Source organism: Camelus bactrianus, chromosome 28, assembly GCF_048773025.1.
Source record: "Camelus bactrianus isolate YW-2024 breed Bactrian camel chromosome 28, ASM4877302v1, whole genome shotgun sequence".
NCBI classification, from domain to species: domain Eukaryota; kingdom Metazoa; phylum Chordata; class Mammalia; order Artiodactyla; family Camelidae; genus Camelus; species Camelus bactrianus.
The window spans coordinates 21,715,600-21,787,688 of record NC_133566.1 but is presented as its reverse complement, the minus strand read 5'-3'; the positions used below and the strand labels follow the sequence as shown (position 1 = coordinate 21,787,688).

General features: G+C 41.8%; 1 protein-coding gene across 1 annotated transcript; it reads right to left on the bottom strand.

The window, feature by feature from the left end:
- Positions 1 to 21,484: 21,484 nt before the first annotated feature.
- LOC141575430 (uncharacterized) lies at positions 21,485 to 64,502 on the bottom strand. Its single transcript, XM_074354547.1, has 2 exons — positions 63,912 to 64,502; positions 21,485 to 23,609 (listed from the first exon to the last, which is right to left on the bottom strand). The coding sequence occupies exons 1-2, from the start codon at positions 64,395 to 64,397 to the stop codon at positions 23,478 to 23,480; spliced, it is 618 nt and encodes a 205-aa protein (XP_074210648.1). The 5' UTR covers positions 64,398 to 64,502; the 3' UTR covers positions 21,485 to 23,477.
- Between the last annotated feature and the right edge of the window lie 7,587 nt (positions 64,503 to 72,089).

The window sequence follows — 72,089 nt, the reverse complement described above, 5'->3', positions numbered from 1 at the left end:
AAAACAAAAAACTTCTCATAAGATAAACTCTCAGCCTAACTGGTTTCACTGGTCAACCTTCTCAAATATTTAATAAAGGAATATAGTCGATACTCTATTTACATATATATACACATGTATTTATAAAATATTTATTAAATATGTGTATAAATATTTATTAAATATACATAAATGTATAAATACATATATTTCTATATACATGTATATTTCTATATGACAGCAGCAAAATATAAATGGAAAATTAAATGTAAAAATCATCATATTCATTAAGGTCCTAAACATGAAATACTGGGACACGTTTAATAATGCCTGCACAAAACCCGAGCACTGAAACCTTAAAAAAAATGAGAGAAATTAAATATATATGTGAGAAAAATCTGATTATAACTTCATCTTAGATGTTTAAAGTGGATTTAATTAAAATTCTGATAAGGCATGCACTAAAATAAATTTTTTAAAAACCTAAACCAACAACAAACCCATTTTAATCAAATTTTATCCTAGTATCTAGTATTCACAAAAGGCATTTATTTAGGGCATCTTTTTTTTTTTTTTGACGTGTCGCTACAATAAACATCACTAAGAACTACAGATATGAGACAAAATTCTCTTTGGGAAAGATTCTGTAACTAAGCGGAGTTCCTATAATTTTACGAAAACATTCATGAATAATATAGATTCTAATATACAGTTGTAAAGTAAGCAAATATTGGGGTATTCAAAGATTTATTATGTAAATTAGAGTAACGAATAAATTAATGGGAGGGAAATATGATGGCTTGGTTCTCAAAAATATTTTGTTAGCATTAACAGTACTTACACTTTCCTTGTTACATGGTAATTACTCACTAAGCACTGGTGGATGGACGTGAAGAGGAAAGAACTGCAAATAATCTCTTTCTTTTTCACCTGTCACGACAAATGTAGATGTTCTCATTCGTATATACGGGGTTCAAATATCATGCAGATATTTTTGAACAAGAATAACAACTTAAAAACTGTGTCTTTAATCAACGCATCTTTAATCCATCTCTCTTTTATAGATTGCTATTTCTAAATCTCCCTAACAATCTTATGTTTAAGCGGCTAATTTTAGCTTTGTTTTACACACACCTGGAAGCTCTGTAGAATGCAGCTTTCTTTCTCAGGCTGCCTAACCTGGAGAGACGTGAAAAACTCCTCGTGACCAGCTGTGTGAGAATGTTAGCAGTGAACATGTGGTCCTCAGTGTAAACATATGTCAGCAAGAATTTTAATTAATTGGTTGAAAGGACAGATCAGAGATGCAGGTTTACACAGCTGCTAATGATACTGTGATACGGTGACGTTAATGACAGAGTTTGGGATACTTTGCTTCCTTCTCAAGTACATTTTGCTGTTTGCTTAAATAAAGATACTTTGTCTTTCTGCCCAGTAGCACCTGCGGATGCATTTCAAAGTACGTGCTGATGCTGACTGACTGCCTGTGAAGGATGAGGAAAAGGGTGAGCAGGTTACCAAAGAAGACTGAGGAAACAGCAAAGGATTGGATGTCTAATTTTTTTTTTCAAGCTGCATGGGCAAGTTGTTTTCTTTTAAAATAACAATACTTGTTGAATACGTTTTTATGTTAAGGCTAATGCAAATTCATTGAATAAAATAGCTAATTTGGAAAATAGACATAATACTTAAGAAAAAAATGCCCACAAAGTCATCCCCTGGAGAGAATTGCTACTAATGTTCTTTTACTTTCAGATGATAAAAACACTAATATCAGAGGTTAAAGGGCGTGTGCTCTACTTTTTTGTCTTGGCTCCACATTTTGAGGTTTTGCCCATGTTGTTACATAGCCAGTGGATATGTGATTTTTAATGGCTGCGTAATTATAGAATAATAATAATATAATTTAATTATAATGTAAAAAATATATTACTACACTAAATGATCATACCATAATTAATAGAACAATTCCTCTATAGCTGAGCAGGTGTGATTTTTCTGGTTAGTTTTGCTCTTTGGGGGAGGTGATACAACCTAAAAATATCATTCTGTTTGGTGCTAAGGGAATAAAATCAGGAAAGATGGCAGTGATATTTATTTGAGGCATTGTAAACATAGACACTGTGTTACACCAGTCATTTCATTGAACCCTCAAACAATATAGGTAAATAGGTGGTGTTAATATCACTGCTATCAACATTCAGGAGAATGATAAAATGACTTCTTTTCATTTTTCCACTTGATAAATGGAAGTTACTGAAGCTTAGAAACATAAAGCAAGTTGCTCAGGATAACTTATCTAGCAAGGAGTAGATTCAAGATTTTCATGCAGATGATCTAACTCCAGGCTTGAACTCTTCACAACCAAAGCATATTGCCACGTAGGGACTCTATGTGCCTATTCCGAAGGTATCATCTTTGTGAAGGAACTGAGCTGCATACACTGAGCAGTTAGGAAATATTTCAGGCAGAGTAACTGGAAGGACCAACATGAGTGGCCCTGAGGTTCAGTCCTACAGGGGCTTAAGGAAAAACGAGAGGGTAGGTGGCTGAAGTGATTCTTCTTTCCCATAACCCCATAACTTGCATGAGCCCTTCTCTACTCAGTTTCTTTCTGCGTTACTTTTGCCCATCATTTGTCCTTTCTTGTTCCTCTACCTCAAAGTCTGTTCATATGCAAATCCCACATTAAGCTTAGATAAAGTAATATCCTCTCATCCATCAGACCCCTACTGACAAGTCCAGCCCTTCAAGTAAATTCCCCCAGCACTGTTCTCTAAATCCCCCCAGCACCATTTATTCCTACATTTCAATTGGACATAGCTGATATTGCCTTAAAATTCTCCCATCTCTGCATTATTTATGCCCCCTCTTTTCTGGTCTTGATTTAAGCTCTTTGCAGTTGTTCTAACTTGCACATCATAAGCGTCAATAATTCTTAGAGAAAATTGATGAGGACACATTTGTAATCCAGGGCACACCTTGCCGAGTGCTCAGTATGCAGCTGTCATTCAATTAACAGTTCTTGATTGATTAATCGCATGCATATTTTTACCTTGTGTCTCTGCTTTAATTTGATCTATATATTTATTTCTGCTATTTCCAAACTCTGTAAGTATTTTTGGTTTGGCAATTCCACAGCATCATCTGCGAATTGTAGCTCTCACTTCCTTATAAGTCCTCCCTGATCTCCTCTGTCAAAATCTCCTCTTTTAATCAGTCCTACGCCAAACCAGCTCCTCAATGAAGCTCAGTTGGATTAAGCCTATAAAACTCCAGATGTTAAGATGAAACCCTTTAATGTTTGTGGATGTGCCCGTGATGAATTAAGTTATGCATTCATTTGCATGTTTTGCAGTCCAAAATCTCTGATACGATGTCACATCTGAGGCAGGAGGGAAGGGGGCAGGGCACAACCATCAACCATTAGAAGAATGACAGTCGATTGAGGATAGAACATAAACTGGTTAGAACCAACCAGGCCCAAGATGGTAGAAGATTTGACTTCCAGTAGACCTTGAGCCTCATGGCAGACCCACTGGTACTACAGTAGCATGCTAAATGACACACCCATAGGTGCCATGACAGTTCCCAGGCTGACCATAAAAAGCCAAAAAGTGAGCAGGGACCCAATTCCTGGAAATCTCTACCCCTTCCCCAGAACAGTTGGAACAGTCCTACTGCTCATTTGCATATGAAAGTACCCAGCCCATAAAAATGAAGAATCCCACATCTTAGAGCCTCTCTCGCCTTCTGAGAAGGCCCACACTCTGTCGTGGAGTGCGTACCTCCTTAAGTAAATCTAATTTAACTTTACTAAGGAATGTGTATCTCCCAGGGCCGCTGTTCCTTCTGAGACTGACCACATTCTGTCAATGGAACGTGTATCTCTCTGAATAAATTTGATTTCTCTTTACTATGGCTAGCTCTTGAATTCTTTCCTGCATGAGACAAGAGCCTGTTCTCCAGTAACACACCCATCTCTGATCTGAAATCATTTTAAGTTCTCCCTGACATTCTTTTGGCTCATGACTTCTTATCTACTCGCCTCTTCTATTATACATCTGTTCCCTTGGTCAGTTCGAGTATAATCACATTTCTTTTCTCTGAAAGCTAACATTTTACTTCTCCTTTACCTAAAAATTCTTTTATATGCTGCTATTTATTTAAGTGAACTAGGTTTCTAGAGAACAGTGACCTGATTTATCCTATTTTGTATCATCCAAAAGCACTTCATTCAAAAGCATTTGATTCATCTTTGTTGAATAAAATAAATCACAAAGTAGATCATACCATTTCTGCTGCTTTTCATGCCTTTTCTATCATACTAGAAGCTCTACACAGGTGTGGGTTCCATAGCTTCTTTTTCTATGCCTATACTGTGTCTCAACCTTTTAAAAAATAAATACATTAATTAATGTATAATGTACATGCTGAAATTTTTTAAAATAAATCTTTACTATACAGCTCCATGAATTATTGCAAATAAAGTATAATGGTGTGTTGCCAATACAAGATGGAGCAACAAGCACACAATTTACTCTACTGCATGAAACAATAACAACAGAAAAAAGTCTATATATGAGAAAGTAATTTTTAAGACACTAGATGTCAGGTAATTAAAGAGAATGATTCTTAAGGTATGGGGAATATATAAAGTGAACTCTTCAACTGCCTGACATTATTATCTTGAGAGAGTTTAAAAACGGGAACAAGGAGAGGGAATTCAAGCAAAGCTCAGTGAACTTCCTGAACTGAGGAGTCATATTGAGACTGTGGGTAGGACAAGGCAGCTCAGTGAAGCACTGATCAGTGTACGCATGTAAGGACACAGCCTCAAGCTGAGGACCATGCAGACTGACTGGGGGAAGCACTAATCAGCACTCAGAAGGGATAGGAATAGTGCCTGCTTCTCCAGGCCACGCTGGAAACATCACACCCAGTGGATAACCAGGTAGGATGCTCAGAAGGGTCTTATCTCAGCAATGGAAATTAATTAGTGCTAGATTAAATGCTGCTCTGTTCTCAATTAAGCCTCAAAAGAGAGACTGAAAGGATTAAATGGATTCTAAATAACTTAATTGTATCCTGGAACTAAACATAAGCATATTTATAGAAATACAAGGATATTGAGCACCCAATAAGGTAAAATTCATATCTAGCATTGAATAAGAAATTTACAAGATGCACAAAGAAGCAGGAAAATATGACCCAATGTGGTAGAAAAATTAATCAATTAAAACTGTACCAGAACTAACGCAGGCATTAAGATCAGCAAAAAAGGAAATTAAAGCAACTATTTTAACTGCAACTTGTATGTTCAAAAATTAAGTAGAGATATGGAAAGTATAAAAATATAGTCAATTTGAATTTCTGAATATCAAAGTTGTAGCATCTAATGTGAAAATACACTGGTTGTAACTAATGGCAGATTAAATGTTGCAGAACAGAAGATGAGTAAACTTAAACACATAGCAATACAAACTATCCAAATGAAAAGCAAAAGGCAAAATTTGAAAAAATAACATTAGTTCAGTGGGCTGTAGGAAAATTCAAGCAGACTAACGTATGTGTAATTCAAGGTCCTGAAGAAGGAGGGTGTTACAAAACTTATTCAAAGAAGTAAAGGTTAAGGACATTCCAAATTATATTTAAAACAACAACAATAACAACACAGATTTAAGAAACTCAATGAAACTGAAGCACAAGAAATAGGAAGAAAACCACATAAGGAATATCATAACCAAATTGCTCACAATCAGTAATTTAAAAAAAAGTCTTAAACAATCAAAAGAAAACAGACATAGCACACAAAGCAATAATCATAAGAATGAGCATAAATTTCTCGTCAAAAACAACACAGATGAAAAGAAAGTGGAGCAAGACGTCTGAAGTACTGAATGGAAAAAAAAAAAGCCAATCTAGAATTTTACATCCAGCAAAACATTGGAAGAAGTCATCATCCAAAGACTGGCACTCAAGAAATGCTAAAAAAAAATGCTTGAGGCAAAAGCAAAAATTCTTGAGGACGTGCAAAAAAATGATGAACATGAGAAGTGGTAACTGCATGGATAAATATATGAGATATTTTTCTTATATTTAAAATCTCTTTAAAAGTAGTTGACTGTTTAAGCAAAACTAACAATAATGTGTTGTGCAGTTTAGACAATACAGTATATGTAAGCAAAAAAATATGAGAACAATAGCACAAAAATCAGGAGCAAAGAAATGAAAGTATAATATGGTAAAACCGGGGGTTGGGGGAGGGCTCATTTCAGAGATGCAAGGATGGCTCAATAACCAAAAATCAATCAACGTAAAGCATCATATTAATAGGACAAAGACTCCAAAAAATCTCATGGTCCTATCATTTGATGCAGAAAAAAGCACTTGGCAAAATTCAACACCTATTTATGACAAAACTGTCAGAAATTAGACATAGAGAACGTCTCCAACATGATGTACAACATCTACAAAAGATACACAGTTACCATCACACTTGATGGAGAGATAACTTAATGCTGTCACCCTAAGGTCGGGGAGGTCAGGGCACCTGGTCTTACCTGTTCTTCTCTCTTTCAGTCGACACAATCCTGGAGGTCCCAGCCACCACGATAAAGCATTTTTATAGCTTTCAGAATACATGTCTTACTAGATTCCAAAAATTTTATTTAGGAATGACTAAATATATTTCATTTTTAATTTTGGTTCCTAGTGTTCATTACTAGTTTATAGAAATACATTATGACTTAGTATTCGACAAACTGTTTAATGTACTACAAACTTACTTATTTTTTTTAGGAGTTTTATGTAGATTCTTTGGGATTTTCTATGTAGACCATCATGCGACTGCAAATAAGGACAGTTTGATTTCTTTCTTTCAGATATGTATGCTTCAATTTCCTCTTCTTGCCTTATTATATATTATAACTACTTATCCAAGGAGAATAAAATGTTATGCCCTACAAAGGTCTGTCTGTGAATATTCACAGCAGGTTTATCTGTAATAGCCAAGATATGGAAACAACAAAATGTCTATCAGCAATTTAATGTATAAAAAACTGGCACATTAATACATGTATAAATGTATAAACACACATGGAATGTTAAGCTCATCAGGAAAGAGGAATTAACTGCACTCATAGTCTCAAAATAAGCATGCTGAGTAAAGGCAGTCAGATGAAAAAGAGAACACACAATATAATTCAATTTGTAGGAAACTCCAGAAAGTGCAAACTAATCTATAGGAGTGAAATGGTTGAGTCTTATGATAGGTGTGCATTTAACTTTCAAAGAATGTTCCACACTCTTGTTCCACTCAAATTGTATTGTTTCTTTGGCATTTGGTTATTTATTTTCTTTTGTTAGGCCTGGTTATTTTTTTTATTAACTGCTGGACATTTTGTTTAAAAAACTGTAGGTAAAATGCTATATGAGTTTACCCTCCACTGAGAATTCAATGTTGCTTCCGGCAGGTGGACGTTCTAGGGCAGACGGTCTCTATCTTTCAAGAATTAAAATTATAGCAATGACTCAACAAATAAAACTTCTACATACCAATGCTTACTGCTAAAAAAAAAAAAGAATTTAAATTTTACAAAGATGTGCTCATTCTCGCCAAGATTGTTTATGTTGTTTTACCCTTCATCCTGAAAGATAGCATATTTGAATCTAACTGAAACCTGACAGTATTTATCCAGGTTCCTCTTTAACTACAACTTAGTTTCTCCATCCTGGGGTTACTGAAAGTTAATTTAGCATTTCAGTTTCTCAGTCCCTAATTTTTTTTTTGACATCATTGCCAATTACCCAGAACAAAAGGACCCCAAATTCCAAGACCAACTCATTTGACTCCTGTGTTCTTTGAGATGTTGATCCTACACATTTCTGCTACCTTCAAACTTTTGTTTTTTTCTTGTTAAACTTTCCCATTTGTTCTTGGCATAAACTTTTCTTGGTCTTCTATGACCTGGAGTGGAACTTGTCGAGGATTTTGAAGCTCTTTGGAATCTGGAGAATAAGAATGTCTAGTTTAAGATTACTGTCATCAGTGTTTTCAGTGTTCACCCTCTGGTCTCATCTTCTTCCACCTGCTTTCACAACTTTATCCTTTCATTTTGTCTTCTTTCTTTTCAGTCGTTCCACTCCTCTTCCAACCCATTCCTCCCCTATCTGGTATCCTAACTTTTCCTTCCTTAAATCTCTTACTAAAATTTGTACTTTGAGGAAGACATGATAAACTCATTCTCACTGATCTCCAAATATCGATTCCACAGAGTTTCCTCTTGACATGAAATATTCAGTGAAATGGAGCTAGCTTTAAACTATCTTGTGCGTGAATTTATTATGGGACTAGAGGTTATGAACATGCCCGAGCTTCTGTCTGGAACTTTTGTTGTGTTAGAGAAACTTAGAGTAAATTTTCTGGAATTCTTTCTTAAGTAAGATTAATTCCTTGTAAGCAAAATGAAACACACCAAAGCAAATGTAATAGCATATGGGCATTTATGTGTGGTCAATTTTCTCTATATAACACAATTATTTTTCCATGAGGTGCCTAGAGTGAAATTCTTTTCTACTTCTCCTCTGCTTGTTGTTAAAAAAGATCATTTCAAAGCCAAAACTAGTGAGGCAATACCCTAGAAAAGAACAAAGGGAGGAAGTAGAAGCTATGTTATTTGTTTGTGGCGTTAAGTAGCTAATGCGATCCAGTTCTGTGGTTTTCGAACTTCTCCTTCTAGGGAACGGTGACATAATAAATACCACTAAAAGAAACTCAATAGTACCTATTTATGGAGATAAACCCTAGGATGAGATGCTTTCTACAGATACTGAATAGATTGGAGAGCATCAGATTGATGTGTAAATTCTGGGAAAGCCATACAAAGAGGGGTGGTTGTATTTGATCTTGAAAAAAAATAATGGTAATTTGATAGATTAAAAATGCAAGGAGGGGGTATTAACTGCATTCCATAGGAATCAATATAAGAAAATATTTTGAAGTTGGAGAATTCAGAATATGGGAAGAGACTCGTGAGAAGTCTCAAATAAAGGACAGGGTGCGCGAGAAGGACTGGCCGGCCGGGTTGTAGAAGGTGAATTTTATGGCTGATGAAAAGTAATTTGGCCTCTTTGTGTACAATACGGAGCCACTGAAATTTTTGACTAACAAGTTAGACATTAAATAGATATTTAACACACCAGGCATTTTAGACCCTACAGGTGTGGTCACAAGGGAGTGACCCTCAACTCCTCTTCTGTGTTGACAACCACACAAAATAGGAAGTTTCCTTTTAGAGAGTGATTTTTAGTGCATGGGATCCATAGACAAACTCTGAAGCACGATGAATGTGCATATCAACTGTCACTTGTATGTGGGGTCTCTTAAAACAGGAGGGCTAGAGCTTTCACAAAACTGTGGGGACCGTGGCCCTAAAAACCTGAGGGATATCAGAAAGCATGCTTACTGAAGAGGATTCCATGATAGACCTTGAAACAATTTATCAAGCAAGTACAGATGGTACTAGGCATAAGGCAGAGATCTTTTTCAGACAGTTTGTGTGTTACAGCTGGGGCTGTTAGGAAACATGCTGAGACGGGGTTGAGGGTGCAAAAGGTTTATTGGAGATTAATACCTGGGATAGATAACAAGAGGGAGGAAGCAAGACTGGACGGGAGTGATGCAGATCGGACAAAATCTTGGCCAACTCAACCGGAACCTCCAGAAAAGAGTTTGTGCATTAGAAGAATCTCAATGTGGAGACAGAAAGAAGCAACCTAACACTAAACCACTTTGTGACTCACTGTCTGGGAGTGAGTCTAGAAAGACGTGACTATTAACTCAAAAGCTGAGATGAATCCTAAAGACACTCCCAGCTGGAAGCTGTTGGCTAAGCTACACTTCTTGCAGTTGAACAGTAAATTGTTTCTTGAACGGAGAGCCGAGTGGACACTTCCAGGGCTGCCACAGTGGATGCAGCCTGTGCGTGTTGTCGTATTTGCTGCTAAAGAACTTACGATAATATTCATCGTGCACCTTCAGTTGTAATTAAGGCACAGAATTGAGACAGGAGGGAAGAAGGCAGGGCACAACCACTGAAGGAATGGCACAGCCACTGAGGACAGGACAAAGCTGTTAGAACCAAGACGGCGGAAGGTTCAACTTCCAACAGACCTTGAGCCTCACGGGACACGCACAGGCGTCATGACAGATCCTAGACTGACCATAAAAGGTCAAAAGGTGGACTAGGGGCCCAATTCCTGGAAATCCCCCATCCCTTCCCCAAAGTAGTTGGAATAACCCTCCCACTTGTTAGCATATGAAATGACCGAGCCCATAAAAAGTGACCCCCCCACCTAATGGTCGCTCTCTCTCTCTCGCCTCTGAGACAGCCTGCACGCTGGCTTTGGAGTGTGCATTACTCTTACTTTAAACTACACACCCTTACACTTCACGATCTCTCTCCCTCTCACCTTCTAAGATGGCCCGCATTCTGCCTACGGAGTGTGCATCTCCTAAGCCGCGCTCCCTTCTGGGTGAGAAGGACCCCACCCTGTGGAGTGTGTCTCTCTCCAAATAAACCTGCTTTCACTTTACTATGCCTCATTCTTGAATTCCTTCCTGCGAGAGGCAAGAACCTGTTCTCTGGCAACGGAATCATAGGCGTAAAGTAAATTTTCAGCATGTGGAACAAAGCCCTTCTTGCTCTTCTGAATGTAAATATTGATTTCATGCAGACTTAGTTCAGAGAAATGAAGTGAGTGCTGCAGCCCACAGCAGTGCATCAATGTGCAGGTAGCTATGGTCTTCTGTAGGTTCTTCCGTTTACTGCAGTACATGAATAGTCAGCTACAAAAATCTGGATGCTTATTTATAATCAAGTAAAGGATTAAATGTCCACATGTTCAGCAAAAATTCTATTTACACAGGGTAGATTTTGTGTGAGCCCTGAGTCGTACTACTGACCTAAGTGAGCTCACGTCTGAGTTGGGGTGGAACCTATGAGGACAAGTAGAGAGTGGCGGAAGCACAAAAGAACGCATAGGAGGCTGGTGCGATTCAGGTGAAAGGCATTTTGGTGAGGCGAGGGCTGAAACTGTCACAAAAGATGTTTTTTATTCAGGCTCGTTACTTTGTTCTCAGAGGCGGAAGTTGATCACACCAGCTCTCTCAACTGGGGACAAGTTTAGGTCAGTCAGAAAATTTATCACCCCTATCCTTTGAGAATAAAAACAGTAAATAAATGCACTTTAACCGCACTGAAAGTTTGGGCAGGTTATTTTCTTTTTTCGTTTTGGAATCTTACCAGGGAGTGTATATCTAGAATTCCTAATCACTCAAGGGTTTTGCTTTAATTCCCTCACAGCATCAGTTATACCTATTGGATGGCTACGAAAGTGGTATTAACAAAGCCAATGAGGAATTTCTCTGTATTTTCAGGAGAATACTAGCTAAGCACTCACACCTATGCCTGATCTTCTTCTAACACTTTACAGTACATCTGCCAGCTTTAGGGCTATGGATGCTGAGTAGAGGATGTACAATGCTTTACAGAAAAAAAGGCATTCCAGAGAATTTGGTTTCAGGTGGATGATTAACTATCTTTGATTGTCCGCTCAGTCCCAGCTTATTTCCTTTGTTCCAAAATGAGAATTAATGGCTCTTTCTTTCACTCTCAGAAGTGTCTGGGTTTGCATAATATAGTATATTGTCACCTTGGTGACAGAGGCAGCCCCCCATTTCCTTTGCCTTTAGTCGTAGGACAGCGTGCTTTTCCATCAGGGAAGTCTACTCCATGGTATGTTTAAAATCATCATCTTAGATCTGAGAGGTCAGAGACTATATCTTGTTTGTTTTGTGGTTGTTGGTGGTACCCAAAAGGCTTCACACCTGATTGGTGCTCAAAGGTGAACTGGATTGAAGAGTCCAGTAACAAAACTGAAAATAAACTTGAATGAAAAATGCATTCCTGGCAAAGCACTAAGAGTAACAGTAATAATGGGTCAGTGGGTAACGAATCTTTTGAAACATGACAGAGGTCACCTAAGATTCCATACTGGAATATGTTTATTGTTGTGTTGTTTGATTTTTCTCCCTTGGTTCTGAGATTCCATCTCCATTCCAAGTAAACATTCCTTTGAAAGGTCTTTTCTCTCCCCCAAATGGTTAGACGAGCATCTAGTCTCACTTCCTTTGCTATAACACCTATTAATCACCACAATTAATGTTGTTAATATTGTTTGTTCATTCACTCTGTAAAGCTCTTCTTGATAGTGTTTATTGAAGTAACAAGAAATATTATTATGTTTACTGCTAGGATGTATAATTTTCAGTTTCAGATTTGGGGGTTTATATACTCATAACTGTATGTAGAAAGCAGAGTACCTTCTCTCTCCACATCTTCCAGGACTACATTTAAGTGAATCTTAGGACAAAGAATTTTAACCACTGAGAAGAACAAAAGGAGTTTAACTTCCAAGAAATTAATAAAGATGTCCTTGAAGATATCAACAACAATAGCTAATTTATTTGTACCCAAAGCAGTAACAGTCTTCTAGTGCCTGTTGTTAGCTAGTAGATGCAAAGACATCTAAAAAAGAAGATTGCAAATATAGTCCATCTTCACTGACTTGTTCCAAATTAATTTGCTCCCCATTTCAGCCCTCTGTAGATGAGACAGGCTATTATAAGAGGGTGCTAGTGTGGACAAGTATGAGCAACAGTGTCTCTTTTCTTCTAAGGAAAGGCAGAGGACACGTTCAAAGACCTCTGTGGATCATCGTGGCCGCTGCGAGGTGCCCTGTCTCCCTCTCTGCGGTGGTGACACCTTGACACCTGGAAGATACTGAATGTGGAGTGGTGGTGTCCATTAGTCAAACACATTTCTTCAGATCTGTTTTTAATATTTTTATAAACGAGGTCATGTGTCCATTTGGGTCTCCCCAAAGGGAGATGTCAAGACAGCTAAAAGTTCAAGAGATTTATTGTGGGAAACACTCCCGAGGACAGTGGAGAGCAGGAGCAGGGAAGCAGAGCCTTCAGACCACAGTGCGGTCCGACCCGGGAGGAGGAGAGAGGAAAGGAGGAGGATTCTGCGTAGAGACAAAGTGCTGATCAGGGTGATGGGGAGCCCCTGAAGCCAAGCTTTCCATCCAGGGAGACCTGTTCTGGACAGGGCTTGCCCATCTCTTGCCCTCCCACCATGCTCAGTCAATTGATGGGGAGCAGGCAGGGGTAGGGTGCTTTTATCAAAACGCTCTGCTGGATCCTTAAAGTGGGGCAGCTGCAGGTGCTCAGGGAACAATTCCCCTCCCATCAGATTCTCTCTTTATCTCTCTCTCTCTCCTTTTTGCAATTTTATTACTTTTTAAAAAATTGTAGTCAGTTTCTGGAGTACAGCATAATGGTTCATTTGAGATTTGCAAACAATAACTACTATATATAAAAATTAGAAAACAAATTTCTTCTGTGTAGATTCTCTCTCTCTCTCTCTTCTTTTTTTTAAATTGAAGTACAGTCAGTTACAACGTGTCCATTTCCAGCGTACAGCACAATGCCCCAGTCATGCATAGACATAACATGTATTCGTTTTCATATTCTTTTCCATTAAAGGTTATTACAAGATACTGAATATAGTTCCCTGTGCTATAAAGAAGAAATTTTTTTTTAATCTATTTTTATACATAGTGGCTAACATCTGCAAATCTCAGACTCCCAGATTTATCCCTTCCCACCCCCTTTCCCCCGGTAACCATAAGATTGCTTACTATGTCTGAGAGTGTGTTTCTTTTTTGTAGATGAGTTCATTAGTGTCCTCTTTTTTTTTTTTTTCTTTTTTTAGACTCCACATATGAGTGATGTCATGTGGTATTTTTCTTTCTCCTTCTGGCCCACTTTACTTTGAATGATGATCTCTAGGTTCATCCATGTTACTGCAAATGGCATTATTCTCTCTTGATGGAAGATTTGAGTGGTCCACAGTCATGGCTGTCACAGGTAAGTTTCAAAGCTTGTAACGTCTTCAACTCTAGTTCTTGGTTAAAATTCCAAGGAAATCCCCACCTAGATATCCTTATTTCCCTCTCCAGCCACATACTCTCTTAGAAATAACGGGGAAAGAACTGAAAGAAAATCTGTCCCCAGATTCAAAATATCCTCACATGATTAAAATTTGAGAACTACTTTTTGTAAATTGTGAATGTTCTTTAAGGACGATAATTTCTCTGCAATGAACTTGAAAAAACTTAGCTTCCAACTACGCCCCACTTCCTAATCCCAACTGTTGAATCAAATGCTGCTAAACTGTGACCCTAGTCTTGCTGCCTCCGTATCCTTCTGCCATTGTCCCATAGCATCTGAGAATTAAAACAGTGAACAAGTCTTAGGACAAAACTGAACTTTGGTCTTCCTCAACCTGTTTTATAAAATCTTTAGACTTGTTACTCTGCCAAATGCTCATCTTGGAGTTATAGTCACACCACAGCATTTGAACAAAGGCTCTGGCCATTGGTTTTTACTGATTTATCTTCTTCCACAATCACTATTGTTCTAACTCTCTTTCTGACTGTCTTTGCTCATTCCTTCCTGGGTTCAATTCTAAAATATTCCTTAATTCCCTGGTTGCATTGCAAGTGAATAAAATGTGCCTTCTGGAAAATTTTTCTGGGATTTTATTGTTCAACAGTTTTGTCCGCACAGTGTGAAGGTTATGTTTCCACATTATCGAGTTCCCCTAAACGGTACAGATCGTCTTTTGGCACCTGGCTATGGTTAGACATAACAACACACCCTAAGGAGCCTTTCGTGACAGCTCAGTCCCCAGAACGACTCACAGCCCGTGGGACTGAGAAACCACGTGTTGATTTCATAGCTCAGTGATTAACAGAGGAAGCGTTTGCTGGTTTCTTCTAGAGGTGCCTGAAGCAGTTACAAACGTGTGGTTCCTATAGATTTAGTTTTGTGTGAGAAAAATCAAGCACACAAAAAAAATAATGGCATAGTTTGGAGATGATAGAATAATTCAAAGACTCTTCTTTTCTGCAATAAATCTGTTATCTCCCTGTTGTCTAAGATTCTTCTGAAGGAGAAGGTCTAAAACCCACAGCATTATAGTACACTCATTTGTCATAAGCAAGCATGTGGGGAGGAAGATTAGACTTGATATTTTAAATCGTTTTAACCACTGACTCGGAGCATCTTGGAGGTAGGACCCCTGGGTTTCTGCATTAGCTTTGTTAATAGTGTCCTGGCATATTTTGTCACAGAACAGAGCTTGGACCAGTTACAGAATTTCATTTACCAAATGGGACACAAAATTCTAGGGGGCAGGACTGCAGAAATTGGGAAGGGCCTGGCAGGACCATTTCGGGGATGCAGGTGCTGCTGGGCTGTCAGATAGGTTGTTGGATGAGGGGGTTAGAAAGCAGACCAGCATGAAATAGAAGCCCAGTTAGATGAGCTAGAAGCAGGTGGAGAGAGATTCTGGTTCAACAATTGGCTTAGGAAATGACAATGGAGGAGACTTGAATTTTGAAAAGAGCATTGAGGATGCTGTGAATGGAGCAGAGGAGGCTATACTGAGGGGGGAAAAAAGAGAAGAAAGACACTGTGACTTCATCCTTCTAGGTTATAGAATAGCTGACTTATTTTGACAACTTGTGTGAGGAGCTCTGCTAAGAACTGTTCACGTGGGATGTGAGAGGACACCTGTTACCCCACTGATCGCCAAGACTGACTTGTCTGCTCCGCCTGGCTAGGCGGGTGTCCCTCACCACTCCGCGGAGCCCCTCCCCTGTCGGCCCGCATGGTCCAAGAAGGCGTCCCTCATGAAGGAGGACCTGTTCTTCCATCAGGGGTTTAGGGGTGACCATGCTCCCCTGCTCGAACCTCCAAGCAAGCCCTCAGAGCCCATTTGTAGGAGAACAGAGCATAGTCAGTGTTTTTTTAAAAAACACATTTTAAAATTTTTCAAAAAAGAACTTTTACAAACATTCATGAGTTATGATCTTGTGTGTGGTGGTTCAAAACACATTCTCTAGTGCCAGAATATCTGGGTTTATAGCCTGGTTCTCATTTCCTAGCTGTGGGTCTTGACCTAGTTAATTAACCTCTCACTGGGTGGCTGCAAAGATAAAATGAGTTAATTTGTGTAAAGTATCTAGAATAGCATGTACTGAGCTCTCAGTGAGTAACAGTTATTATTTTATAGCTGCGACATTCAAGGCAGAGAGTTTTAACTTGATCAAATTGGTAAGTTTGAAATTTTCCTTACTCCTTGCTTACTCTATGTTGTTTTGATCCAGGTCATGTTTCTTTTCACCGCGCTACACACGCCCCAGGAATGGGCACAAAGACCGTGGGTTAGCCTTTCAGGAGCTGTATGCCAGCTCTATTCAGGGTTCGGAGCTTGGATGTCTGGACTTTAAAAGGAGCTAAATGAAGGAGGGTGGAGACGGCTCAAGAAGGTTGGAAAAGTGTCCAGTGCTGCCTAGCTGACTCCATTACCTCTGCTTCGTTACAACCAGAGAAGCCCGGCCACCATCTGGCCCAGATCAGCTCACCCTGCTTCAGTGCTGTTTGTTTAGTGCATTAAAGGTGTGTTGATGGCCACAGATAACTCCAGTTGTGATGATCCGCCTCTTCTATGATTAGTCCTTAATTTCCTTAAGTGGTTATGCAAAGCACTCAGCAGTACTCAAGGGGGAAGACTGCAACTTTAAAGGCTTTTAGCAGCCAGGACGACAGCATCTTTGGAAGCGGCCAGATGCAAGAAACAGCGGGAAGTCAGCAGTCGTGCTGGTCTCCAGAGCACACACCTCGTGTCAATGCACAAGCCTCACCTGGGCTGCAGACAACTCCTCCATTTGGAAGATGAGAGGTCGGGATTCAGATCCTCAAAATAATCCAGGAATCCTCATTTTTATGGGAGATTCCTTGATTTTCTTAAATATTTGATCAAATTAAGGAAAAATGAATGCTCTGGAAGTCAATCAAAACATTATCAAAGGAGTTTGGCTTCTAATTAAAAGTCTGGGGACCTGGTAGAGAGTCTAAACATAAAACGTAACATCTAAATGACTTAAGTTTTCTCCCTCAGTTCTGATCAATTCCTTGAAAGAGACAACTCTAATGTGACTGAATAACTGATGACCAAGTTGACTTTTTCAACAGATACATATTAAGTGTCAGTCACTCTCCAACGTGTCATCGATACAACAGAGAACGAAACAAAGTCACTGCTCTCATGGAGCCCACGTCCCACTAGGGGCAGACAAATAAGTAATACAATGATTTTTTTTTTCCTGGAAAAAAATAAAACAGAAAAAGAAGATAGGAAATGCCAGAAATGGCATGGTTGGGAGCATTCTTATTTTATAGACAGTGGATAAAGAAGCCTCCAGGGGTAAAATGAAATTTGAACAGAGAGCAGAAGAAAATAAGGGAGCCATCAATACAGATTCTAGGGGAAGAGAATTCTAAAGAAAGAGAGGGAAGTACAAACACAGAATTTTTATTTAAGGGACAGTGAGACCAGCTGGCTGGGTTCACAGTCTACAATAATTCAGCGTATTAGTTATGACCTATCTTTTAATAGTGTTTTGCTTGTCCTTTGGCTCATAAAGGAAATTAGGAAAGATTTTGAATGATTCCTAGACACTGGCCAAATAGTATCAAAAATTCCACACTGTTACTTTCATCCATCTTTTTACCAAGTGAGATTTACATTATTTTTCTTTAAAGACAGCGCATTACTGGACAGTTCATAGGTCACTTTCCTCCAATGAATATTCCTTGAGTATAAAAAAAAGATAGCATTAAATCACCAATAAGTTGCATTTCAATAATACTACACACTCATGCGTCAAACCATCACCATACTCTAAACAACATAATAATGATGATGAGAACCACACTGTCTACTAAGGAGTATGTGGTTGACATATTTCCTGTGAGCAAGGTCTTCTCCAGTGGCAACAAATGGCTCATCAGTCGTCTCCAAAGCAGTCTTTCCTCCACAGACCTTGCCCCACGACGCCACAGGCAAAGGGCCAGGCTGATGAGCAAGCCCGCACTGTGTCTGGGGATGCTGTTCTCACGTTCGTCTCAGCACTGACCCTGTTGTCCTGAGCATTATTCTCAGTCCAGATGAGCTAATCTTCCCGCCCCCAAGAAGGGAGCCCCTTTGGCTGTACGTGGCTTTTTACATAATTGAGAAGCACCGGTTGTTCGTGGGTAACCAAGTCTCTGAATTTTAAGACCCCCAGAGCAGGATCCAATTTTTCAACTTTGAAACGTATGAGAGCTTAAAATGTTAAAACCATAAGGTCCCAAGGTGGAAAGCCGATTTCAAGCATGTATAGTTCATGCCTATATTTGATGCTTGTGAAGAATCTATATTTGATGCTTGAGAAGAAAAACTTTATGTGTTAAACTGAGTATTCGCTAAAATGTGTGATGTCTCTCTCTGGCTTAAATGATCTATCAGCTGAAGATACAGCTACGTGAAGGCTCAGGGAGTCGTATGGGACAGACAGAAGTGGACGGCTGGAAGTGATGCTTGCCTCTAAGGCTAAAAAGCCCCGATGGAATCAACTGCTTCTCCACAAACTCATCAGAAATATATTTTGCAGGCAAAGATTTATCCTAGGGATAGGCAAGAGGAGAAGAATCATGATGTGCAATGCTGGACAGTGGTGATAATTTGATAAATCAGAGAGAAAAATGGCACTTTTTAAATAATCCTTCCCGTGTTTTCACCAGTAAGATCTTAACAATGTGATTTTTTTTTTTGCTTCTGTTATTATTTGATCCAAATCCTTTATTATATACTCAGGCTTCAGTGTCCTGGGGACTCATAGGCCATATGTATCAGTGAGATCGAAAGTAAGGTGACATCCGCCACAGTCAGCAATAAGGGTGCCTCGATATGTGGAGAAAACACTGCAAGAAAAACTGGGATGTAAGTTAAAAATCCTTTCACTCAGTCAATCTCTGGATCTAAGTAACAGTTTGAGATAAAAAATGTGCTTTTATAGAGTGGACAATACTTTGGTCAAGTGGAGAAAATTCATGCCATTAAAATTACTGATATATTCTTTCATGAATCCAATCATTTATTCAGCATTTTATAGTTTAACTCATTTATTTATTATCCCAAAACTCAGGGAGCGTCTAAGGAATGCATGTTGCTGAAATTTTCAGAGGAGAAGGCAGAGTCACGTTCATGGGAAAGTAAATTCAACGTCGGCTGGGATGTATGCAAAGTGTGTAGAGTGTGTATGCTGTGACGGTGTGGCAGAAAACCTGCACTCGGCTGACAGGTAAGTGTAGGTCCCAGGCAAGAGAAAGGGCCTCATGAAGAGGGATGTCGTGTAGAAAATTCCACAAATACTAAAATGTTAAAACTGTTTCTCAGAGAGGTGACGTAACATGGCCATGATCATACAGCTGGTGATGGCAGAGTTGGAAGACATGTATTTGGGTTTAGGTTAGTGATTATCACCTGGGAGAGATTTTTTGCCCCCAGGGGAAATTTGGAAACATCTGGAGACATTTCTTGGTTGGTTGTCACAACTTTGGGATGTGCAGCTAGCTTCTAGTGGACAGAAGGCAGGGATGCTGCTAAACATCTTCTGATAAACAGGATGGTCTCCCACAGTAAAGAGTTGTCTTGTTCTAACTATCAAGTTCCAAGGTGGAGAGACGTGGTGTAGAGGAAGGAATATAGAAAAGGAGGATGGAGACAGAATCAGAGCAAGCAGGAAGAGGAGAGAGGATGGGAAGGAGGTGTGGACCACACTGTGACATTCTGTTCTTCACTCACTTCTGATACAGAAGAGAGCCTCCAGTTCTGCACATTTCCTTCTGGGGCGGCCTTTCCATGGAAAAGCACCTTGTGAACAGTGTTTTAATTCTGGTTTACTAGTGCCATATGTGAAACCAAAAGCAAGTTTTTCTCCTCAAATTGAGTGTGTCCTTCCATTGAGGACACAGGCTGGCCAGGATTGAATAAAATCAGAGTAAACCTCAGTGTTACCTCCCTTTCTCCTATAGGAACAATGTCTGCCCAGGGGAGACGGAGGCTAGCAAGTGTCCCACCCCAGGAGGAGTCAGCTGAGGCTGATGACCGAAGACTGGCATGATGAAGAAGGCAGGCATCACTTTAGACACCTGGGTGACTCCCAAGAGCACCAGATGCACCTTGTCTGCGCAGAAAGGACACCAGTTGTGTGGGCAGTTTCCCGCATCGGCATGAACTCAATTTACATCGTTATTAGGTACTTCTGGATGAGAAGTCACGGAGCCCATTTTATGAAATAACTGGATACTCTTGTCAAGAATGCCATGCAGGCATCCCTGGGTGTGGCTGCCCACACAGAAGTAAACTCGTGATCCTTTCAAATTAAGACTGCTAGAAGTCACACACTCTTCCAATTCAGAGACAGAATTTGCAAATAAGATTCATAATGCCACTCTCTTACAGAGTTACACCATCCTGTTTAGGCAAGAAAGTCTTCCTACGAGGTGACATTCCTTGGAGCGTTAAGCCTCCATAAGGGAGTCTCGTATCAGGAATATCTGTCAATTCAACCGTTTTGTTATTCTTCACATTACAGGTCAAAATACCACCAAACCTGAGAGTTTAAAGGCACTTGAAAGTTTCTAAAAGATAGCAAAGTACGTGTAGTAAATATAAATATTAAAGTTAAAAAAAAAAGACTCTAACTTTAGTTTCAGGTAATCAAGCAAAAAAAAAAAAGAGAGAAATTAACTCCACACTGGGGCAGGATTTAATTTTTTCTGAAAGTTAAAGAAAAGAGAGTCTGCTTGATCCTGGCTCTCTCCTCTCCCTTCCTCTTCCCCACTGCCATGTGGCAGCCCTGGATAGGGAGAACTTTTACTGCTGTAAATTGTATTTACTTCTCTGAATTCCTGAGCCCTGATACTAGGTTCTCTGTGGGAGCTCGATAAATATTCATTGATGGGGATGGTAATGAATACTAGATTTTTTTGGCTCCCTGCTTTCTGACTTTAATCCAGCCATTTCCTTCTCTCTTCCCTGGGGGAACTGGCAATCTGTTTAAAGCATGTTTGCACTTTGGAATCAGGAGAAGCCAGCATAATTATTAGCTCCCAGTGATTCTCAAACTGTCAGTTAATTCTCAGGTCTTGCCATTTTCTCTGCTCTACACACAGAGCTAAGTTTACATATAAGTGAATTAGGTATCACCTTGAAAGATTTATTTCAGACACGAAAAGATGGCTAGAAAAATTCCTTTCTCTCTCAAAATATTGTGCTCCTGAACACACCAGTCTATGGTTGCCTTAAATTTTATTATTATCTAACACCAATTCTTTGGACTATAAACTGACCTGCCTTAAAAAAAAAAAAAAAGCTAATTACAGAGCAAATTAAAGAAGCCAATCTGAAAAGGCTACACTCTGTATAATTTCAACAATATAACCTTCAGGAAAAGGAAAAAAAAAAATGGAGCAGTAAAAAGATCAGCGACTGCTAGTGGCTGTGTGTGTGCGTGTGTGTGGCGGGGTGGTTATGGCTAGGCAGAGCACAGAAGCTATCTGGGGCAGTGAAAATACCCTGTAGGGTACCCTAATGATAGATAACCCTCATTATACGTCTGAATATATCCACAGAATATACAGCACCCAGAGTGAGTCCTAATGCAAACTATGGACTCTGAGTGATTATGTGTCAGTAGAGGCTCACCAGTTGGAACAAAGGTACTGTTAGCAGACAGTGAGACCCCTAAATTAGGAGGCCATCAAAGTGTGAGCTGGTGACTGTGAAAGAATCCACAGCAGATACAGAGGGACAAAGTGAAAAGCCGCTTTATTGCTCAGAATAGGAAGAGGAAAGAAATGTGCTTTATTGCTCGAGCGAGGAAAAGGCACTGGAGGGGGAGCCGTCAGCCAAGAGGGCTGACTGAGACGGCTCTAGCTCTGGGCCGGGCCAGGTGGACTTCTATGGGAGGCTTCTGCCATCATGATCTCCTTCCCCGTGTGCTGGAGCCAACTGCCTTCTCTCCCATCCTCGCGTGGGCTTTTCCAGTGGTCATGGCAACTGTCAGCTGTCATGGCGCAGGTGGGTGCATCGTTTAGCTGATATATTACAGTGAGAGTGTAATGAGGCTCAAGGTCCAATGGAAGTCAGATCCTCCACCATCTTGGCCTTAGTTGGTTCTAACCAGTTCTTGTTTCTTCTCTCTGCGGCTGCATCCTGAGACTTAGAGAAGAGTAATTGGTTTCTATGCAAGGGAGGGGCAGGGGTATGATCCTGGGGGCAACAACCTTGGTAACACTCTGCAAGCTAACTGAAGGAGAGGCTAGGGAAGAAATCTGGTCATCATGCAGCTACTTTTTCCCTCTGGTGGCTGTTACAGTATCTGTAAATCAGTTCAGGAATGTGCAGCAGTCAGTGAGTCTGTGACTCTATTGTCTTTATCATCAACGGCTTGAGCCTGCTCTTCTGTAACTCAAGGAGGCCTGGGAGACGTTATTTTTATAAATAAGAGGCAGGGGTTGGGGGGACGGGCACCTGCAGGATCCTGCTGGTGTCAGTACCGCTCTGTTGGGGGATGTTGATAATGAGGGAGGCTATGTATGCGTGGAGGAAGGAGATACATGAGAAATCTTTGTATTTAATTAATGTATTTATATAAACTTCTCTTCAGTTGTCTGTGAACCTAAAACAGCTCAAAAAACATAAGCTCTTAAGCTAAAAAAAGAAAGAAAAGAAAAAGCTATTTCATGTAACTCTGAGTGTGGCAGGGATCAGCATGGGGGAAGGACTTGGTTCCGGTCTTAGCTCTGACCAGCTGTGCACCTTCACAGAAGCCATTTAGTCACTTTGGGACTTCATTTACTTACCTAAAGATTGATGGGGCTGGAAAAATGTATGTCTAAGTTTTCTTTGATCTCATGCTAAATTTCTGCTCACACAAAAAAATAAAAACGGCTCTCACATAGATAAAAGAAAGAATATGTGCTAAAATATTATTTATTACTTAAATGAGAGAATAGATAAGATGTCACAACCCATTTATAGAAGAATTTAAAGAAGAATAGCATTTATAGGTCTAGAAGAGTGAAATAAATATAAAAATGGAGATCAAGTTAGCTTTTTCCACCTTAAGGAAATTGGTTGAACTGCTGCTACAAAAAATTTACATCTGTGTGCAGAAACTATGCTTCACTGCTATCAGCTATCTACAACTCAGAGAGTTGTGAAATAGCTCCCATGGAATCAGAACCTCAAAACTCTAAACAGTGTGTTCTAGAAAACACAGTTTTCCATCAAAACACAAATTTCCCTTTACATTACAGAACAAGCACCAAGTACAAGGCACGGCCAAAGTAGGTACTCAGGATTTGTGATCTGTCAGAATTTCTCCCCGACTGATGACTTCTCTGCGGTCTCAGCGTCCAGGTCTGTTGCCTAACGTTTGGGATACTCAGAAAGCAACTGGCTCTTGTTTCTCTAGCCGGGTATCAACTGGATGACACAGAACAGTTTCCACATGAACTTTCGGTCAGACGGCATTTCCTGATCCTGGGAGGGAGAGTCTGTTTGTCTTTCCCCACTTGTCCTCCTTCGAGGCAGTGCAAGCTCCTGAAAGACAGCAGGGGTGCTTTATACCAGAGGCCTTACCTTCATCTGGCATTGGTGGTACTTCGAATTTGGGCAGGGCATCGCTCAAGTGGGGGAGTGCACGCTCAGCATGCACAAGGTCCTGGGTTCAATCCCCAGTACGTCCTCTGAAAATAAACAAATAAAGCTAATTACCTCCCCCCACTAAAAAAATAGTAAGTAGCAGAACAGGGGTCCATTCCTACTTATGACTCGCTTTTTATGAGGGATATACCTAAAGACTGCAGGTTAAATTAATACGTCCCTGTCCTTCACTAACCCTTACTTTCTATTCGACAGCTCACCGGGACCCATGTTTTCTTTCCTATGTTTACCTCTTACTCTAATGAGGTTTCTTTTCTCTTCCTCGCTTCCCTCCTTCCTGTGTAGGTCCACTGACTCCAACAGAAACTTAACACTTGGAAACAGACCCAACTCTGCCTCTGAGCTGTTCTTTCCATTACTTGTTAATAAAAATTCTAAAGCAAACAGATACGGTTTTATGATTAAAATGTTACATGGCTTCGCCAAAATCAGGGGTGCATGTGCGGGCTGGGCTGTTGGTGCTGTGCTGGAAGGCATCTTCATAACTGGAGGCTGTCACTGCTTCCAAGATAATTTTCAAGAACATCAAGGATAAAATTGATCTTTGTGTTGAAAGTGCTAACATTACATTTTAGACTCAGATGAATGAATGTTTTTAACAGTATTTGCTTTTCTAGATAAAAGGCCCTTACCAATATTTGTTTTCTAGGCGTCAATTCCTTTTCAAGGCCTTATTCTCCTACAGAAGTGAAAGTGAGGTTTTTTTTTCCTTCTAAATTCATTTCTAATTTAGTTTCTAGACCAGAGCTGGCTAGGATTCTCATTTTTCATCACAGGAGAGAACATTGGCAAGACAGTTGTGCTTCAAGCAGAATTTCACTGGACTGGAACCCAAAATCATTTAACTTGAATGGATGACACCTTGGCCGGTCCTTATCTCCTGGGTGTGTCTGTGTGTTTGGTCACAATGTAACTTCCATAACTGGGGTTCCTTCCTGCAGTGAAGAGTCGACTGAATTATAGGAGAGTGCCAAGAAGGGCTAATTTAAGTCAATTTGGACTAATGCAGACTTTGAATTCATCAGAACCTTGAATAAAAATATTTTAAAAGAAAACCTGTTTTATTTCATTTAAATCAGCCATAGCTTAGAATTAGGATGGTAATTTATTTATTACAATCAATAGACTAAAAAAATGCCAGCGTATCAACAAGGTATTTTCAAGATCAAGAGTGCTTTAAAGCAGCCACTCCTCATAATAAACTTGTACTTTTCTGTAAAATGATTTTGATACTAGTAATGGGTTGGAAATATCTGAATTTTCCATATTGCATCAAATATCAGTGTAGGGCTGTACACACTGTGAAGGTTTAATGATCACAACAACAAAATCCATAATATTGACTAATTATTATCTGTCAAATATTTTATCAAATTTATCAAGTCAATATTTTGTCAAATATAAAGGCTGTAAACGTACACATTGATTTCACCGTCATAATAACTATATGCAGCTGACGTCTTTGTTACCCGTTTTACAGGTAAGGAAACTAAGGCATGGTGAAGCTGAGTAATTGGACCAAGGTCTAATGGTAAGCAAGTATTTAAGCCACATTTGAACTCCAGCAGGCTGGCCCTGTACCCACTTCTCTTGACCACTCTGGCACTCTGCCTTTGACTAAGGGGTGATGTACTTTGGGTTGATATCTTCAAAGGTAAACTCAAGAGAAGAAGAAAATTTTGATATTCATGCGATGTCTCCTGTGTCCAAGGCTCCCTGCTGGAAAATCGACGTGACTCATCTTCACTCCACGTATGTGCGAGAGGTACGGTTCTCCTCACTTTTCGGACGAGAAAATGATTCTGAAAAATCTGAATTAACAATCCAGGTGGCCAAGCTGGGACGCTGGGGAGTCGATGCTCCCTTGTGTCTTTGCATTCCAAAGCTCTGATTCTTTCCAGTCCATTGCATTGCCTTCTAAACACTTCCTGAAATTTATTTGACCACAGGTCAAAATAGAATAATTAAGCTTTCTTTTACCTGGTACTACAGGTAAAATCAGAGTACTTATTAAAAAAAGAAAGCTTTTTTAAACTGATAATCATGGCTGTAAACAGCCTGGTTTTGATTAATCTATAGCAAGTAAAGAAAAACAAAACAAAACAAAAATGGCAAAATAAGTTTGCTGTTACTGAACTAAATATTATTTGGTTAAAAGAATACTGAATGGTGTTTTAAGAAAATTAAGTTTAAATCCAAGCTTTAAAATTTACTCTGTGTTTAAGAAAATTCTTCACTTTTTTGGAACTTGTTTACCCATTAAAGACAGAGTGTGACCTATGGGGAGTTTTCATTGTTCTGTAGAATCTTTCTCCCAACTGTAAATCATCTGCTCAGATTAAAGTTTATGCAGATGACCTACATGTCAACAAAAATGAAAATGTTCTATGAAGTGGAAGAGGTGGGCCTGACACTTGCCCAGTAGGAATTTAATTTTGCCCATTCTATGGCCGTTAAGTGACTACAACCACACAGTTGAGAAAACAATACAAAATCAGTCACAAAACTGTGCGAGATCTCTTCCACCCTTGGCGTTCTACAACCAGCGACAGAAAGCCTCAGCATTTGTTTTCTGCGTGACACGAAAGATGACGGTCATAGTATGTGCAGTGTGGTCCAATGTATCGAACCGGGTTAGGTCTTTGAATTAACATTATTTCCACACATTTCACCTCCATTCAACACTGGAATGTAAGAAGTAGAATTTCCTTTATATGGTAAACTTAAATCCATTTTATTTTTCAAAATATTGTTCCATTCATAAAGTTATGCATTAATAATAATTAGTTATAGATCACTTGAACCATACCTCAAAAAAGGACATACCTCCAGTGCAACACACTTGCATTGAGAGATCATTGATTCAACAATTGACCTATGCCTTAGATGATATTTTGGGAGGAGAATCAAGCACACGGAAATGATACTCTCTGCAAACAATAAAATTCTCAAACAAGTTTCACAAATGCTCAGGGAAGAAGTCCTTAAAGCCTAAGATAAGTGCATCATGCAGCTACTTTAAGGCGTCTCTAAAAACAACATTCATGCAAGTGCATGCAATGGTGTTAGTCAAGACTCTGTCCTGGTAACAAACAGTCTCGAAGTATCAGTGGCTTCAAACAACAAAGGCTGATTTTTTTTTGCTTTGTAAAGTATGCTAAGGGGTCAGGCGATTTTCCAGATGACCAACTCTCCTTCATTCCTTAGAAATAGTCACTTCTTGGCTCATGGAAACAAGGAAAGAGAGTGCTTATATCTGAATTTACACATTTGACTTCTTAAATTTTGTTTACCAAATTAAGTCATTTAGGTAAGACCGACATCAAGAAGATGGGGCATCGCGATCTCCACTTGTTCCTGTAAGGAAGACAACTGGAAACTTCGGTGAGCAGCACTAGTATCTGCCGGAGCTGGAAGTGAGTGACAGTTGGAGCGCGTGCAAACGTCCTGCTGCCTTGCTTGCTCAGCAGATTTCTAACTTGACCCACTTAATCCCTAGAGACCTCTTTTCTCACCCCTCGTTTGACTCCAGATATTTTAGGAGACATCTGAATTTGTCACAACTGTTAGGGTCCAGCTATTAATGACTTTCCCCATTCTTACTGCCCTTAACTGTTGTGAGAAAACTGACATGCAGTGTGATTCTGAGGATGAGTGTCACCTTCCTTGCAGTGGTCCCTCCCTCCCTCCCTTCTTCCTTCCTCCCTCCCTCTCTTTCTCTTCTCTTCTCTTTCTTTTCTTTTCTTTCTTTTTCTTTCTTTCCTCCCTTTTTTCCTCCTTCCTTCCTTCCTTCCTCCTTCCATCCTTCTTCCTTAACTCACTCACTCTTTCTCTTTTTCTTTCTTCCTTCCTTCCTTCCTTCCTTTCTTTCTTTCTTTCCTTTCTTCATTCCTTCCTTCCTTTTTTTTTCTTTTCTTTTTTTGCCTGCCAATGAAGGAAACCAGAGTCTAAATCAGAACCCCTTACGTCTGCCTGTTTATTTAGTTCCTGTCTCTCACCCTTGTGTCCATTCTTCCATTAGTGTGTCCTTTCTTTGCTTCCATCCATCTCTGACATCACATGGCACACAGCACATAACATTGTATAGCACATAATTACTGAAGGTTTAGGAGTAATGGGCATGGGGGAATTGTATAACAGCAGGTGATAAAGAAAACCCCCAGATTTAACAGTACATCTCCATCCTCAGAAACATGTTTTCTATGTTTACTCCCCAGGCACAATCTCTCACCATATTATTAAATCCCCTCCATCCTCTCCCCCTAAGGGTTAGTTAAAGATCTACACGTCCTTGTTAAGCTATTTCATAGAACAGTTTCCTATCTCTAGACAAGGCCATTATCTGCATATCTTGAAACTCACTGAAGTGCTTTACTAAATAAGAAATTTATTTATTTATTTATTGGCTTAGACATAGAAAGAGCCAATCAGCAACGATATGTGAATAAGAGATGTATTTTTTCTTTCATACGTTCTGGACTGCGGATGGAGCAGCCTCCCGGGGACGTGGATGTCAGATGGGGTTCTTCCTGTTACATCTGTGAGATACGCTGTATACAATGGACTTCACAAGATCTCACAATTATCCCCAGATCTTTATCTAGTACTGGCCACAACCTTGTTCTTTCCTTACTGGGTAAATTTCAAAGCCCCAAAAGTTGCATGTGACTCAAGAAAGCTCCACGGAGTTCAGAGAAACTTTGAACTCCAAGTGGCAGGGAACAGAATTGAAAATTTCACAAAAACACCTGTATTCCCAGGGTCAGCTCGGCAGGGACCAGGCAATACAGAACAGGTGAGAATGGGAGCTAATCAAGAAAGGAAATCACTTCAGACAACATCATCAGGGACAAAAGCCGTGATTCACCATCAGGGTTGGGTTGGTTCTTATTTTAACCGGAGCATCCCTTTTGGTTTTCTGTGATGCTCATATCCAGTTCAGAAGAATGTTCCACTACAGGCTTTCTTCTTGTGTCTCATAAATAAATCAGCAAGATAAAAATAGCTGCTTCTCTCAAAGTTAAAGCAAAAAGAAAGTAAAGGTTTCAGCCATCTTCCTCTTCTCTTCCTTTTCTGTTTTCTTGTGGTAACATCTAGGTAACTCCGAGGGCAAGAACTGTTCAGGGATCAGTGCAGTCTGATTTTGAAAGAAAACATACATAATGTGGACTATTTTCTTTTTTTAAATCTGGGACTGGCCAGCATTTTGTTGGGAATATAACTCATTTTATCCTCTGACAAAATTCACTTGATAATAGAAAATTTTGAGGCTGTAATTACTATATATCTCTTTTGCTAGACTAGAAACAGTGCTTCTGTTAGAAGAAATCCTAAAATCCACACAGGGCTATGAAAGTAAACCAAAAATGGCTTTTGTACTTGTGTCTGTGGTTACAACGATCCCCGACGTTTAGGGGAGCATCCTGTAAGGGAGGGTTGGAAATGAAAGCCCCCACGTGGAGAAGATTCTGGGGAGCAAGCTCTATCTTTTACCTTTGTATATAATTTACACATATTTCATTTAATTTCAGGAATTCAGCTAGCAATTAGAGGTAGCTTATTCTTCTGAAGTCTGCCAACACCTCCTGGATCACTCTTTCCTTATTCTTCAGAAAGATGCCGGAGTAACTTAGATACTTTGTATTGTGTAAGTTTCCTTTTCTGAGATAGTCTTAGAGCTTTGCTATCTGGAGCATTCATTTAATGCACAGGGATTAATGTGGTTACTCTGGAATGATCTAAAGCATACTATTCCATATTCATTGAACTTCACATAACTTTTCAGAAGCTAAGGGCTAAATTATCTTTTTTTTTAAATTTTTTTTTTTTGACAGGGAGGTAATTAGGTATATTTACTTATTTATTTTTAGAGGAGGTACCTGGGATTGAACCCAGGACCTTGTGTGTGCTAAGCATGCGCTCTACCACCTGACCTATACCCTCCCCCTACCCCAGGGCTAAATTATCTTTATCCTCACACTTAGTTACTTAGTAATTCCAAATTTTGGCTAGAGGATTTCTTTATATTTTAGAGCTAGACACATCATGGCACACTTTAAAATGCCACCATCACTTTCAACTTTGTCTTAGGATATGGAAACTCAGAAAGACCTTAACTCTCATCCTTAGAACGACAACAAAAACCTGGGTAATGCACAAAACGACAACCGTCTTGAAGACATCTGAGAGCTGAATTTACAGAGAAATCAACTAACCCAAAATGTCAGAATGATGCTCTTCAAAGAAGAGAGTGAATATTAGTGCTTGCTTATGTGGATAAAGAGTGTTGCCTGCCATTTTAGTAAACACTGGGTGCTGTGGGCATACAGCCACCAGCCACCACAGCGGCCTGGACGGTACACCCTGAGGAGAGTTAAGGATGAAGAAAAGCAGTATACTGGCCCTGCACAGCTCAGGCTCACGTCGAAGAAGTCGCTTCAGCGAGCCCAGGCTCTTGCATCCCCCCGTGCCTTAGAAGCGTGCTAAATTCATTAGCTCGAGATGTCTGCTTTTCTCTAATCAGCATGCATCTTTTGATGTTTGACTGTCTGGTTTTTGTTTGTTTGTTTGTTTCTTGTTTCTTCAGTTTTGTTGTTGTTGTTTTGGGGTTTGTTTTTTGTTTTGCAAAAACTGCTATATAGCCTAGCTCTCTCCTTACTTCTTTGGAGCAGTCCCTCAGAGCCTTCTGAGAGGCTGTATCCAGCCTTAAGTCCTCAGAAGTCTGTCTAGTAAAGCACAATTCTCAGCTTTTAAGTTGCGCTTTTTTTTTTCACTTGACAGTTTTCTAAGGAAGATACAGATCATCATACAAGCCATTAAGAATAATTTTTAATAAACGTAAATCAATAGCTGAAGGCTGATTGTGGGCTACCATAAAAATAGAGAAATATGGAAACTCCCAAATGCAAGAGAAATTTACTCCATCTCATATGATCTTCTCCACTGACATCACTGGTTCTGCAGGAGAGATGTTAAGGACAGGAGCAGGAAACTACAAAGAGCATCTCTTACCGTGAAGTCCTGGGGAAGGGGAGCGACAGCTGCTGTGGGGAAGGCTTGAAACCTTGCCTGCACACCTCCTCCCTATGTCTCCACAGAAGGGAAGTTGTAATCAGCTCAGAGAAGGGCAGTGAAGTCTATCACATACAGGGTACAAATACCTATCAAAACTGGTGAATGGGGGAAAAAAAGATATACAAATAAAACCCCTTCTTTCCTTGGAGAAGGGGCAGAAAAAAAAATCCTAGGGCGAGATCCTTAAAGACCCCCTACCGCTGGGGGCACGGCAGGATCACGGAGAAAGACCTACACACGACACTCAGGGACATATCGTCCATCTAAGACTGAGACTGAGCCAGAGCGACAGTGAAGACCCTCACACTCATGCCACCCCTCCCCACGCTCCCACCGCAAAGCTAGCAAGAGTGAGGGGACAAGTAAGAGCAATCCAAAATACCGCTTGGGAAGGACCGGGAGCGTGTGGCAGTATGCTTTCTGTGATCCAGGCATGAAGAGAAAATGTAAACGGAGAACTGAGCAGACATTACAAATGATCCTCTAGCCCCAACCCTGAACAGAAGGTAATGTTAGAAGAATTTGAAGACTGGCGATGCACTGAGTAAAACCATGATAACAAAACAACCCCAAACCCGGCTCGACTCTTAACTCAATTTACTCAATCCTCCATGCAGAGAATGAGAAGGAAAGGAGAGCCCATTTCCAAGAATAAGTAAGATTTAATTTAGTCTCAACTGCCTTATGGAAGTTATGTCTCTTTTAACCAAAAGCTAGGAAACACATGAATGAATAGAGAAAAATCAAAACAATGATAAAGGACAAAATTATCAACAGAGTAGGATTTAAGTGTTCACATGGGAAATACAAATAATTATGATTAAGATGTTAAAGGCCCTAGTGGAAAAGGTGTATAGTATGAATGAACACAGGGGGATTTCAGCAAAAAAACAGAAACTGTAACAAAAAAATCAAATATAAATAGCAGACATAGAAATATTGTGACAGAAATGAAGATACCAAATAATAGAACCAAAAATCTTACACAAGACAAAACAAAATAAATCTTCCCCATCCACCCAGACACACCCACATACAAAAAAAAACCCCACACACTACCCTATATATACAAACTAAAAAACTCTTGAAGACCAAAAATGGATTAAAAAATCTGGAATGTAATCAGAGAGAAAATACACATATATAGAGGAACAGAGATAAGAATTACGAATAATTAACAAAAACTATCCTTTGTTCCTCTATGTATCTTCAAAGCATAAAAGGTGAGTATTAATTTTTTTTTCAGATAAAAACAACAGCAGAGAACATTCACTGCCAGCATCCCTGCTGTCTAAGAACTGTTAAGAGGAAGTTCTCCAGGCAGAAAGACGACGACACCAAAGAGAGACTTTCATCTATGCAAAGAAATGGAAGAGTGCATCACTGAAGGTAAATAAAATATTATTTTTTGTATTTTAATTGCTTTAAAGAGTGATTGCCTAAAGTACAAAGATTACCAATGGCTAGTGTGCTTATGTCCCATGTAAAAGACAAAACATATTAAACTGATGTTGGCAAAGGGATGGAGGAGATTGGACTCAATTGCAAATAGCACCGTTACTCTACATGTAAGGTGGGACTACTTCTTGAAAGTAGACTGTGATTGCTTAAGTTGTAGACTGAAAACTGTGATAAACCACAAAAGCATTTTTTAAAGAGAGACAAATAATAATTCAATATTGGAAATAAAATATATAAGACACTCAGTCTGAAACGTACTGCTTTCAGGAAAACTGAGTGGGCATATGTTTCCCAGTTTCCCTGAGGGCAACGAAAATCTGTAGACATTATATATAAAACCAACGTAAGACTCTGAAAAGGGAAAGGAAGAGGGCAGGCCTCCTAGGGAACTTGAAACCCAAGGAATGACATGGTGATGAGTACTCTAAAATTTCTTTTCGCTTCACATGTTCCAAACGTGGAGCGGAAGCTGCTGAGCACGCTTCCTGACTTGCAGATAGCTCCTTTTTTCTTCTTTTCCTTTTCCTTTTTTTTTTTTTAAAAAGAAAGGTAGACTGCCATATGCAGCCCTCATTTGGATGTGTCTGGAGTCTTGGAAGCTTGACTACCCTACAGTTTCCTACTAATGGACCTTGCATACTTGTTTGGAGTTTTCAGAAGGGGTGTACAGCCACTCGGATCCCCTTAACCAAAGGACGGTCCTCCGCCACTGGGGAAGGACCTCTTCTTCCAGGGAGCCAGCAGCTTGATGACGGAGGCATGTGGAGTGGTGAAGAAGGAAGGGGACACCTGCTTAGACAGCCAGGTCAGCCAGGTCAACCCTGGAGCTCAGTGGAATGGCTGTAAGTGGCTTGATGGCTGCAACATCTTTTTTTTTTTTTTTGATGTGGCAGGCAACATTTTTCATTCACACTATATTAATAATAATGATGAAGATTTTAAGGTTAAAAGCATTACTTATATCTCTATATAAGCGACACAAATTCAACTTACCAGGAAGACCAACAATTAAACCTGTATGTGTAAGACAACAGCCTCAAAACATATAAAGCAAAAATGGACGGAACTAAGAAGAGGAAACCAATCTGTCGTAGTGAGAGATCGAACACATTTTCATTACTGACAGACAAAATAGATGGAAAATCAGCAAGTGTATAGAAGAGGTTAAAGATTATAATAACACTTAAAAATCACGTTGGATCAGTTCTGGAATAGTAGAATGAAGAGTAGGTGAACTTGACCTCTGTATAAAAAAAAAATAAGTAAGTAAAAGCAAAACAACTAAAATCAACCATTTGAGACACCTGGCAATTGAACCAAGCCGCAGAATAAACGGAGCACCACCTAGCTTTGGGGAACTACTGAACCCAGGGAAGATGGGAGAGTCTGGGGCATTTTAACTTAGGCTCTTCCCTCCCCTTCCAGCGCTCCTGTTACCAAAAGCTGGCAGCGCTGGGGACAACAGAGACATTTGACCACATCTGGAGATCTATTAAAAGCACCATCTCTAGGGCATCGTCAATATTTGTTCAGACTCACAGTTCTCTGGTAAATTTCTGTTTTTAACATATGGTGGCTATTTGATTTGATTCCCAGTTCAGCTGGAGAAGGAGGGGCAGCCTACCCCTAGGGCATTTCCAAAACAATAGCAAACTGCTGGCTGCATCTCAGTTGCCTGAGGTGGTGATGTCAGCTGGGGCCAACAGGAGCTCATCTGGGAACTGAAAAGGAAATCCTGGAAAACATGTGTGGTCCTTTTGCCTGGCTTCTTTCACTTAGAATAAATTTTTATGGTTCTTTAAATCACTTTGGTACTTTTGGCATATTTGTCAAATCTATTAGAGCACTTTCTTTTACCCTTCAAGTGTGGGCAGGGGAGGAAAAATTTTTTATTTATAAACATAAATATAGAATATAAAATAAATAGAATATAGAAGAAAGAATGCTGATACACAAACTTTGGTATGAATCTATCTTTTAAAATAAAAAGAAGATATGGAGCCACTAATAGTGAAAAGAGGAATGACTCAGTGGGAAGGAGAATAATCTCAACGTTAACTGTAACAACAATAATAGTAATACAGGCAGCTGGTCTATTATATGTGTCACTGAACACCAGGCACTCCACTAAGCATTTGGAACATATTGCCACATTTTACTCACTTAATGCTCACATCAACCTAATAAGGCAATTTTATTATATTAATTCATAGATGAGGAAATATGTGTTCAGAGATGTTAAGGTCCCACAGAAACTGGACGAAGAATTCACTCTGAAGTCTCTGTTCTTCATCTGACCAATAAAGAAGCCTGTTACAAGAGGACAGGGTTGCACAAATGGTGCAAGAAGAATGAGGGTGAGAAAGTGAGACAGGAGGGTGGGGGGCAGGGCACAGCTACTGAAAGAATGACTCAGCATTTAGCACCAAGATGGCAGAAGATTCAGCTTCCTGTGGACTTTGAACTTCATTATCTGCTCATTGAAATACAGTAGCATGCTAAATGGCACCCCCACAGTTGCCAGGACAGTTTTAAGGCTGACCATGAAAGGTCAAAGGGTGGGTGATGGTCCAACTCCTGGGCATCCCAGCCCCTTCCCAAAAGTAGTTGGAATAATGCTCCCACTTGTGAGCATATGAAGTCACCAAGCCCATAGAAGCTAACCACCCCCACACCTTATGGCTGCTCTCCCGTCTGAGTGAGACAGGCTGCACTCTGTCTATGGAGTGTGTATCTACTTTTACTTTAAACTGAGTATCCACTCCCCGCACCTCATGGCCTTTCTACTGTTTTCTGAGACAGCCTGTGCTCTGTCCATGGAGTGTGTATCTCTCTGAGTAAATTTACCTTCACTCAACTGCGGCTCGCTCTTGAATTCTTTCCTGGGTGAAGCCAAGGACCTTCACTTGGCAGGGCACGTCCCAGGGACTCACCCGAGACCTGGGACACAGCCTTCCTCTTGCCCCACGTTTTCCTGTATCAGAAGTACCATCAAGTACCCCTGTAAGCCTACGGCCTCCTTGCCAGGACAGCTAAGTTCATGGTGAGGGCTGGAACAGCTCCAAGAGCAATGGCCTAACTTTGAGTGGTGCAACCTCGTGTTTTAGCTTTTTATTCCTGTGTTTTAACCATAGGTGCCGTCTAGTGAGTCCGGACACAGATCAAGAGACAGAAACTGGAAAGCACAGTTTTACAGTTTCATTATTCTCAGAGTTGCCAGGGAAGAGCACAGCCTCCCTGTGTCCTCAGAATTCTGCTTCTTCATTATTTCAATAACTCATTTTTGCTTTGTTTCTGTTTTTATTTTATTTATTTACTTATGCTGCAATCTGAGTAAAACTGGATTTGAAAGTAACATGACAAAGGCAAACGTAACAACTTGTGAAGGCGATGGTAGGCCACAGGTGCAAAGTGCGCGGAGAGCTTGAAAAGTCAACCGGCAAGTTGACGGCAGTGTTAGCTAACTGGACTTCGATATTTTTCCTTGGTGAAATCGAGATTCGCTGCTTCTGCTTGCCTCTGTTAATTTGCGTCATTTTCTTTTTTTTTATTACACTATAAGAGAACTTCATGGTTGAAGAGGCCAGGAAGGTCCTGATCATATTGGAACATGAAATCGTCGAGGCTCAGAGATGAGCTTTTTCTTGGGATGTGATGGACTAGAAAAAGCCCTGGAGAGGGAGAGGCTGGAGATCTAATTCAAAACTCAATTCTGCCACCAATCACTGATCTTGCAAAACATCGCTTCTCTGGACCTCAGTTAGTGTGTTCTGCCCCTTCTATTACTACCATTAAGTGCAATTTTTTGAGTGCCCCAAAGAGTTACAGCACTTTGAAGTTAACATATTCCTTTATCCATAATGACTCATTTAATATGCACAACTCTATGAAGGCAAGAAATATTTCTGTATTATTCTTGGTTTTAAAAAATATTGAGGAAACTAAGAACCAAAGAGTTGCATAACATCGTCGAGATCTTGCAGGTGGAGTCAAGTCCAGGTCTGCTTGACTCCAAGGCAGGGAATATTGTCTCTATATGACCACTTTATTATAACTGTGCTGACTAATTGGGTTATTGTCACTGTCTACATCTGGCAAATGACAACAGAACACAAGATAATTAATAGTTTATTATATAGTTGCCTTGTCTACATAGCACATGACAAGTATCTCCTGTTTCAGATCAAACATTTTTCCAACCAAACTGAGGTTAATCTGGCTTTAAATTTGTTGAGGTAGTTGTTAACCTTCATATAAGGGAGAACATCTGGCTTTCTATTATGAGGTTCCTTGCCCTCTTTCTTTTTAAGCTCCATTCCCCAAATATTTCATTTGAGTGGGTTCATATGGCTTTTTTCCATTTCCACAGGCTATTTGTACATTCTCAAGGGTCTTAGTCCCCTTCAGTATCTCCTCACCTTCAGATTCCTTAAGTGAACTGTGTTCTACAAGAAAGCTGTACGTGGTGTAGGACTACATTTATTTATCCAAAGATCATAAATTTGGGGGATGGAAATGCTGAGCTGTAAATCATAAACTTTTTTTTAACCTGAATTTTTCTCATTCCCAATGAGGTCTTTGTGCCATGATACACATTTTTCCCCAAATAAGGTAATCCCCTGGCCTATTGCATCAAGCAGCCCTGTGTGATTCCCCACTTCAAATATTCTCTTCCTATCAAGCAGGACCTGCAGCACAATAGTGATTCGGCCTCCTCGAGTTGGACCCTGAAACAACCAATGAAAGCAGGCTTAAACAGAGCTGAATGATCACTCTTCTTTTATTGTCAGAAATTGTGATGCTTGAAAGCTTTTGCCAAGCGATTTGGAATTTTTATTGAGAATTCCAGGAAACCAGAGATTTCTGGGTAATATGTTAATCACTGAGAAGAAATCTTCCCCTTTGGGACCAAAATCTGACTTCTAATTCCATAAAAATGTCAATAAGTCATTAGAGTGCCCTTTTCTTATTTATATGGTCTCTTTTGTTGACACAATGTATGAAAATGAAGGGAATTCTAGCATTGTTTCAGGATAAGTGTGTTTTTTTTCTTCTTGTTTACCTATTTTTAGAGACATCACACACTATTTCTTGTTTTCTGGAGAGAAATTCCCTTTTCTCGGAAAGCTTGTCCCCTGGCTGTCCCCATGGAAGCTCTTGAGATCCTACCGACCAGGTTCCAAATATTGTGCATCAAAGTTCATAAGCCAAAGAACAGATACAGCACACGTGTAAGGTGTGTTGGCATTTACATTCAAAACAGTGTCAGAGCTTCTATAAAGGAATGTTTTCTCAAAAATAATGTCCTATGAATTTTAGAACATTTCTTTGATAATAGTCTCTCTGTAGCTTCTTGAGCTTCAGGTTTAAAGACTAGGATCCTTATCTTGGCATCCAGGATCCTGTACAGTCTTGCAGCAGGGTAACTCTCCTCCATTTCCCATTATGGTGCAGACACAGGAGTCCTACCCACGCTTCTGATTCGCCACAGCAATGGAACCCGATTTGGGGACCAGCTTTGACAGGGAGTTTTTTAGGATATCCGGGCCTAATTTCTAAGGTTCCATCTCCTCATTAATCAATGTTTCCGACCTTCTGGCTTTATGTTTCCTATCTAGCCAGTCCCAAAATCTGTCTGTGGTTTTTGCACTGGCTTTCTGGGTAGGAAAACATCAGGAAAAGTCATGACACTATTCATAAGACAACGCATTATTTTCACTTTGCTCTGTTTTAAAATCTATCATCTGGGGTTTTAGAACTCTTCAGAGGTATTTATAAAACTATTATCTTATTGGTGGCTCCCCATCACATCACATATTTGGGCTCAAACTTCTTCCAAAATAAAATCGAATATATATATATAGAGAGAGAGAGAGGGAGAGAATAAAATCGGATATGTATCTATATATATCTATATATCTCCCTAATATGTTTGAGGTCTTTGTATGTGAGAAGTATATAGAACACACTCCTAGACTGTATTAAGATAGGAATATATTAGGATATGAACACCGTACATGGTTAGTAAGAGGCATCAGAAGGGCCTCGAGCTGTTAGAACAGCTCTGTTAATCAGGCACAGGTGTCGAAGGGCTCATCCTCGAACGGGGTGCTTCAGAGTCTATTTCCATGAGTCCGCTGCAGAACACTCACACCGTGCGTGCCATAGGAATGCCCTTCGGCCTGAAAGTACTGTTTTGCTCCCGTTCCTCGTTGGGTCTTTTGGAGAAGGGAGGCTAGAGCAAATGCCGACTTTAATACAGACTCATTAACTCCCCTCTCTTCGTGACCACCTGCCTGAAGGAGGCTGCCATTCTCCCCCTGCCAGCAGACACGGCTCCCTGGGGTAGTGAATGTTGATTCTGTCTTGAGGGAATCAGCCCCAGCAGGGGGCGCTGATGAGCACTGGGGGGTGTGCAGGGTCAGGGTAGCCGGGTAGATTATGAATAATTTCAAAAGAGCCAGAAATTTTCCTGTGGATTTCTTATGATTCTCCACTTGCTCTCCAAACCTTTTAAAATTCAATATAGTTGTTTCAAATGAATTCATTAAAGGTTTTTAATGCTATAAACAACTGTATGCTAAGAAGGTTTTTGTTGTTGTTGTTGTTGTTTTGCCTAGATGCTAAGAACTTTTTTGGTTTTTTATGCCTAGAATATCCCTCCTAATGTGAAGAATTCTGATTTCCAGACTAGTGCATGTGTCTCTTTTTCAGCCACTCCAGACAGATTCTTCCATCCTTTCTCCCTCTTTCTTCCTCCTTTCCTTCCTCCTTTCCTTGCCTTCCTTGCCTTCTCCTCTCTCCCTTGGTTTTACAATACCACTATGTCACTAGAAAGCAAATTATTTCACTGTTTTCCCTTCCATTGGCTTATGCTCCCCTCTAATGCAGAGGTTGTATCATTCCACCCCTCAAACTCCAGTATTTATTAAAGATAAAGTATACAGTATGTGGTCCATAAATGCCGAGAGAAGGAAAACATAGGGAACGCTGATGATTGAGACAGGAAAAGGAAAAGCTAGGGCGAGGGCACTTTTGCCTGGGGTCAGGCTCCTCAAGAAAGAACAGAAAGGGTATTGGACAAGGTGGACACCAGAAGAGCATAAACGGTTAATGAAGCAAAGGGAAAACAAGCTGCCAACCTGAAAATACCCTCTGGGCTTGTCTGCAAGTTGGGACAGGTTTATGGGTCTGCAGCCCGTGTAACTGCCTAAGCCCACGTGGTTGGGAGGGTCCTGCACTTGGTTTAATGTTTTGATACTGGCGTCATGAAATTCTTAATAGTTTTTGAAAAGAGGCCCCTCATTTTAATTTGGCACTGTGCCCTGCAAGTTATATCGTTGTAACTCTTTAGCTCCATTCAGCCCTTTGGAGATTCGCAGAATCACAGCACCTCCCGGGTGAGCTCTTAACCACGCCCTCCATTAAAGCGGCGCAGAAAGCACGCGTCCCTGGCCCCTCGGCGCCCCCCACCGGCCTCTGCCGCACATCTTGGCGACACCTGAAGCTGAACTGGAGGTGGGGAGGGGTGAGCATTAGTGAACGTTTTTACCCGCCATGGAACGGGTCTAAAACAGTGATTGTTTCTTTTGCATTTGGTGTAAAACTCATTTTGGAAGACTTTTGGCAGGGAATGAGAGTTAAACTGGGTTAAGGAAACCTTACACGGATATTCAAGATGGGGTTTTAGGTACGCGTCCCTGGAGTGAGCGGAACTGCTGGTTCTAATCGGGCTGCAGGGAGAGACAATCTATTAAGCGGTTACAAACCACCGGTGTTTAAATTCCACGCCTGTCGTTTACCAGGTACGTGGTCTTAGGCAAATTCGCTCGTCTCAAAAGGATTACCGTGTTTTCTTACTCATAAAGTGGGGATAACATGAGCTGGACTCACAGGGTTGTTTGGCAAACTAAATGAGGGTAAAATGAGGGTAAAAAAAAGTCCTTATAGCAGTAGATTGTACATAGTAAACACTCCGTAAAATAATTCTTATTATTAATATGGCACAAGAGGTGGCCGAATTCCGCAGTTTGTGGGGAGGGGTTCAGAATACCTTTGCAATAGGTAAGGAAGAGGAAGAGAAATAGATAAATATCTCATCATGCAGACGTCTGATCTTGAGTGCGTTTCGACCTTGATCTATGTCCTTAAGCAGCTCTCTGATGCTCCTGCAACACGGGAAGGCATTTGTGCTGCAGGTGCACAGTGCTGGGAGATGGGTCACTGGAGCAATGCTACGTGAAAGCGATGTTTTTTAGAAACAAATTCAATTTCTTCTGATGTTTCCCCTTGACTCAGAGCTGGGAATAGGGTGAGATTTTAAAGGCTCACAGGGAACAAATGGAAGTTTAGCAGCCATCTGCTGTTCCCAAGGGGCATCTGGGAGGCTCTTCCCTGAAGGACACATCATCTGAACTCTCCCCGCCGCTCTCTCGCTCACCCACACACTGGATCGACCCACAAAGGCACATGCACACATATGGTCAGACCTCAGCAAAAAGGAGAATTGGGTGGAATCTGTCTTCTTTCTTCCCCATCTCCTAGCTCCATTCCCTATTTCATCCTCAGGATCTATTCTTATCCTTACTTGTTCATCTGTTAATTGTTTCATTCAACAAATATAATACGAAATACCTACTTGTGACAGGCACTCTGCTCATTTCTGAAGATACTGTAAGCAGGTCAGATAAGGTCTCTCCCCCTCTGGCAGGGAGAAATAGTAAGAAGACGTTTTTAGAACCCACTCGATTATTAATAATTATGAAAGGTCTATGAAGGAAATTAAGGTAAGGAAATCAAGGTTATAAGACAATAAAGAGTATGGGGAAATGAGTTTAAAGGGGAACACTGAAGGTGCTTCTCTGGGGAGGTGGCATTTGAACTGATCTTAAGGCAGAAATGAGCCCACTGTGCAAAGAAATAGAAAAAGAGCCCGCCAGGAAGAGGGGACAGCAAGTTCCACTATCCAGAAGCAGGGAAGGGGGTTGGCGTTTTGAAGAAACAGCAAAGCAGCAAATGCTCCTGGGCTGTAGAGAGACGGGGGCAAAGCAGAGAAGGAGGTCACGGTGAACATTCCGGGTCACAGTTGAAAGTGCTGGACTTAAATGTAATGAAAAGTAGAAGCCCCCGAGGACCTTCAGTCGGAGGAGAGAAATACAACGATTCACATTAAAAAAAAAAAAAATCACCCATTGCTGAAAAAGCGGCAAAAATGGAAGCAAAGAGATCAACAGTCATCCATGCAAGAGATGATAAGAATTGACCAAGGCGATGACAAGGAGATGAAAATAAGCAGATTCGTGAAAAACTGGGGAAGCGGAACTCACCCAGCCGGGGACAGATTCGATGAGGGTTTAAGGGAGATGAACAGTCACGGATACAGCTCTGTGTTTGGTTTGAGCAAGTGAAAGATAATGGTATGACCAATATCCGATCAAAATCTGTTCTCCGAAAAGGATCAAATTAAAAATTGTTTTCCATTAATGAATTTTTTTTAACTTCCTGCCACTGTACTGTTCGCAAGTGCTAGATGCACTTTTGTGAATACAACCAACGGAACACAGTGCGAAGTGTTTGGGTCTCTGAGAGAGCTCTGCGTTTCAACAGGGACTGGAGAGAGGCCTAAGTAAAAACAGTAACACTCTGCCAGCAGGCCCTCTGGCACGTGCGCAGTTTTTCCTTCTCTATTTGCCCTGTATTCACGTCACACGGGCTCCCATCTGTCCTGCTCTTTCTTCCCGTGAGGTTTCATCCACCCCTCCTTCTCCTGTCTCCGCCGGTCAGCAGTGCCCACCCAGGGACCCCAAGCCCTCGGGCTTGCCTGAGATAGAGGATGTCAGAGCATGAAGGATGAGAACTGAAAACCAGGCGGAGGGGGAGAATGGCGGTGGCACTGAATTTTGTCTTCCCAAAAGTCTTTTGCTTTTTTGTTTTGTTGGACAGCGTTTTTTTCCACCAGCATAGTCAGGATCAAAACTCATGATCAAAACTCAATTTTGTAGAAAATTCAGAGCTTCGTGTTGATCAAGTTAATTTTCGACCCCGTGTTCTCCTCGTTTTCCTATAGCTATTATTTTCTTATACTCTCCTTTCTGACCTCTTATTTCTCTTTAAATTTTGGGGGTTTTTTCCATGCGCCCTCCACGGTCTTTTCACTATTTACTCTCGGTTCTCTCCCAGGACAATTCTATGCCGTCACTGGACGTTAACAACGAGCTGTCTGCTGACCAGTCACGATCCTCTATTTCAAAAGCTGACCGAGGCTACGGGCACAAGTCCAAGACCTCAAATAAGACACCTGTAAAATGAGCTTGATCTCATTTTTCCTGCCCTATTTTTAAAATATGTAATATGTATCCAGAAACATTACAGTCATCTTTAACTCCTCTTAGATGATTTTTAATCACTGTCATTTTAAAAAGCAACTATTTTTAAAGGCTTCTGAAGCATATTTTAATTCATGATCTTACTCCATTAACAGAAGATGCAATTATTTTGATAAACGATACTACTGTTCAAACTGTTTACTGTAACCCTGTTCAGGACGCCAGTCTGCTCAGAGATTATGTTTCCTCATTCTCTTAGTGTCAGCCTCGGTCATCAAGTTTGATGTATGCCACTTAACAAGCTGAAGTCTGAAAGGCTGTTCTGAGGACAGCCTTCCTCTCTTTCCCTCTGACATGACACAGGTGCACGCAAAGCAGAGCATATCCACACGGAGAGAAGAAGGTAAGGAGCTGAGTCCTAGATGGACTATTATGGTCAGAAACAGGAGCAGACACCAAACCTTTATGTCTGTAAAACACTGAGGTTTTGCCGCACTCATCACAAGCGGCGTTTGCAGCTCACTCTTGGGACCATGAATTCCTCGGGATAAAGGCAAACCAGCCCTTTCAGCCGGTCTGTCCATCGGTTAAGAGGAATGAGCCCAAACACGGCGCACTCGTCCTCGTGGTATTTAGACACTTGTGATTTCTGGAGGGAATGCCACAAAGAAGTTAAGCGGATGGGGGATTTAGAAAGCTGTGGGAACTTCATCAGAGTATCTTTGTACCATGAGTTGCATGAAATGAAAAATGAAACCAATGAACAATAACCTCCCAAAAGGTAACTGTGACGATGGCATAAAATTAATTATATAAGGTGTTGATCAGAATTCCTGACCACTGTTAAGCGCCTCGTGCAGCTTAGCTGAGGAAGGGGACCCCGGACGGTGGGAGGGTGTGAGGTCAGTAACACGTCGCTCATTCTCAGAACGATCAAGGGCAGAGACTGACGCCTGCTCTTCGCCCCTTTGCCCCTATTGCACTAAAATCATATCTCATTTACTTTTCAAAAAAAAATTAGAACATCAGCCATGAGAATCTTAATTCTCCTTGGAGTAGAAATGTCTCCCACTGGCTTGTGAGGGTACCGGCACCTCGCACAGCCTCCGGCGTTGCCAGGGAGAAAGACGGCACTGGACAGTCTCTGGACCATCCCTTCCCACTTTCACTGATGACGGAAACATTTCACTAAAGACAAAATTTCTATTTAATTCACTTATTCGAAGCTTGCCCCAGGGAAGGCTCAACCTTTCCAAGTCATTATAAGTATGAAAAGAATTTGAGTAATATTGCTATTCTTTTAAGAATAATATTTAGGTTAGTCACTAACAGGCTTGTTTTCCATAGTTTGGAGTTTAGCCGGTCAGTGTACTGACGCACTGATGGACTTTCAGAAAGTAGAAAAGAGAGTCCCTCTTCACTTACTGCGACTGGCCCCTCTGTTTCGAGTTTTCAGGTCTGATGCTAGTTCTTCATTTGATTCACAGTGTGCTCTGGAGATGGTTCAGAGAGGCAGCAGGGCTCGTTAATATCTTGCCTTGCCACGGTGACAACGATTCTGCAACACCAGTTTGTCATGAAGGATGGGTTTTAAATATGTATGGAGCGAGCTGCTGCTTGATGGATCACAGCAATGGCCCCTTCAATGAGAAAACCATCCCATCCCGAAGCCAGACATCCCTGCACAGGTGACACTCCAGGACTCTGCTGTCAATACGCTTTTACTTAAAGTAAAACTTGACTGATAACCAGAATGCTCTAGCGTGAGAGGTGGAGTCATGCCCTCTGCTAAACTGTGATGCTGGTGAGGATTCAGCTTGAGAAAATCTTTTTCTTTCTGCCCAGTGCTAGTGGATGGAAGAAGCCAAATTTGTACCACATGGTAAATGACGGAGGCTAGTGACATTTGTTCTTCAGTATCATTTCATGCACACCCCCCCCAACAAACCTGACTAAGGTGAGATAGGAGTATCTTAACAAAAAGAATGTATCGGTCTCTAGTATGGCTGAGGGCTGGAATTTTTTTTTAGGAGAGAAGAATGTGAATAAATTACTTTCACCTCCCCAGGGGCTCATAACTCCACTTCCCTGGGTCTTACGACTCTCCCTCCACTGCAATTTTTTTTTTTTTTTTGAGCCCTGTAATGAGTTGTCCAAAGATATGTTGAAGTCCTAACCACCAGTACCTCAAAATGTGACCTTACTTGGAAATAGTGCCATTGCAGATTTAACTAATGAAGGTCATCCTGGAGTGCAGTGGGCACAATCCAGCAGAACGGGTATTCTCAAAGAAGGAGAGACAGAGTGAGAAGAGGTCCCTGTGAAGACAGAGGCTGAGATGAAGCTATGCTGCCACAAGCCACAGAACACCTGGGGCCACCAGAAACTGGAGAAGTCAGAGAAGGATCACGTCTTAGAGGCTTCAGAGACAGCATGGCCCAGCAGACATCTGGATTTTGGAATTTCAGCCTCCAGAGCTATGAGAGAATAAATTTCTATTTTTTTTAAAGTCACCTAGTTTGTGGTTCCCTGTTGTGGAAGCCCTGGTGAGACAGAGGGCAGGGGGCAGGGCACAACCATTCAAGGAGTGACACAGCCATTAGCACCAAAATGGCGGAAGACCCAACTCCCGGGAGACCTTGTGCTTCATTGCACGCTCACTGTAACACAGTAGCACGCTAGAGGGCTCTCCCACTGGTGCCGTGACAGCTCTGAGGCTGACCCTAAAGATCAAAAAGTGGGTGATGGCCCAACTCCTGGGCATCCCAGCCCCTTCCCCAAAGTAGTTGGAACAATCCTCCCACTCGTTAGCATATGAAGTTGCTGCGCCCATAAAAACTAACAGCCCCACACAGCGGGGCTGATCTCACTTTCCAGATGACCCCAAGCTGAGGCTGCCTCCTCTCACCTCTCGTGCTGTCTCTCTCACCTTCAGAGATGGCCTCTACTCTATATAGTGTGCATCTCCCTGAGTAAATCTGCCTTCGCTCTACAATGGCTCGTGCTTGAATTTTCCTGCGTGAAGCCAAGGACCCTCACTTGGCAGGGCACGTCCCAGGGACTCAACCATGACCTGGAACACAGCCACCCCCTTGAGCCTCATTTTCCTGTATCAATACTACATTAAATAAAACTTTTGATAAGTGTCCTATTCATGTTTGTAAAGTTTCAGGTCTTATTTTTAAGTCTTTAATGCATTTTAAGTAGGTTTTTGTTTATGATGTTTGGTAAAAATTCAATTTCATGCCTGTGTATATAATTTAAGTTTTCTTACCACCGTATGTTAAGAAGACTATCCTTTCCCCCACTGAATATCCTTGGCTACCTTGCCAAAGACTACGTGACTGCACACTCCTGGGTTTGCGTCTGGGCCCTCTGTCCTGTTCCATTGGTCTCTATACCAGTATCATACTGTTCTGATCACTGTAGCTTAGTAATATGTTTTGCAGTCAGGAGTATAACTTTATTCTTCTGTCTCAAAATCTTTTTGGCTCTTCAGAACCTTTTGTGGTTCCCTATGAATTTTAGGATTTTTTTTCTATTTCTACAAAAAATATCATTGAAATTTTGATAGGGACTGTATTTAATCTGTAGATAACTTTGGGTAGTACAGACATTTTAACAATATTAATCTTCCCATCAATGAACTCAAGATCTCTTTCCATTTACTTGTACCTTTTAAATTTTGTCTTAGTCATGATTTGTAGTTTTCAGCCAACAGATCTTCCGCTTCCTTGGTTAAGTCTGTTCCTAAGTATTTTATTCCTTTTGATGCCATTATGAATGGGACTGTGTTCTTAATTTCCTTTTCAGATTGTTCATTGTTAACGTACAGTGACACAACTCATTTTGTATGTTGATTTGTATCCTGCAAGTTTTCCGAATTTGTTTATTAGTTCTAATAGATTCATGTGTGTTTATACGTGTCATCTTTAAGATTCCCTACATGTATCATGTCATCTTCAAATAGAGATCATTTTACATCTTCACTTTGAATGCAGGTCCATCAGTTGTAGCAAAGGTGCCACTCCGCTGAGACATGTTGCTGATGGTGTAGGTTATGCGTGTGTGGGAGCAGGGGTATGTGAAAACTCTCTGTACCTTCATTTTGCTCTGGACCAAAACTGCTTTTAAAAAATAAAGTTTTAATTTTAAACACAAAACAAACTACATTTAAAGAAAAACACTTCTATTCTGATGGAAAATATGACAAAGTGATGACAAAATGTCAGAGCGGCTACCAAGAGGGCTCGTCCATACACAGTGAATAGCAGTAGATTTCTATTTTTATTCTTGGAAAATTAATCTTTTGAGGGAAGAAGAGGTGAATAGGCAAATTATCTTACTGTTCAGTCCACACTTGCCTGCTTCTCTCAGACACAATCATCACCCTTGGTTGGAGAATACAAGTCAATGAGGCCCTGAAGCTAGTTTCTTAGAGCTGGTTTTTGGAAGTAATGCCGATTTGCCACCTTAGCCTGGGAGCCAGAGAGCCAGAGATGGGAGAGGAATAGAGAAGATCTCCCCACTTATAATTAGTCAGTCCTTTTAGAAGTCTTCAGAAGTCTTCACAAACAATGCAAGGACACTTCAGAGCATGGCCTGCTTGGAACAGGTGCTTGGAAACTACATGAAACTCTGACCATGATTATCCTAAAATTGACCTATTTGCAAACCTAATAGGCTGCCACTTCCCTAGACCCAGAACAATCCAAATTCTGATACATTCACAGAAAGATGTGGTTGAGTTCACCCAAAGTATAGCCACAGTATTTCCTGAACAATATTCTATGTCAGCAACAGCCTTGGCTCCCCATGGTAGGAGCTACTGTAACACCAGCCAAGTTAAAAATTAAAGTGTTCCATTAAGAAATCCCATTGGGTTGAGGAACTGTGGCTTTGATGACCACTGCAACAAAATGTGGTCTGGATTAAGTGAAGGTGAGTTAATTCCTCCATTTTTCCAGAAAACTATATGAGTTGTCAATTCAAATCTATTGATATGGGCAGAACCAATGTATTTAATGCATTTACTGGTGACATACCGATTACCTAGTAATCACGTAATATATACAGTTGATTTGAATTATTTTTTAAATAAACATTCTAATCTTCAAAATAAGAGTAAACATATTTTTTTGGTGATAGTTATGTGCTAAAGACCGTGATAGGTAATTTCACAACCCATCACTTAATTCCTCAAGATAGGTGTGTTTATTCACGGTTCCCACTCCCCTGGCAGAGCCTTCTGAAGGTAAGAGAGTTCAGTGATTTTTTTTTTTTTTTTTTTTTTTGGCATAGGTATCACACACCACAGCCAGATGAGACACTACTTAACACAACCTAATCGTAATCGTAGCTGCACGGAAATGCAATTGTACAGGTGAGAGATTCCTGAGAGATGACGTGGTCAAACTTTCTGTAAACACAGCAGTGCTGAAGCACAGACCTTCAAACCTTCCTGAGAGCAGAATTCACTGCCTCACGGTGTGGTGATTTCCATCACTGGGTGGCTGCACATATAGAAACGCCTTATGTGCACCACACGGAAATGGCTCCCTAAAGCTCTCACCAAATCAGTTTGACGTTTGTCCTTCAGAACTGCATACAAAACTTAAAAATCTCCTTCCACAGGGGCCCCATGCTTCTTGTAATTGGAGTTAAAATCATAATCTCTCTCACTAAGACTCATCTCCCTAGTGGACTCAGCTGTAATAATTATTTCTCATTTAAAGGATTTTAACTTCTTATACAAATATTATTGCTCCTATCTAAATACATTTACCTTGAAACATGTAATGTTAATTATGATATTACATAGTTGACTATACAAACGGAGTTGGCTGTATGTGTGTATCTATCCATCTATCTATATGTACAGATCGTCAAGGCATGTTAAACATGTTGTGCTATGACCTTGGTAGTTGTCCATCACCTCCATCATTCTGGGTTACATAACCCAACTGTGCAGTTTTCATTTTGTTCACTTTTCTCTGCAAGTCCTTTGAGATGATTCTGAGTAGCTCGTGTCATCCAGGAACTAATTCTCCGCCTCCCTGTTTGAACACAACTGGTACATCATAATCTCTGTGGCATATACTCTTATCTCAGGGATTTCATTGCAAGTGGTAACTTTCAAAAAACGTGAGATATTTACTTGAACATTACAGTGAGTCAAAGTTTTACCTATGTAACTAATTTACACTCCTGTGGTCTTTATTAAATAAGAAAGAAAACATGAAATGGCTCGTAATTTTTGAGCAATGAAAATGACTGTATTGTCAAATATCATGTGTGTCCTGATTAAAAATAGGTAGATGATGATGATGATGAAGATAGCTTGATAGACAGAAAGAACGAAAGAACAAAAGAACAAAAGAACGAACGAAAGAACGAAAGAAAGAAAATCCACAAATAATACGTGATAATGATTGGCAAGTTTCAATTTTCCAAAAAAAAGTTAGAAATTGTTTTATACGCTTAGTTTTGTGAATGTGTATGAAATTTTCTAGATTCTGCAGCCAGAATAAAAACTGCTGAGTTATACAATGTGTTTTTTTTTTTCAAGTTTGCTGATTATTGACAAAATATTTTTCAAATTGGTTATAGAAATGTGTACATTATCAGCACTGTATTAGAATTCTTCTAGCTCCACATTCATTGTCTTGTTTCTTACTTTTTTCCCCAGTTTTATTGAGATGTTATTGATGTAAAACACTGTATTAGCTTTAGGTGCCCACATGATGATTTGGTATATGTATATATTATGAAATTATTCAAACAACAAGCTTCATTAACATCTATCACCTAACAGTTCCACGCTTTCTTCTTGTGATGAGAAATTTTAAGATTATCATCTACTTCCAAATATACAATACAGTATTGTTGACTATAGTCACCATGCTGCACACCACATCCCACAGCTTATTTATCTTACTGGAAGTTTGCACAATTTGACCCATTTCCCCTGGTGCCCAAACCCCCAGCTCTGGCAAACATTTATCTGTTCCCTGCTTCTCTGAATTAGGATTTTTTATTTTCCATATACAAATGAGATCATAAAGTATTTGTCCTCACTGTCTGAGTTATTTCACTTAGCATAATGATCTCAAGGCTCAAGGTCCACATCTGTTACACCCCCCTCCACACACCTCTCTCTCTCTCTATATATATATATCTAGATAGATAGATAGATAGAATCATAGAATCCTGCAACTGTCAGGATTTCCTACTTTTAACATTTTTTATTGATTTATAATCATTTTACAATGTTGTGTCAAATTCCAGTGTTCAGCACAATTTTTCAGTTATTCATGGACATATACACACTCATTGCCACATTTTTTTTCTCTGTGAGTTATCATAACATTTTGTGTATATTTCTCTGTGCTATACAGTGTAGTCTGTTCTACAATTTTGAAATCCCAGTCTATCCCTTCCCACCCTCCACCCCCCTGGTAACCACAAGTCTGTATTCTCTGTCTGTGAGTCTATTTCTGTCCTTTATTTATGCTTTGTTTTTGTTTGTTTGTTTTTTTTTGTTTTTTTCCTACTTTTTATGGATGCATTCAAGCCACATCCTAGCTGTCAAAACTCCAAGCTGACACTCTCACACAGCAATGCCCGAAAGTTACAGGAAAGGCCAGGGTGACTGCTCACACTGAGCCTTTCATCATGGGGTAAATCAGGCCCAGGAGCTCCCAGCTGCCTTCCCTCTCTGTCCTGTGGCTACGTGCAGACTCCTCTCACTCACTGTCTAGGACGAGTTATGATTTATCATAAGGCTGCCTTACCTGAGCACGATGCTAAACGGTATTAGAACAAAACCAAGCTCCTCTTAACCAGTGAAAAGGAGGAAACATTTTTTGGTAGGAAGTCAGAAGTTTCTGTCATATGGAGTTTCATGTTTTCATGTCAAATATAGGGAAAATGTAGCACATTTACTGAAAAGAGTGATTATTTAGGTTTGTTCTTATTTCAGTTCACCAATAGAGCTTTTTTTTAAAAAAAATCAATGATTACTTTCTAATATCTTTCAATTTCTGTGATTTAAGCTGATTTTTAAAGGCATTTGCTCCTAATTAGTAACATAACAATCTGTTTTTTCCTCCACAGTTACATTGTCAACATAAAATGGTACTATTTCTGAGTCACTTCGTAAAAATTTTAGGGGAAAAAAACCAGTATCAGAGAAAAGTGATGGATTCCCCAGAACAGCCTACACTGTAGGAATCCCAATAAATAAAATATATCTACATATTAATGAAACTTAATTTTCCACAGATAAAGCAGAATTCATCTATACAAAGATGACTTTTTAACGTCAAAACTAAGACATACAATTTACAAAACAAACATACAATTTAATGTATTAGGATGACATTATGCAAATCTCCTTGGATTTCCATTTAGAGACTGTCTTGAGATTCTATGTCACTTTTTTCTTTTTTTTTTTTTTAACATTTTTCTATTGAGTTATAGTCATTTTACAATGTTGTGTCAATTTCCAGTGTAGAGCACAGTTTTTCAGTTATACATGAACATACATACATTCATTGTCACATTCTTTTTCGCTGTGAGCTACCACAAGATCTTGTATATATTTCCCTGTGCTACACAGTATAATCCTGTTTATCTATTCTGCATATGCCTGTCAGTATCTACAGATTTTGAACTCCCTGTCTGTCCCTTCCCACCCCCTGTGATTTTTCTTTTCTTTTTTTCTTTTTGGTAGGAGGAGAGGAGATGAACTAGTTCTTGGGACCAGGGTTTAATTGATTCCCATGGTTCCAAATAATTTCTACATGGAGTAGCTATTTACAGACTACTCTTGTTACTAAGGATTCAGGGGTCAAGAGTAAGTTTTGATTTAAAAAAAAGTGTGACCTCTGTCTTTGTTGTCTAAACTACTCCACATACAGTTTCATAAGAGAAGTTCCAGGAAATTTTTGAGCAATAGTATCATTACTGCAACAAATACATAGACTTATAAATTATAAAGTGAAACACTTATTCAAATCTATTTGTTTTGCTCTCACTGTTGTTAACCTGTGTAGTATCTTTTATACGTCCAACAACATACACATATTTTAAATGCCTGGAATGTTTTTGTATCAATAACTTAGTCATTTGAATTCAAGGTTGCTAAGTTAATCCTCAAATATCCACTGATCTTTCACACTACTGTCATTTGCCTGACAACTGGAGTCAATCCAGTGTTGTCTTTCTGATGAGCCTGGCAATCCAAGGACGTGAAATATGAGACGGACAATTTCCCTGAATATCCTTTCTGGCTTCAGACAATAGGAATCTTGGAATGTGCTGAGCTTGCAAAACAGGTAACCCAAATAGGAAACGGATAAGATTTCTAACTTAAATTGGCCATTATAGGAAATGAACAAAAGCAGCTTCCATTTCCTGAATAAGGAGTGATTTGTTCCTTTCTCTGGATTGGCTGGCAATCGATACGAAAGGAGGGAAAGAGACGCTGACAGCAACCCTCTGCCTACGAAAAGCAACACTTGCAAGCCTGGTGTAAGACACTGCAACTGTGGCATCTGGGAAAGAAATAAGTTGCTTTTCTCACATGATTGAAAGTCTATCTCTGCACAGTTAAGCCTTGTGTTCTCTTATTCCTAGGAGGTAACTTGTACATTGGGGTGAGGTCTACATTGTGTAAATCAAAATGGAAAAAAAAAACAGTTAGAGACTTGGAGACAGGGTGGATTTCCTGTTTCCTATTTACTTTTGTCAATGTGTACACAGCTGCAAAGCGCAGACTCAAGCATGCACACACATATACACATCTGCACACCCATTGTCTAATGTGCAGAATAATTCTCTAATTTGCCCACATGGTTTACCTGGTTTGAATTCCTCTTCTTTCTGTCTGTATCAATCATGCCATTCCTTCTGCTGCTTTAATTACATCTTATCGTATGAACTCTGTATATGCCTCTTTTATTTTCTACTCTCATTACCCACAATTAAAATTTTAATTGCATCTTGTATTATACAGTTTGCTACCATTTTTTATAAATGTTATGCTTCTCTTCTGCATTAAACTATAAATGAACTGTGCACAAGGAACACATATTAATTTCTTAGAATCTTCCACATTGCTCTGCACACAGTGCAATTCAAGAATAATTGTGAGTTGCATGAGTTAAAGTGCATCCCTCAGTGCTGAGCACATTGAAAATGTGTAAATGAATATACCTTGATTGATCTCTTGTCATCATAGACCAACCGCTTTTTTCTAGGTTGATCAAACATATATATTAAACATATATATATATATATGCAGTTATGTACACAGTGAAAGGCACAATTTAAGAGCTCGGTTATAAAGTCAGTGTAAAGATTTAAGTCATTCATACTCAACAGTTCCCTTACAAGTCTTTTAAACAACTCCAAAAGGACAAAGAAAAATTGTTTTTATTATATCTCACTAAACAAAAATTATTATTCTCTCCCCCCCATATATATATATATATACCACACACACACACACTCTCATATACGTGTATTGGCATTTTGATGATTTTGCATTTAAGATAACTAACACATTCCTTCAAAGAATGGGGTTTAGATTATTGCTGGCCATTCTAAACCATTTAAAAATATTCGCACCTCTTGGCAAGTGATGGAAACGTTAGCTGTCTTGATTGTGTGGTGGTTTCATTAGTGTGCACATCTATCAGAATTCATCATATTGCTCAGCTGAAATATGTATACTTTACTGTACAGGAGCCAGACCACACTAAAGGTGTTAAAGTGTGTGTGCGTTTAGCATTTACTTAATTCTGTGTTCACATTAATCCTCAAACTCTGAACATGTATAGTAGATTTTTTTTTCCTTTATAGGCATTAAATGAGATAGTATGGTTGCGGCTCACCTGTGGATTTTAGGTGTTCATTTATAGATTGCGCGTTCATCACAGAATGCATGTTCACCATTCATTAACCCAGTGCCTACTGTGCACGGGTGGTATTCTAGACAGTGTAAATGAGAAGGCAGCATTGATCAAAGCAGACAAGTTTTTCCCTCCCCTAAAACTTGAGAGACAAAAAATAAACACACAGAGCAAGCATGCATCAAATAGTGCTGATGCTACAAATAACGTTCTCTTGGGTGTTGTTTAGACTGAGCTGTACAGTGAGTCAGTCTAAAGGCCCTCATGCAGACAGCAGCCAGCGCTGTTGCCTGAGGAGGAGGCGAGCTCTAGGGTGGCACTTGGGGAGGGAAGGAGAGAGTGGTTCTCGATGTGATCAAAGAGGTGGGCTGATCGTCTAGGCCCTAGAAGACAAAACAGAATTTGAAAGTTATTTCAAATTCCAACAGAAGCCATTGGGGTTTCCAATAGGGAAGTGACATTGCCAGTGGCCTTGAGATGAGTTAAGGCCGTGGGACCCAAGGCCACGATCAGAGCATGTTTGTAGTATGCAGTAAATAATGGCTTAAATAAGTAAATAAATAAAGTAAATAAATCAATTATATAAGATTTAGAACAAAGAAAACAGAAGTACTCATGCGCTGGAGACATTGTGTAAGCCTCATGAACAAAGAAGACTGCACTGCGCATGTGTAAGCAGAGAACAGATAAAAGCAGGACAGGTGCATCATAGATGTGCACCTCCCTGTGGCAACAGAATAAAGTGTTGTTAACCCCATGGTGTCGCCTGCTGAAGTCTGTCCGGCCTGTATGGCAACTCTCGTGCATTTTTTCATTTGGGCCGCTCACCTTCTAGAACTCCATGTCAGCCCCCCTCGGCTGACAGACATGATAAGAGTTCTATTTGAGCAAAGATTACTCAGTCAGGCTGCTGTGCGGCAAATGCACTGCAGGGGAATAAAAGTGGAATCAGGACAACTAGCTAGGAAGCTCCTGAAGAATTTCAGTCAAGAGATGACCTGGAATAACACAGCAAGTTGGAGGTGGAAACGGAGAGGAGTGGATAGAGTCCGATGATACTTTTGGTATTAACTGTGGAGGAAGTGTGATAATTACGATGTGAATACACAGTATGTGCGTGTGCTTTGCTTTTTACTCCCACCATCACTGCATGCACACAGCCCAGCTTATCATCCAGAGCTTCACGGAACAGCAGACAGATGGCCTGGCTATTAGAGAAATTGTTCAAACCTTCTGTGCTTCAGTGTTCTCATCTGTTATGGGAAATGATAATATCACATAATACAAAGATATGATGGCAGGGTTAATATATATACAGTGCTCATAACACTGCCCAGTACTAGTAAATGCTACATAATATGATGAAGATAATAGCTATTTTTGAATGTCTGCTTTGCAGCCTCAATAAGATTTAATGGAAAGAAGGATGAGTCTGGAACTGAAAAAACCTGTACCTGAATTTCTGCTCCATAAAGCACCATTTCTTTTTGACTTTGGATGTATTGCTAAATTTCTCTGAGCTGTTTCCTCACCTATAAAAAAGAGATAAATCCCATATCCCAAGAGTAATGTAAGGACAAAATGAGATGTTTGTAAATCACGCAACACTGATTGGCACGGTCAAGAGACTTAAATATGGGTTCCTATGGAAAGTTGAATGTGTTCAGTTCGTTCATCTTTCCCTTCCATAGAATTTACTGATGTTGATCTAAGCCATGTGACTTTATTGGCCAACTCCATGTTGCCCAGGTGACTCAAGGACAGTCTTTCTAGATTTTAGTTTGCCTTCCTGTGTTTCTGCAATGTATTGGGAGAATACGACCCAGTTAGCTGCTGGTGCAAGGAAAATAAAGAAACACATAAAGCTTCTCTGAGGCCAGTCTGAAGTCTGGAACCAAGCTCAGTGAAGCCACAGCCCATCGAAGGTCTTGTGAGCAAGAAAAGGAGCATTTATTGCTGGAAGACACTGGCATTTTAAAGATGTTTCTTTTGCAGTTTTATTGCAGCAGAAGCTGATTAATTTTTTCCTTTCTTCCTTTCAAATCGTACCAATTCCCAACACGTTCAATTGTACCTGAAACGTAACCATTTCATATGGTTTAAAGAACTTTCTGGTTCTCCTGGACTGGGACTGTATTTGATATTAATTGTCAGTAAACTCGGATTTGGTAACAGGGACCATGTGGCTAGCACTGTGGTAGATTCTCTTTGAGGGGAAAAAAAAAAAAAAGACAAACACAGGAAGCTTGATAAACTTAGGATCTCTCACTGGAAACATTCTCCAAGTCCTTCCTGAGGGCCTGTTTCTCAGACATGCTCCAGAATCCTAGTTCGGAGGTAACTGGAGGAGGTAGGGCAGGTTTCGTGGACGATGCTGGCGCGGAGTTGGACGTAAAGGAAGGGCATGTGTCGACAACGTCACCTGAATTCTGAGTCACTTTAGCCCTACGGTCGCGGGCGATGGAAAGCACGGGGTCATTACTCACTGTATAACTCTAGCTTTTCTCTGAGGCCTCTCTGCCAGCCCCAGGGCCAGAGTCTCCTGACGGCAAACCCATCTTCCTACCTAATGGGACCTGAGGGAAAGGGGTTTGACAAGACAACCTTCAGGGTTTGATCAAAATTATCTTCTGACCATTGTTTTTGTCTTTAATGAGCTAAAGTGTCACTTTCCATTGACAGTTGAAAGGGGAAGAGAAAAGCGAAGTCCACTGATTTACTGTTTTATTACATTTCTGACAGGAAACAGAGGAGAGCTACGGCCTCACCTGTAAAATCACCCATCTTTCACCTCCGAAGTGTTCAGATTTGAACGGGTGAGTTACTTACCCTAACTGTCAGACTCCGTGACCGCAGACACAGGGCCTCTGGCGGGAGATGGGAGGGAATTCTGAGCAGGTGCAGCAAAGATGTCCTCTCCCCCAACCTTCGGACTCTTCCCAAAGAAGGAAGGATGGAAAGAAGGAAGAGGAATGACGACATGGAGGGAGGAAGGTGGAGTGAAGAAAAGAGGACCCTCCATCTTTGAGCATTAGTGTAAGCCAAGCACGCATGTAGATACTTCGTGCTACATGAGGAATATGTGACTCTCTACTGGGTTGACTGTACGTCTTGTCCCTGAAAACTCTACGTTAAAGTCCATTTTACAGATGGTGGTGAGTTGAAATAAATCGCTTAATATCTTGCCGCTAATGATAAACTATTTTTAATGATGCATGAAATAATTAAATAACAGCATGATTTCAGAAATAATCATCATCTCTTTTAAACCTGATAGCAGCCCTGCGAAGATATTTCATTGTTATCCAGTTCTGGAGGAAACAGGTTTATGAATGCTTAACAACAGGGCTAAAAAAATTTTTTTTAAATCACACAGCTTAAAAACGGCAGAGCCTGGCTGTCAAACCAGGGAGCCCCTGCATTTCCACTTCTAATTAGCGGACCTCATTATATGTAATGAGATTATAAAGGCAAAGTTCACTTGTTTTCCAAACATGCTTTGGAAGAGAAGTGGGGATGGTGATTATGACAGACCTCCAGCAGGGCGGTTTCTGGGCTGGTTCATGCATTTTGCCTAATTTAAAGAATTTCCAAGGTTTTTGTTTTTTAATCCCCCCCGCTTGTTACAAAGTAAAATCTCTCTTTCCCACCTCTCAACTAACCACTAATTGCATTTCTCCTATTTAGCAGAGATGCATTTCTGTCAGCTAAACCAGTGTCCCCGCTCTGCTCAAGAAGCAAGCTTTCAGCGGCAATTAGAAATAACCGTTGTGGTTTCTCCACCTCCCTAAGTCTGACTCCCAGCAGCAGCACAGCCCGTCAGCCCATGAAGACAAGGATGTGGGGGGGAAATCTTTTGAAAATCAAATACCACTGAATGTAGGATCCAGTCATCTTTACGAAGTCCGTCTCTGGGCAAAGCAGAATGGGTGATGCATAAAAACACACACACAAAAAAGTGGACTACAAGGGTGTTATCTTCAGACAAGTGTGAAACATGAGAGGAATGAAGTAAGGAGGGCAAGGGAGCCACTATAATTTGTGATCTGAGACGTGAGCCCAAAGGATTCTGCAGGTTTTACCCAACTTAAAACTCCAAGACTGAATACATTCCTTTGGGTTCTCAGTTCATGAAGAGACCCTGTTACATTGCAAACTGTCTTTGAAGTGTTGAGATGTAGCTGTGTGTGTGTGTGTCTGTGTGTGTGTGTGTATGAGGGAGGGGTCTATGCATCTGTGGTGGAAGGAGTGTGAAAATCTTATTAGGACCGCTAGTGCCTTTACCACTTCAGTGCCTGTTGACCCGGGTGCGCACAGCAGGGCTCGGGGGAGACGGCTCAGATGCGCTGGGCTTTGCTAGGTTCCTCCCTGTGCTGTCTGGCTGTAGAGAGCTTCACTAAATCTGCTTCTGTCTGACTGTAGCAGGGTTATAATGTGGGAAAGGGTAGTAAGAAAAAAAAAAGTCATTCAAAGACTCAGGTTTGCAACAACTGGCCGAAAACATATGAAAAAAACTAAGTCAACAAGAAATGAAGACAAACATTGCACGCACCCTATCAAAGTATCACACTGACTCTCCTTCACGTCATCCGTAAACACAGACGCGAACGGTCTGCCCACTCGGAGTTCAGCCTCCTCTTAGTGACCACAGGCGTTGGCATTCAGTCGTCAGGCAGGATGAATAGGCATCTCCACAGTCAGCAAGAGGCCTTCTTGCTCTAAAATCCTGCCTTCCCTCCCTTCTTACACCGTCACTACTCAGGGTAGCAGGTCACCAGAAAAGACACGGACGTGGCCTCCTGGAAACTAAGCCCTCGCCACAGCCCTCTCCTGCTGGAAGGCAGTCACAGCTTAGCGTAATTTGACCGCAGAATTAGGCAGCTCATCTCATGGCCCAGAGCAAATGAAAAACAGGACCGGAGGTGAGGGCCGCGATCAGGAAGCTGCCTACGGCTTTGAGCCGAGGCTTACGGAAAGGGACACTGAGAGGTGACCGCGGACACGGCTCAAAACAAGAACTCTTAGGAAGAGTCAGTCCAAGGGACCTATATTCCAAGGTTCTGTTTGCACTCAGACATCAAACAGGGACTGCTGCCCTTTTTGACATCAATGTCAGGTATCAGAAGTGCCACCGTCTCCCCACCCCACTGCGATGCTCCTTAACAACACAGTATGAATTCTGAAATGTCAGCACAATTCCCCTGCTGGAGTAAAGCTTCTCCATGTTGAATTCTCCCAAACTCCGGTGGCCAACTTCAGTCCGGTGTTCAGGGATTTGGTTTCCTGCTGCACCACCTTTGCTGTCCTTGACTTCAGTCATAACCTCAAATACAACACCACATTCTCTTCCCCACAACACTCATCTTATCAGTTACCTTCCCCTAAAGGCTCCTGCAGCCAATCCTGTTTGGACGTCCATGGACCTACTCGGACGTCCCTTGTATTTCCAGGCTCTAGGCATGAGGATGGGTGATTCTGGGAGCAGGCTCCCCCAGCCAGAGGGGGAAACCTGTTCTTGTGAGGTCAGCAAGGACTTTTGTTTTCATGCTGCCTTTGGCCATTCTATTGGATTATTCTCCAGCAGGAAAATGTTTTGAATAATAGTATCTGGAGCTTGAGATTTGGGGCTGCTGGACTTAAGGGGAGAGAGTGTGTGCAGGGAATATAATCAAAATGAGTTTACACTGAAGCGTGCTTCCTCTTTCCCTTGCAATTACCTCAAAAACAAGTTTCCACCGAGGGGTCCCCAAAAGCCCCCTCAGAGGACACAGCGACGCAGATGGGAAGCACAGATATTATGTGTGCAGAGGAAGAATCACCTTCTTGAGGCTGTCTCTCTTGTCCTAATTAAGAGAAGATGTTGGAGCTGAGCAGGAAAACATAAACTGTTACAGCGGGATCTGGCTCCCGTGATCAAAGGCATCCTCTTGGGGGAAGCCCTAATCACGTCTAAGCCAAAGGTTACTGGCTGGAAAAAGTGAAGCACAGTGACTTCTCGGGAAGAGCAGCCTGCGTGGGGCAGACAGAAGCTTACTCCAGGACAAAAGTGGAAACGAGGTTGTGTGGTCGAGGAGCGTTCCGGCGTGCAACAGGCACTAGGACCAGAACTGGACGATGACGTCAGAGATTTGGGGACCAGTCCTGATTCTTTTCCATGTCACGAGGGGGATCACGGTTACATGGACTAGCGTCTGCCTAACACACCTGATTAAAGTCTGGTGCACCTGATGTGTAAGGTAATATGTGCTGTTTGTCAAGCCTCCTTCATGGGGTGGTGGTTAGCGTCTGCAATCTGCCTTCAAGAGGGGTTGGGTTAAAGTCCTGGTTATTCGCGCTCTTACCAGATCAACCTTCAGCACAGGGTTAGCACTTCCCTGAGAAGAGGTTTTAAACATGCTACACTGGCTGTTCTCTGCTTGTCTCCCTGCTCCGACCCAGGTCCACCCCCCGTATTCCCTGGGAGGCTGGGACTGCGTCGCCCTTGTCCTCTGCTTTGAGACAGGCTGGGCGCACAGGCAGCAGGCTGTAAGCCAGGAGGGAAGACACTTTTCAGTATTTATTTCACTCCCTGTATTTTATTTATTTATTATTGTATCATTTTATTTTTTATTTTATCTTTGTGGGGGGAGGTAACTAGGTGTGTTTAATTTTTGGAGGAGGTACTGGGGACTGAACCCAGGACCTCATGCGTGCTAAGCACGTGCTCTACCGCTTGAGCTACAATCTGCCCCCCCCCCCCATTCCCTGGTTTCTTGCCTCAGCTCCATGGTTCCGCCAGTGGCTAGGTTTGATGCCTGGCAGGTGACCTTCCTTCTCCGATTCTGACCTCTCTCCAGGCAGCAAGACCTGTAGGTGATGGGGTCTCCCACACTTCTGTCAACATCCCTTTCATTAAGCTCTCCTTGTTTCAAGTCTTATGAGTGTGAATTTTGCTCTTCCTGTAACTCTGGCTTTCTTTGTTCCCCTGGGGATGGTGGGACCTGTGGTCACATGAGGATGCCGGAGAAGTCAAAGCAGCGGAAACCACTGCATAAGCCCTGTGTGCATCAGCCTCGTGGCCTTCCCCCAGCAGCCCTGCTTCCAGCCTCACATGAAGTCTTCAACACTGACATGGTGTCTGCAGGTTCACTCTCCAGGTCTCTGTCAAACCACAACTCAGAAAAGTTCAGCCAATTAAGCTTTTGGCTTGACTTCATTTGTCAAAATAGCTTCTTTAAATCATGGGAGAGCAGAGACTACCCATTCATTCATTTATGCATCCATTTGATTGTTCAGAAATTCACTCAGTGAGCTTTCAGGATATGCCTTTCTGCCAGTCTTCTGACTGGTGGGGAGCAGAAGGTGCACCCCGCTGGTGCAGTAAAGAGAGTTTAACAAAAGCCCTATTACCACTCGGCCTAAACGATCAAGAAGAAGGATCGCTAGTGCTGTGGGGTCAGCCGATCAGGAAGGAGCTGCCGTTACAGAAGATTCTAGGAGCTGCTCAAATAGTGGTTCCTGGGAACGGGGAGAGAGGGAGAAACGGCTCCTATCTTTCTTCCTTTCCTCTCTCAAATTTTTAGAGAGTGCCTCCTTTGGATTAAACCCAGTATTAAGCCATGAGGCTAAGTCATCCGGATGAGTCAGTTTGTAGGGGTCAGTCTCTTGGTGGGCAAAACGGGGGGAGGAAGAGACGCTCTGGGTGTCTGACAAATGACAGATAACTGCCTTCCGAATGATGTAGAAGAGGAATATTTAAGTCCTGATGTGGAAGATAATGAGTCTTGCTCACAAGAAGCTCAAAATATAAAGGCATAGATTCCAGAGGCATAAACCTGTCAGGTATTTAATGATGTTGACCCCACTAGTCAGAATTATCCCCTTGGGAAATTAGGACTGTCCTCTATACCAGTAAATTCTTGTTTTGACCTGATCTAAAGACACACTGACGGCAACATGGCTTCCTCCATGCTTAGTTTGGATAGAGAGGGTTGTGCATGAGCTGATCATGTGCCTGCGACCCCCTCTCCCTGACCTGGCCCTTAAATACGCTGTAGATTGGCAAACATAAATATCAATAATAACTTCCAAAAACATGCGCTTTTTATAGAAAATATCTCAGTGTGGCACCAAATATATTTAATGATAGTCCTAAACATCTTTGGTTTCTCTATAAAGGGAAGCCAGTGTTCAGTAAATAATGTTCCCGTGTCTTACTTCAGGAATGGCCCAGCTACTCCACAGACTTCCATCATTTAACACATGTAGCACAAATTTACAATTTCAAGTTACCAAATGTCTGGAGAGATCGCCTTTAAGCGGACATGCCTAAAACAGAATTATTTCCAAAGAGTTCATTCAAAAGCTTTTACAGTTATTTGCGTTTAGTTGACTTAAAAGAATTGCGTCAGATCAAGTGATCTTTGGACTTTGTTGTTTTTCTGACAAGCTCTGCAACGGAAACATGAACCGACCGGCCTTCAGGACACCTGGGTGCAATAAAAGACATGTGTGTGGGTTGCACCACCAAGCCGACGCTGGCTTTAATGTCAGATATTAATGTAACACTGAGTATTTCCTAGAGCACATGAGCCTGCAGTTTGCTGTCTGGCTTCGCTCACGCTTAGAGGTACTCAGCCTGTGCTGACTTCCAAGTCCCTTCAACAGAGCTCTTTCAGGTATTCATTTTCACTTAAAGGTGGACAGAGCCAGAGATTTCACAGGTTTCCTGCCAGAGTGTAAAAAAAATAACTTTCTCCTTGAGAGCCCAGGTAGATTATTTACATCTCAAAGGCACAGGAGCAGAAATGCAAAGTCCTCCTCTAAGGGTTTATACAAAACCCAACCATCTTGGCTATTCTCAGGGGCTTTTTATTTTCCCAGTTCCTAAATATCCACTTCAGTTTAAGATATAACAGTAACAGACCAAAATATATATGTATATATCCTTGGGTCACATTCACGTGTCTCACTTTCAGCAAAACTAGGAGGGGAGAATAGGACTGGGGTTCAGGTATCAAGACATTCATGCACCCAAGATAAAAGCCAGATTGCAAGAGGCCCACTCTGATTTAACAATGGAGCCATCACTACCACCGCTCTCCAGATCTCAGGGAGCACTGAGGTCACACAGTGTTGTCATTTTTTTTTTCATTTGTGGGAGCAAAGCTGAAGATCTCCTAGTTTTGCAAAATATACTCTAGGAGGGCTTCATACAAGATGGAACAGACCTCTGATCATCCACACTTAATTATTCATGGCTTATGTTATCAAATATCAAGCAAACAACAATTCAAAATGATCTCTCAGGGTCACAATGCCCTAGTCCCAAAAGGGAGCTTTCCTAATCAATGCCCATCAATCCAAATGGGGAGACCCCAACCAGCGCCCCACCAGAGATAGAGCTGAATAAAGACCAAGGCTAAAAACAGAAAATCCCCACCAACTCCCCACCACACGCGAGGCCAATGCAATAGGGAAGGACACGCTGGTGCTGCCACATGCGAGCCCTGGTCCTCAAAGCCGTCTCAGCTGGCCAGCGCAAGCTCTGACACACACGTACAGACAACAAACGTGGCCCCGCAAACAAAAGGGCAGACAAGCTGCAGTCCCCTAGAACTTAGTACCGGGCAAGGGGCACAGGAAAGGGGAGAGAACAGTCCGGAAGGTAACAGTACACCTGCACTCAAGATAAGGGGCTTCAAAGGGTTTTACTTTCTCTAAATTGGCGTCAACCAAGAAGCAAAGGACACAAACATGCCTGGGCGCTCAAGGGACGTGAGCTGTCAGGCAGTCATAAGACCAGGCCGGGATGCCAGCAGGAGAAACAGAGACGCAGCGTTTTTCTCTCTTGGGTCAGCCCGCCTTCAATTCTCCAAGGTGTACACCAATTTACCAATTTTTACTCTGCTTATAAAAACCCTTTATTTACATTAACGTTCAGTCTCCCATTTGAATTCTTTGTTTTGGGTAACAAGAACTGGGGGCTTTTCCCTTCCTTGTGGTAACAATTCCATTTCCACTCCCAGGCAGAGGCCTCCAAACAGACCCGCCCAGCTCTCAAAAGAGAATAGACCCAGAGTGGCTCCCAGTGAGCCCAGAATGGCTCCCTCCTTGCAAGGGAAGTGGGCCCAGATGGAACAGGTTGAATTTTCCTTCCTGCGCGAGCCGGAGGGGCTCACCCTAAAACCACACACACAAAAACACAAACAACAAATGAGCTACAGCTGCACAATCAGACAAAGTGTAGCCTAAAATTCCACCTCCACTCCCAAACAGAGGCCTCCAAACAGAAGGGCGCAGCTCCCGAAAGAGGAGGGACCCAGAAGGGCTCGCAGTGAGCCCAGAGCGGCTCCCTTCCTGCTGAGAGTGGGCCCAGATGGAGTGGAGAGAACTCCCAGCCTGTGTGAGCTGGAGTGACTCACCCCGTGTGACACTGAATGTGGACCGTAGCTTTGGAGGATCCTCGGCTGCAAACAGCCTCCTGCCGTGGGGCGGCGGGCATCTGTCCGGGGGAGTCCCTCCAGGCTCCTCGGAGCGAGGTGAGGTCCGGGGGCTGCTGGGCCGTGGCTGGGGTCCGCCAGCCACGGGCACAAACTCCTGCGCTGGCTTCCTCCAAACTTGTTACTGCAGGCGCGTTCCTGCGCCCGATGCGAGGCCAAACGAGCTGAAACGTCAGAGTGCGGAGCAGAGAAAGGCTTACAGCACGGCCGAGCAAGGGGGACGGGGCGGCTCGTGCCCAAGAAAACCCCCAGCTCCCTGGAGGGTTTCAGCAAAGCGTGTTTAAAGTCCAGGTGAGGGACGAGGCTCACAGGTACGGGGTCAGCTGGTGCACAGCCTCTGGTTGACGTTGAGGGCACAGGGCGGTCAACACCCTCACTCCCACAGGCGCCAGAAGGCCTGGGGGCCATGGGCTCTCCATCATCAAGCAGATCATTTCTTCCTTCTGGTGACGGTTTTTAGCATCTGAAAAATGCAGCGTAAGGAAGATGCAGTGGGTCAGGCCCCCTCGGCAGACATCGGGCGCCCGGTGACTCAGCAGTGTTACCCCGCATGCGCAGAACCCCGTGTTGCTACGTAATGCGGACGTCCGAGGCGCACGCGCCGTGGGGTGGCGCACGCGCCGTGGGGTGGCGCACGCGCCGTGGGGTGGCGCACGCGCCGTGGGGTGGCGCACGCGCCGTGGGGTGGCGCACGCGCCGTGGGGGCCCCCCGCGGTGCACGCGGCGGCTGGGTGCCGGCTTGGCTTGCGTCGCCGTGTGAGGCGGCGGGACTCTCCGCTGCTGCCACCGCGGAAGCCTGTGCGCGCCGCTCCGCAGTAAAGGCACGTCAGAGGCGCCCGGCTCCGTGACTGCCCTTCACGTGAGCCCGCCAGGCCTCCAGCGGCTGCAGCGCCCGCAGTGCACCCAGGACATACGCGCGAGACGCTGTCACCCGGGTGCTGGGGGCCGAGCTGCCGCAGAGGGAGGCCCCACGGCGTCCGGCTCCGGACAGAAGGCCTCTCACCAGGCGGAGCTTTCCGGGAGCTCAGTTCTCGGGCGCCGGCTCAGGGCCAGTCGCCAGCACAAGCCTTTCCTGGGACTGGGCAGGGTTTGCACAAGCCCTGCTGAGCTGACCCCTTTTCGCCCGCAGGTAAGCATGCCGCCTTCGATCTTCTGATTCCGCTTTCAACGTGAGCAGCATTTAGGGAAAAATAACACAAGTAGCAGGCGTCTCTGCCTCCTCTGACTTGAAGCCAGCCACCCGCAGATCACGAGGCTAATCACGCTGTCCCTTGTGGCCCCAGCTCCTGCTTGTATTTCTTTCCGCAGCTTCAGGGCTCAGGAAGCCTCTTGTTACAAGTTCTCATCGTCTTTCATGTTCTCTCCCCTTCCGTCACCAAACCTCGTTTTTAGAAAAGCACGCAGATGGCCACCCACTGGTCACAGTGAGATGAAATCCCCACTCCGCTTGTCTCGTAGGGAGTTTACGCCTCGATGTCCAGCTCGCTCTGTCCCACGAGGTTTGGCCCCAGATAAAGGTAGAAGGAAACACCTGGAAAGTTACCACGTTGTGATGACAGTAGTCCTGTTACTCGTGGATGTAACCAGTGTCCAGGTTCTCGTCTCGCCCAGAAAGAACTCAGAGGCAAGACGCGGTGGCTAAAAGTAAAGTGAGGATTTATTAAGGGATGGACCGGACACTGTCAAGGGGAGAGCGGGCAGGCTCAGGGGAGCGGGTGCCCTGAGTTTCTTTGGCAAGTTGGTCACATAGGGTGTAAAAATGAATGGGCAGAATATTCACTGGGGAGGGAAGGGTTTGGGGTCACATTCCCTGATTTTCATCCCAGCACCACCTCCTCAAAAGGAGGAGGGATTTTTGTCCTTATTTATTCTGGATCGGAAGTGTCCTGGCGTTGGTGCATGATGGGTACTTCTGATCTGCAAGGCTAATTTTATTGAAATGAGGGCAGAATGAGCAAAAGGTCACATTCGGACCCTGGAGATCCCTGCCCTTTCCCACCTTTGTCAGCCTCCAGACTGCTCATCACCCCAAAAGGTGTGACCACTTATCAGCCCAGAGGTTCCTGCTTTTTCTCCTCTGCCCTGGGACCCCTGGTGCTTCCATGACGTATGGTTTCCTGCATTTAGCCGGTGCCCCTCCTTTCTGCCCAGGTCCTGCCATTTGGCCTGCGCCCCGCTTCCTCTGCTCACATCCAGCTCTCTGCCTGCTCTGACAGTCCCAGCCCTCTGCCTTCGCTGTCTGCTCTTCCACCTTGGGAACCTTATTTGACACCATCCCAACACTGGCAACTTTGACTCCAAAAGACTTGATGACTGATAATCAATTCACTGCTAGTCATGTGATAATTAAACTGAGCATAAGAGTTCAAAATGATATTCCTGATCTATTTTTTGGCTACAATGTCTCTCTTTCCCCTTCTCTGTTAAAAAAACATAGTTCCTCAAATAATAACTTGAAGGAAGAACGGTGAGGCCCGCTCTATATGCATAAGTAACGCAGGACCGCTCCCCACTTGTGAATCAGTATTTCTCAGATATTCACCTTTAACTGACAAACTTTTATTTCTTTTTGAAATAAAAACATCAGCAAGGAAACAGACTTAATAGATTTCACATTTTGCTCTTCCCTCTCTCCCTGGCTGAATTTCCACTGAGAAAAATCATCGAGACCCCCAAAGTGACATGATTGCAAGTGGGATGGAAAATCACACATGAAATTTTGAGAGTCAGCTTCATATTATGTCTTCCCTTTCTCCCTACAAAGTCTCTGGGAAACACACACACACACACACACACACACACAACCATTTGTAATTTGGAGATAAGCAGCTGTGTTTGGGACAATGTAATTACTAAAACACTCTCCACTGTGAGTGAAGAAATGTGCCTGTGACAGTTTGTATCAATCCATGTGTTTATTGGAACGGCTGTGGGCTGCAGTATATCTTTATCAATCTGCATATGCAAATCGGGCTGTTGAGCACACCGTGTCATCTGTGTTGGTAGCAGAGGTCTCTTGTCTCTAAAAATAGGAATAGAAACCTAGTTGTACAGGAACTCATCCTACAGCCCTCTTTGGAGTGTAGATTTGCCTGTGACGACGTGACAAAGGCGAGCAGGGCCCCTTAAGGCATTCCCAGCCCTGGATGTTTCATAGACAGAGAGAAGGAGACATGGCACAAGCTATTGCACTTGCCAAACCAGGCCAGGTGGGTGGTCACCTCGCTGTGGTGACAGCCTGGGGCTGGGTTTTTTTTCCTGTGCAAAACTCCCAGCATGTCAGAAAGTTACAGACCGAAGTCTGTTGCCTCTGGCGTATTTGTAAGGTAAACAATTAAAATAGAGCTTTTGCAGTGTTTACAGTGTAGAGAGGTTTACAGTGTACTTTTTTGTAGCAAAATAAACGTGGCAGATGTTTATAAGGAATAAGACAGGGTTCGAACAATGTCCCTGACCTTGAGATACCATGGAAGGAATTTAGAAAGACAGAGGAAAAGTTCAGCTCCTCTTTCCAATTTCCAGTTCCTTTCCCCAGGATTTCCCTCCTCGAGTGCAGTCTCTACACAGAAGCCAGAGTGACCTTTATAAAACACAAACTGATCAGGCCATCGCTGCTTAAAAATGCTCAGTAGCCTCCCATTGTATTTAAAATCCCAAATCATACAATAGCCTTCAGCAGCCTTCACTGTGCCCTCCGCCTGGGTGCTCACTGCCTCTCCTGGCGCAGCTGGCTTCTTCCTCCTTCTCCTTCTCCTTCTCCCTCCAGGTGGAGACCGGAATGTGTAAAGGAAGCCTGCCCTAAAACCCTTCATCCACTTTCCATCTTAGCGCCCGGTTGCTTTCCTGTAATTTTATGTAACTTTTAATTACACACGCATACCTGTTGTGTCTCCTGCTCACTAATACCCTTCCTCTCACCTGTGCAATTGCATTTATTGTCAGAACCCTACGTATTTACTCACCTGCAGCCTCAGTCCTACCATATTACAATCACTGCCCTTGTGCCTGGGACTCAGTGATGAAAAGCACCGTCTTTGTCCTCCAATAGCGTGTTCTGGGTTTTAAAAAAATTCTATTAATTTATTCACACTATGCGTTGAATCTAATATGCATTAAACTAGGTCCTTGGGATGCATTTATAAGCACGTCAGACAGATTCTGGCTTTTATGAAGGGTTTATTTGCAAAGAAAAAAAAAGACAAATAATCACCTGCGAGAAAATCAATTCCAATTTGGACAAGTGCTTCAAGGAGTTCAGAGTCCTAGGACTGCGTGTTAAACCTGCCCTAGTCCTGAATGATGAGAAGGACTTGCTAAAAAAGGGGGAGAGAGTTCTCTAGAACAGGTGGTGAGAAAGCTCTGAAACAGGGACGTGCATAGTGTGTTCAGAGTCACGATGGGGGCAGGGAACTACAGCAGAAAGGGAAGAACGGTGAAACATTAGCTGAAAATGATGCATGTATCAGACGCAGCAGTCCTCAGGAGGCTGCCCCGAAGAATTAGAATACAGTAAAACAGCAAGAGTGGGTCACACAAGCGAGTGATGAGATTTTTGTTCCTAAAAGATTATTATCATTTTTTCTTTTTCTCTGTTAGAGTTGATCAAGTGAGGGTTGGAGTATCTTAAGTATCTGCATCTCCCTCAGTGCCTGACACATGGCAGGCGCACAAAATAGATTTGCTTAATGAATGACGGAAACAATGCAGGGAGAAAATATGGCTTCCCACAAAGACTGTACGATTCTTGTATTTTCTAATTGAAGCAGAGCCAGTTACAATGTGTCAGTTTCTGGTGCACAGCACAATGTCCCAGTCATACATATACATATATATATTTGTTTTCATATTCTCTTCCATTAAAGGCTATTACAAGATATTGAATATAGTTCTGTGTGCTATATGGAAGAAATTTGTTTTTTTTATCTATTTTTATATATAGTAGTTAATATTTGCAAATCTTGACCTCCCAAATTTATCCCTTCCCACCCCATACTGTAAGATTTTTGAGGATAGGAAATGCGGGGTTGTTTTGGTGGACTTGACTTCCCTCCTCTTGACTCAACAAGAAAATATATGTGACAGCAGACTTCCTGTCAGTTTGCTAGATTAGTATGATTTTTACTTTTTCCATCTCCCAGTTGTGCCAATATTTCTCCAAACCCCTAGATCATAAATGTAGCTCCCACTCTGTGTGATGCTCCAATTCTTGCTGCTTCTGGAAATTGGAAATTAATTCTTAAGAGGACATGGCAGAAAGAAAACAAAATAGTCTTTCACAGCCAACAGCTGCACAGACACATGGGTAGGTTCCCACGCGAAGCAGACAGGGGAGGTGGGGGAATGTTATAGTGACTCTGCCCTGTGCCTCTCGCCTGGTTTGGACGATCCCTGACTTCATTTCCTGTAATCACTGAAATTGCACATTTGCTTAAGCGTGTGTGCGACGGCATATGACAAGTGCATAGAAATTGGCGGTCTGGTCATTTCCACGCCAGTCGATACTCCCTTCCACTCAATAGCGTGAGTTCTATGGTTTTAGTGTCTACTTACTGGTTCTGCCATTTTGCTATAAAACCTAAGTGTTGCACTTTCAAGCTGCGTCATCATCGCTTTATTAGCAGTGGAAATAACTTGTAAAATGTTGCGGGAATGTGCTTGCCAAAGGCCCTAGTGTGAGACTAATGAAACATTCTAACCCCGTGAGACTTAAAGGCCACGATTCCTTTTATTTCACATAGTCAAATCGTCTTTCATCGGAGACAACAATTCACTGAATGTTGGCAAAAGTCAGATTTTTTTGGTCTCCTGTGCTCAGTTGTGCTCTTTATATTCCTGTGAGTTTCACTTGGTTCATTGTTTCCTCCCTGTTCCCCTTTCCTAATGTTTCTTTTTGCATTTTGTGAGATAGAATGTATCTCAGGGTGTGTATTTTTTAATTGAAGGAAGGGCAACCTGTTGTTTTCAAAGGGCCTCTGCTGACTGGGTTTGTAGTGGTGGCACTGTCAGTGTAGACAGGAGAATTTAATTTAATCTGTGAAGTCCTACCAGAAAAGCTTAACTGTAAGCTTTCACTTCTCTGAGATCACCTTGGGTTGGCACAAAATCTTCCTCTTTATCTCCTGATGTTAATCTCTACTCGGTGGTCAGTACCTTAGCTTTGTGCCCAGTGTCATCCCTGTGGACCTGTGCCGGCTGTCCTGTAATCTGGGGTTTTGATTCAGTCAGTCATCCTCTTTCCACCTTGTGGACCTGGTCCTTCCTGTAGCCACCAATGCTGATAAGGAGAAGGGTTCTCACCTTACCTGTATGACAGATTTTTAGTAGCCTGTTAAAGGAAGGCCTCTCCTAATTTTTCTTATAATTCTCTTTTGCGAAAAAAAGTAAGTGTCATCTCGTTCTTAGATTGGGGCAGAAAAAGTGATAACATACATTTATGAACCCAACTTCATTTTTTTTCAACCAGGAATCAACTTGCTTCTAAGATTGAGGATAAGTGAATTCTCCCTTCCTGTGTGAAGCATTGTCTGCAGAGTTGGGGCTGGTGTTTTCCTGGCAGTGTTCATCAGATAACTTTTGTGGGCCCCTGTGGAGTTCTCCTATTATTTATGTGAGAGGACCTAATGTCAGAGCAGACAGACAGCTAGATATGAGCAGAGAAAGGGGGACACAGGCCAAATGGCAGGACCTGGGCAGAAAGGAGGCGCACAGGCCAAATGCAGGAAACCACACATCATGTGAGCACCAGGGGTCCCTGGGCAGAGAAAGAAAAGCAGGAACCTCTGGGCTGATAAGTGGTCACACCTTTTGGGGTGATGAGTGGCCTGGAGACCAACAAAGAAAGATGAAAAAAGGCAGGAATCTCCAGGGTCTGAATGTGACCTTTTGCTCACTATGCCCTCATTTCAATAAAATCAGCCTTGCAGATCAGAAGTACCCATCATGCACCAACGCCAGGACACTTCCAATCCAGACTAAATAAGGACAAAAATCCCTCCTCCCTTTGGAAAGGTGGAGTTGAGATGATAATCAGGGAATATGACTCCAAACCCGTCCCTCTCCAATGAATATTCCATCCGTTCATTTTTACACCCTATGTAACCAACTTGCCAAAGAAACTCAGGGCAGCCGCTCCCCTGAGCCTGCCCGCTCTCCGCTGGAGAGTGTCCTGTCCATCCCTTAATGAATCCTCACTTTACTTTTTTAACCACTGTGTCTTGTCTCTGAGTTCTTTCTGGGTAGGACGAGAACCTGGACACCGGCTACATTTGCCAGCATCACTACCACTCACCTTGGGAGCTAAACTTCCAGGGACCTTCTGCTCTGCTCTGATGGGCCGCGTGTGGACACGGGCTTAGACTTCCATGGGATTCTCGTGGTAAAATTTCTGCTCAACTAAAAGGAAAATAAAACTAATTTTATCTGATTATATCTGCATTTCCAAATTAAAGGTTATACTGATTGCTTTTCATCATGTTTATTTTGTTTGATGTCAGATTGATATTTTCATCATTGGACCAGAGGCCCTCTTCCAGAGAAAAAAAAATCACCCTAAGATTGTGCAAAGAAGCCAATTCTCTTGCAGTTTAAATGCTTGGTGAAAAACCAACCACATGAAAAGATAAACCAGAAAAGAAGGATCATGTCTGTAACTAAAGTGAAATTGTACATTTGTCTAAACAGAATGGATTTACTAGATTTTCAGAAGTACCGTTCCCTGTTTTGAAAGGAAGTAAGACCAAAGCATATGTGATTGTAAGTTTGGGCTTGATTTTTCTCCACATGTTCATTTTCATTCAGAATTTTTCTGCTAGCCTCACAGATCATACCTTCTCATGGCAGAGAGCATGGCCCAACACAGGGAAGGCCCCCAAGGATTACTTGGGCAAACCTGCTGATTAGACATATTAAAATAGGATAGGAAGTAAGTACGTAGAAGTATTTACAGTAAAACAGTTTTGTTCCAATTTATGGACTTCTTTACAGCCCCTCTGTCTCCTTCCACAAAGTAATAACACAAGACATAAACTAGAAGGAAGAAAAGGAAAAAAGCAAACAAAATAGAGGAAATATATCTTGGTTTCATTTGCGTCAAGGCAGCAA

Coding starts and splice junctions, on each gene's coding strand:
- LOC141575430 (XM_074354547.1), bottom strand. CDS start 64,397: ATGGCCCCCAGGCCTTCTGGCGCCTGTGGGAGTGAGGGTGTTGACCGC. Junction 23,610..63,911: donor CACATTCAGTGTCACACGGG/GTGAGTCACTCC, acceptor GCTGTCTTTCAG/GAGCTTGCACTGCCTCGAAG.